This window comes from Malus domestica, chromosome 15 (assembly GCF_042453785.1).
Source record: "Malus domestica chromosome 15, GDT2T_hap1".
Lineage (NCBI taxonomy): Eukaryota > Viridiplantae > Streptophyta > Magnoliopsida > Rosales > Rosaceae > Malus > Malus domestica.
In genome coordinates, this window is record NC_091675.1 from 21,749,032 (window position 1) to 21,821,120 (window position 72,089).

A 72,089-nucleotide genomic window follows, 5' to 3' on the forward strand; every position below is an offset into this window, starting at 1 on the left:
AGCAATTAATTTGATGTGGTTCGAATGCATGTCTTTTGATGATTAGAAAAAACAAGGAGGTAACATTGGAATTGTTATGAATGACGTATGGTATGAACCGATCAACAGCTCCTTAGAATACAAACTAGCAGCTGAGAGGGCTATATCTTTCTATATGAACTGGTAAGTAAGACCATATGCAGTAGGTTGTTCTCATATTTCTCTGGTCACACTACAACTAAGATGTTTAAAATGCAGGTTCTTAGACCTAATTTTACAAGGCAAAATATCCTGCAAAAATGTGTGAGATTCTAGAAGCTGATTTGCCGACATTTTCGAAATCTGATGTGGAGATGCTGAAGAAGAATGGATTGGACTTCATTGGCATCAATCACTATACGAGCTTTTCCTCAAAAGATTGTATGTTCTCTGCTTGTGGACCACCAGAGGCTTCCAGATGAATCAAATGAATAAGGTTCCTCTTTCCAATTCAGAAATGAGGGTCCGCACCTCCATTGAGTTAATCCTTATAAATACAGAAAAAAACAATTAAAAACCAAGAAACGAAAATAAATTTTCAATTTAAGTATAAAACTAGTTAAAATACAAAACAGAAACTAAAATTAATAATCATAATAATTTAAAAATGAACCACCTTCGAGCTTTTCCTCTTCAAATTGGAGTTCCTCAAAATGTTGATCTTCAAAATGGTGATCCATAGCAAATGGGGAAGGAGAAGAGGAAAAACTGAAAAGGAGGACGAAAGGGACGCACGGATGAAATGGGGAAGAAGAAGAAGAAAGATTGAAATTGGGAGAGAAATGAAAGCACGGATGAAATGGGAAAGAGAGGGCTTTAAATATGGGTACTTAGTTGGCGTCGGTTTAAACCGACATGGATTTACTGACGTCGAATTAAAAGCCAATGGTGTCAAATTAAATGTACATGGCGTCAGTTTTAACCGACGCCAACCTGCCACACTTTATTGATATTCACGTCACTTTCTGACATTCTTTATTGAAAATATGGCGTCGGTTTAAATTAATGTTGGTGTCAGTCTTATCGACACCAACTTTTGACACATTTTTTGAAGTTCACATAACGTCGGTTATAGCGTCAGTTAAAACCGACACTAAGTTTAACCCCAAAAAAAACGGGAAATTTCGGTTTAAACCTGCCTAATGTTTTCATCCATTTCTCGCCTGACGTTTTCATCCATTTCCTGCCTAATGTTTGGGAAATTTCCAGCCTAATATTTCAAGATATCCATCCATTTCCCGCCTAATATTTAACCCAAAGAAAAAAAAATAACCAGCTTTTTTTTGTGTGTTATCTCTTATAACATTTTAAGATTTTAATAAATAAAATTTAACTTGAATAAAATACGTAATAAAAAATATAAATATAATTTTATTATAAAATATCATAACATACTAATTGAAACATAGTCTAATTAACACTTAAAATATAAAAAATAATTAATATATTTATTCCAAATCATCAAAACGATAAGATTCACTAACACTTAGAGTTTATTTATACTTTCATTAAGTATAACATAAGATTCACTAGTGTAAATATTTTAAATTAAAGATCGAATTCATTCATTGTATTCATATAGGGTCAAGGAGTGTAGCTATAAAAAATCATCAAAATCGAAGTTAAAATAACCGTTAAACCGTGATTTTTTGTTTATAACCGTCGAAAAGTTTTGTCCCGTTACTTGATCTCTGAATGTTTATTTTTTGCAATTTTTGACGTATGCGATCTCGAAGCATATACAAACAATTTTGACTATTGAACCATTGAAATTAGTTTCATAGAATGCGTATCTCATCAAAATGATAGATTGACTAACACTTAGAATTTATTTTTACTTTCATTAAGTATAATATAAGATTTTGTGGTATCCACTAGTGAAAATATTTTAAATTGAAGATCGAATTCATTCATTGTATTCATATAGGGTCAAGGAGTGTAGCTATAAAAAATAATCAAAATCGGAGTTAAAATAACCATTAAATCGTGATTTTTTGTTTTATAACCGTCGAAAAGTTTTGTCCCGTTACTTGATCTTTGAATGTTTATTTTTTGCAATTTTTGGCGTATGCGATCTCGAAGTATATACAAACATGTTTGACGGTTGGATTGTTGAAACTAGTTTCGTAGAATGCGTATACCATCAAAACAATAAATTCACTAACACTTAAGAGTTTATTCATACCTTCATTAAGTATAACATAAGATTTTGTGGTATCCGCTAGTGTAAATATTTTAAATTGAAGATCGAGTTCATTCATTGTATTCATATAAGGTCAAGGAGTGTACCTGTAAAAAATCATTAAAATCGGAGTTAAAATAACCGTTAAATCGTGATTTTTCGTTTATAACTGTTGAAAAGTTTTGTTCCGTTACTTGACCCTATATGAATACAATGAATACATTCGATCTTCAATTTAAAATATTTACACTAGTGGATACCACAAAATCTTATGTTATACTTAATGAAAATATAAATAAACTCTAAGTGTTAGTGAATCTATTGTTTTGATGGGATTCACATTCTACGAAACTAGTTTTAATGGGTGAGACATGACACGACCTATTAAGATAACATGTGTTACACGAAAATGATAAACACGATCCATTTGCCAGACCTAGTTGCGGGCCACCTCATAAACTCATCCTTAAGAAAGATGCAAGAGAGGAAGAAGAAAACACGGGGGATAGTGTATAAAGACCATCAATTTGTCGCTTACAACCGACACTGGGTTTCAAAATATTAAAAAAATAAAATCTATGTCGCTCAGAACCGACACAAATTTCAAAATATTAAAAAACAATAATTGGTGTCGCTTAAAAGCGACACCAACTTTATGTCACTTAAAAGCGACACTATTTTTTTAAAGCGACACCATTATTTAAAAATTATTAAAATGTATGTCAGTTATAAGTGACATTAAATGTTTACGTCGATTAAAGCGACATAAACAGTTTATGACGCTTACAAGCGACAGTAAATCCGACGTCATGTTCAGTAGGTGTCGCAAATGTCTTGTCCGCCACTATATTATATTAAAGCGACATCACCTAGTGACACAATAAGTACATTTTTGTAGTAGTGTTTGTTTTTTGCTCCTTCAAGACCTAGATAGCTATACTCTTTGTGGCACTCAAGGAATTTCAGCAGTTCTGACATTCTCTTATGTTTAGATGTACAAACTTATCACTGTTATGTAATAAGTGTACTTTAGTTACTTTGACTACTCTTCTGTAGTCTCACTGTCTATTACGCTCTGAATAATTATAGTGGGTTCTTCCCACGATTGCGCATTCTTTCACTATTTAGTATAATTAGTTTTATTTAGTCTTGAAATTATTCACTTTTTTCATCACTTACCTTTTTGGTTACATCACCTCACAGTGATGGCCAGCATGCTTCGACCTTCCCAGGTTGGGGTGTGTTAGCTTGGTATTAGACTATAGGTTTAGACAGTCCTGCACTTCCTAGTGTGTTTTAACTCTTGTTTTCTTATGTTAGAACCATGCCACCTTGTAGAGAGCCACGTACTTCATATGAGAATAATTTTCTGGACTTTGGACAATTTGGTGAGGCTATTGCCAATGCTATTTGGTCTTCACTCCGTCCTACCCCAAGGAATACTCTGGACATTATATCTCGCCTGAAGATTAATGACTTCTTTGGTAATGAGGGGTCGGAGAAATCAGAGATATGGTTCGATTATGTTGAAAAGACATTTCGAGTCATGTATCGACAGGGTAATTTACCCATAGAGAGATGGGTTGAAACGGCAACCTAGTTCTTTCATTTGGAAGCAGAATCTTGGTGGGATCAGGAGAAGAAACCATTATCTGATGAAGATGCTATGAATTGGGATGTTTTCAAGCGGATATTTCAGACCAGATTTGTTCCTCCGGAGTATTTGGATTGTAAGAATGATAAGTTCTCAAATCTGAGGCAGGGTAAGATGTTAGCTACTGAGTATCATCAAAAGTTCACATACTTATCTCGTTATTGCCCCGAGATTGTTGCTAATCCTCGGGAGAAACTTCGTCTGTTTAAGAGAGGAACTTGTAAGAAATGGCGTTCTATGGCAACCACTACTCTTTGTGCTATGTATCAGGAATTCTTCGAGGTTTTGCTTCGGGTTGAAGATTCGGACAATGCTCCTGACGATGAAGATGAGGATGTTGGCAGGAATGCCCAGAGGTACAGTAACATGGGGCAATCATCACTTGGTCCGAGAGGGGCTTAGAATTTTAAAAAGAGTGGAAATAGCTCTAGATCTTTGAGCGGGGGTTCTAACTTCGGTAAACTTCATAGAGGAGGCAGATCTGCTGGTGGTTCTCGTTTTCATAATCAAGGAAACTCTAGCAGTTCAGGTGTTCAGTTTTGTCGCATGTGTAACACCCGTCACTATGGCGAGTGTAAAAGAGGAAACAGATGATGTTTCACTTGCAGACAGACAGGGCATATGGCCTATAATTGTCCTCAGAATCAGAAGAACCAGCTTGCTAATCTACCACCTGCAGTCCCCCTACAACATTTTCTAGCACCTGGTAATCGTCAGCAGATAGGCCACGGTGGAGCTTTCCACTACCAAGGGGACATAGCCCCATATCAAGGATGACCATACCAGTACACACCAAAGGTTCCCTACCATCAGGGAGGCTATCAACAGATTCAGGGAGGCTATCAGCTGACTAAGGGAGGTTATCCACAGTTTCAGGGAGACTATATACCGTATCAGGGTGGTGGAGCACAAATTTATACTAGAGGACAATATCGAAATCTCGACGTAGCGTCTAGCAGTGGAGGTTCAGGCAGACAGGCAATCCTACCTCATCAGGGCCGAGGTAATCAGACTCAAGCAAACAGGGGCCGGGGAGGCAGGCAGCAAGTTCAGGGAAAAGTCAACAACACCACGCTACAGGATGCTCAGGCTAATCCGGACTTGATCATGGGTACGTTGAATGTTATAGACCATTTTTCTAAAGTTTTAATTAATTCTGGTGCTACACATTCAGTTATTTCCCATAAGTTTGCTCAAATGACTCAACCACACCCTACTTCACTAACTATGAGTTGGAATTCTCAATGCCTAAGGGTGAAATTTGTTATGTTAGTTGGGAATATCAAGGATGTCCCATCCTTGTCTAAGATGTAGTCATGTTGGCTAATCTTGTCCATTTGGATATCGTTGATTTTGACGTTATCTTAGGCATGGACTGGTTACACTACAATCGTGCCAAGTTAGATTGTTATGAGAAGGTTGTTACTTCTCACCGACCGGGCATGCCTATTGTCACGTTAGTTGGTGAACGTGGTGGTCTAAAGCATGGAGTTATCACTGCATCTGTGGAAGACGTTATCAAGGTTACTTAGCTCATGTTGTGCCAACGGAAGAAACTACTGCATCTGTGGAAGACGTCAGAGTAGTTAAACACTTTCCCAATGTTTTTCCCGATGAATTACATTGCTTACCCCCAGATCGTGAAGTGGAGTTCACCATTGATCTACTTCCAAGTACTAATTTTATTTCCCTTACACCTTACCGTATGGCTCCTGCAGAGTTAAGGGAACTTAAAACTCAGTTACAAGAGTTGGTTGATAAGGGTTTCATTTAGCCAAGCACCTCCCCGTGGGGAGCTCCTATTCTGTTTGTAAGGAAAAAAGATGGAACTTTGAGGTTATGCATCGACTATAGGCAGTTTAATCAGGTGACGATTAAAAACCGTTATCCATTACCTCGTATTGACGATCTCTTTGACCAGCTTAAATGTGCTTGTGTGTTCTCGAAGATTGACCTAAGGTTTGGTTACTACCAATTGAATATCAGAAGTGACGACGTTCCGAAGATAGCTTTCAGAACTCGATATGGTCATTACGAGTTTCTTGTGATGCCATTTGGATTAACTAATGCACCAGCAGCTTTTATGAACCTGATGAATCGAGTATTTTATCCATACCTCGACAGGTTCCTCATTGTTTTCATAGATGAAATTTTGGTGTATTCGAAGAATGAAATTGAGCATGCCAGGCATCTGCGTTTGGTTCTAAAGACGCTAAGGGTAAATCAGTTGTATGCTAAGTTTAGCAAATGTCATTTTTCGCTAGATCAAGTGTCATTCTTAAGGCACATGGTATCAGCTCAGGGTGTGCTTGTGGATCTTCAAAAAGTAGCAGTCGTGGAGAATTGGGAACAACTTCAGACAGTTACGGAAGTTCGAAGCTTTCTTGGTCTTACTGGCTATTATCGACGCTTCATAAAAGACTTTTCAACCATAGCATTACGTCTGACAAAATTGACTAGAAAAGATGTTCCATTTTTGTGGAGTGATGAGTGTGAATAGAGTTTCTAACAATTGAAGTACCTTCTCACTTATGCACCTGTCTTATCACTTCCCGATGATGGTGGAAACTTCGAGATCTACAGTGATGCATCTCTGAATGGTCTTGGATGTGTGTTAATGCAACATAATAAGGTGATTTCTTATGCATTGTGGCAGTTAAAGCCCCATGAGAAAAACTATCCTACTCATGATCTCGAGTTGGCAGCGATCATTTTCGCTTTGAAAATCTGGAGGCACTATCTTTATGGGGAAAAGTGCAAGATCTTTACTCATCATAAGAGCCTTAAGTATATCTTTACTCAGCCAGATTTCAATCTTCAGCAACGGAGGTGGGTAGAGTTACTCAATGATTATGACTACACCATTGAGTCTCACCTAGGTCGTGCCAATTCGGTAGGTGATGCTCTTATTAGGAAGTCTCATGGCTAACTTAATGCTCTTTATGCGAGTTGCATTCCTCTTTTGATTGATCTAAGATCCATTGGAGTAGCATTGAAAGTGCGGTGACAATGAGCCCTAATTGCCAGTTTTCAGGTCAGACTGGTTCTGCTAGATCATGTTCTCGAAGCCCAGAGGAACGATACAGAATCTCAGGAATTGATATAGGTTGTGTTAGATGGGAAAAAGAAAGACCTCAGGATTAGAGATCCTGATGGCATGCTTATGCAAGGTGAGCAGATGTATGTACCGAATGTTGAGGAACTAAAGAGAGACATATTGGATGAAGCACATATTTCTGCTTATGCGATGCATCCAGGGAGTACCAAGATGTATCATACCATCCAACACTTCTATTATTGGCCAGGTATGAAAAGAGAAATTGCAGAGTATGTTAGTCATTGTGTAGTTTGCCAGCAGGTTAAGGTAGAAAGGAAAAAGCCATTTGGATTGCTACAACCACTCCGGATACCCCAATGGAAATGGGAAGATATTACGATGGATTTCATGTACAAATTACCTCGTACGCGAAATGGTTATGATGGTATCTGGGTGATAGTTGATCGGCTTACCAAGTCAGCACACTTCATACCCGTTCATGAGAATTACTCATTAAGTTAGTTGGCCGTACGATTAATCTCTGAAGTGGTTAAGTACCACGGAGTTCCAGTTAGTATCATTTTTTACCGAGACCACCAATTTACTTCGAAGTTCTGGGTAGCTTTTCAAGAAGCTTTGGGATCGAGATTACTCTACAGCACCGCCTATCATCCTCAAACCGATGGGCAGTCAGAGAAAACTATCCAGACATTGGAAGATATGTTGAGATCGTCAGTTTTATATTTTGGAGACGCTTGGCACAAGCGATTACCGTTGATAGAGTTCGCGTACAACAACAGCTTCCATTCTAGTATTGGCATGACACCATTTAAAGCGTTGTATGGGAAACCATGTCGTACTGCACTTTGTTGGTCCGAGGTAGGTGAACGAGTTTTGGTGAGCCCGGAGATCATGGATGAAACAACATAGAACATTCAGGTGATAAAGGCTAACCTGAAAGCGGCCCAAGATCGGTAGAAGAGTATCGCCGACAGACATTCTACCAACAAAGTTTATAAGGTTGGTGATTGGGTATTCTTGAAATTATCGCTGTGGAAATGTGTTGTGTGGTTTGGAAAGAAAGAGAAACTCAGCCCTAGGTACATCAGACTGTACCAAATAGTTGAATGAGTTGGTGAAGTTGCTTATCAACTCGCTTTGCCACCAGAGTTGGCTAGAGTGCACAATGTGTTTCATGTATCGATGCTACGGATGTACGTCTCTAATCCGTCACACGTGATCCCTCCTCAACCGCTAGAGATCAATCTAGATTTGACCTATGATGAGGTTCCAATGACTATCCTTGATTTGAAGGATAAGGTTCTTAGGAACAAGACCGTGCAGATGGTGAAAGTTTTGTGGAGGAACCACTCAATTGAGGAAGCCACTTGGGAGATAGAAAAGCGTATGTGAGATATGTATCCACGTCTGTTATATGGTTTTGATTCGTAATCAAGGATGAAATTTCGGGGACGAAATTTTTATAAGGGGGTAAATTGTGACGACCCATCCCTAATTTTCCTATGTAATTTCTCCCCAAGTAAGTGTATTGACGGTTATGCCCTTAGTGGCGAGTGATGTGGACATATTTATATCGCTTTTATTTTATTTCTCGTTATCGCATTTAGATTGTGCAAGTTGTTACGAGTGTATGAGAATTTCTATCAGTGTAGAAACACTGTTATGGATAGATTTCGACTCCCTCTCTGCAAACCCCTTGAACGAACCCTAAACCTCACAGATCGAACCCAAAAACCACACCATTGTACTCTTCTCATCTTCACAAACACAGCCATGTTCTTGAAACCCGGAATGGACGAGTTTTCGACGTCAAACTCGTGAGGCCCGAACTTAGTGCTTTGAGTTCAGCATGTTTGGGACCGAGTTACGGACCTTTAGGAATTTTAAAGGCTTCCATTAAACTCCCCGAGATCCCTAGTGAAACTTTGGTGAAAAAGCCACGTCGAAACAACCGAGTTTCGAAGAGTTCCAGTTTGGCTGGAACTTTCGGGGTGATTTTCGACCACCTCCGTCCACTTTTTGGACTCCAAACAGGTATAACGCCATTCTTCACTTTATTTGCTTCAAATCTATATAAAGTGGGTTAAAAATGGATGAGAAATGAAGAAGTTATGCTAATTTGAAATTTTTCTAGAAATTTGGCGAAAAATCAAGTTGTAGACGGCGGCGAATGACGACAACGGTGAGGTTTGTCGAAAAAGGTGACGAGATATTCCGTCAAGGTTGACGGGTTCTGTAAGCATTTAACGGAATATTTCGTGGAATATTCTTGACGGCGTCAGGCTAGCTGACAACACTGGCCTATGCGTGGGGCGCATCTGGCCGTGCCATTGCCGGCGCGTGGGGGCAAGTGAACTGTCCAAAATTTATTCTAAAAATTTAGGGATGTTTGTGACGTCGAGTAGGTCACGATGGTATATTTAAACCCTAGGTATACTTGATTATCACATGATTTTATTATTGTGGCATTTGATACATCATGACTTGGCATATTTTTGGTTATATTGCTGTTGTGCTTTTGTTGCATACCTACGTAGTACGTTTTAAGGAAACTATACATGTTTAACAACGAGGGGTTAATATATTCGGAAATAAAGGATTTCGTATAAGCATTGTTTAGTTGACCCACTCAACTTTGTTTTTCACCTCTCCAGGACCTAGATAGCTGTACTCTTTGTGGCACTCGAGGAATTTCGGCAGTTCTGACATTCTCTTCTGTTTAAACGTACGAACTTATCATTGTTATGTAATAAGTGTACTTTAGTTACTTTGACTACTCTTTTGTAGTCTTACTGTCTATTATGCTCTGAATAATTGTAGTGGGTTCTTCCCACGATTGCGCATTCTTTCACTATTTAGTATAATTAGTTTCATTTAGTCTTGAAATTATTCACTTTTTTCATCACTTACCCTTATGGTAACGTCACCTCATGGTGATGGCCTGCATGCTTCAACCTTCCCAAGTCGGGGTGTGTCAGTAAAAAATTTCAACGTTAGATGACTAAATCATTTTGGATTTAGTTAATTGTTTGAAGAAATGATCTTTGTCAAGGAGAATTGCTATCCACTATTGGTGGTGGGTTGCTAAATGATTTTTAAAGAGTGACCTAAAACATAAACTGTCCGGATCATCCGACATTACATGATGAACAAGAGAGCGAAAAAGGTAGAATGGGAACTCCAAAAGGTTGCTAGCATCTCATTAGATAATACCAAACATTGATTAACTTGAACTTGACAAGATTGTACCCTTTTTATATGATAAAGATGAAGCATTGGATGGTTTAAGAATAATTAAGTTTTTCATTAGGGTTTTTTCCAATTAGATTGTGACAAATGCTTGTTGGATTAGTGGATATACGCATAGCATAAAAGGGTTATGGAATATTTTATTTTTTGGTTGGACATTTTCTTTCTTGGCTGTAAACATTCCTAATTCCCTACTAAATCCTAACAATACAGAACAAATTACATAAAATTAAATCAATAAAAAAAGGTAGAACATCATCGCCACGTGTACGAAATCTGTTGCTCCAGCAGTAACGAGTGACGACACACCCCGATTCCCTCCATTAAAATTTACAGCTCACAATTTCAATGTTTTCGTTTTAACGGACTATTAAAAACCACCCCCGAAACGCGTAAAGCGCCAAAAAAGCGCATCGGATCCGTTTCGAGCGAGCAAAAAACCGAAAATCTTTTGCTCTGCTCTGGTGGGCCGGCGCCGATCGGAGCTCTGCGGTGGAGGTGCTGACGTGGGAAAGGAGAAGGCGGTGGCGGCGATGAGAAGCCGATCTAGGAGGGCCTCGAAGTAGAGACCCCAAGTCGGAGAACGGCATGGTCGGCTGCTGCCGAGAGCTTGGCCGTTGTTCTCCGATTTGCGATACCGGGACGTTCTAGAAGCTTCTCTTCCGCCTGCCGCCTGCCTTCGCCTCGTGAAATAGCTGCTGTGAGCTTTCGAGCTGGTTCAACAGGTTGGCTGGCTCTTTGTTTTTCCCCAATTTTATTATTATTTAATTTACAGATCGCCGAAAGTTTGACACTTTCGGTGGCAAAATATAAAAAGTAGATTCTTTTTTCAATTATTTGTTTGACAAAATTGATGGGTTTTACTTTCTTCTAAAAATTACAGATTTTTATGTGTGGACATTTTTTATGGGGTTTGAAGAAGTTGTGAAATAGAGGAGAGAAATGTATATGGAATCGAAAAGATTTAAAAATTTGGGTGTGAAGAGGAATTATGTTGTTTATCAAAAGATTTCTTTGAATGTAGCCACTTTTAGTGCCAAAACTGTGGCCGATTTGTTCACAATTTGAATTTGAATCGAATTAAGGATAATGGGTTTATATTCATGTACTCGGTAGTTACTTTCCGGTATCGAATTTGCCTGCTTGTTAAGATTTTGGTCTCGAAATCCTTTTAAAGGTCTTTGACTCGTTGGTTTGGTGTTATGATTGATATGCTATGTGTAGATGTCGTTCAAAGGCATTGTTCGTGAGCTGCGGGAGATGAAAGATGGGATTGGGAGCATGTCAAGGCGAGTTGGTGAACGGAAGCATTGGCGTAGTCGGACTTTGTCGCATATTGCTCCTGATATGGCTCCAACCCCGCCAACTGATGTGATTCAGCAGGGTCAGTGGGCTAACTTGCCTACGGAATTGCTTCTGGACATAATTCAGAGGGTAGAAGAAAGTGAAACATCGTGGCCTGCTCGAGCTGTCGTTGTTTTTTGTGGTTCGGTTTGTAAGTCATGGAGGGGCATTATGAGGGATATAGTCAAAACTCCCGAGCAATGTGGAAGGCTCACATTTCCAATCTCATTGAAGCAGGTGTTGCTTTATCCTAATTCCTCTTAAGTTTGTGTTTACTTGTACTGAGTGCCTCCTCTGAAATAGTGTTATTTGTGGTGTGCTTTGTGTAGCCGGGGCCTCGCCAATCTCCAATACAGTGCTTCATTCGAAGGGGTAGAGAAACTTCCACATATTATCTTTACTACGGTCTGGTACCATGTAAGTCATGTTCTTATTGTGGACAATGTAACTCTGTTTTTTTTATTATTGCGCTGCACATTGGGTTAGTTATATTGTAAGTTTCTGTCAATCTTAGGAGATGAATATAGCATTTCTAGAGATATCTTATTTTGCTTCTTTAACATTCTCGTTTTAGATTATTTGATGAAAAGAAAATGTATCAGTTGATTACCTGGTGTTCACTTATATTATTGAATTGACAGCTGAGGGTGAGAAAGATAAATTATTGTTAGCAGCCAAAAGGATCAGAAGGGCAACAAGCACCGAGTTCGTTATATCTTTGGTTTCAGATGATTTTTCTCGAGCCAGCACTACATATGTTGGTAAATTGAGGTAAGTGTGCTCTACTATGCTTGCAAATATTTCAGTCAAGTTATTCTTGTTTATGTTCCCACAACTCATTCAACAATTGTTTTGCCAGGTCCAACTTTTTGGGTACCAAGTTCACCGTACATGACAGCCAGCCTCCATGTGATGCAGTACCCCAACCAAATAATCGATCATCTCGAAGGTTCCATTCTAAGCAGGTGTCTCCAAGAGTACCAGCGTGTAACTACAACATTGGCACCATCTCTTACGAGCTCAATATTCTTCGCACAAGAGGTCCAAGGAGAATGCATTGTGCTATGCACTCCATTCCTGTCTCTTCCATTCAGGATGGGGGCACCGCCCCAACACCAACATCGTTCCCACAAGCCTATGACGAGCAATTTGCTCTCTCACCAAGTTCAAAAGAAAAGGATCTGATCAGAGAGTTCAGCTCTACAACCCTCTCGGAGCCAAATGTCTCAGCCCCAGGTGCAGAGCCACTGGTTTTGAAAAACAAGTCTCCTCGGTGGCATGAGCAGCTACAATGCTGGTGCCTTAACTTTAGAGGGCGTGTTACAGTGGCTTCCGTTAAAAATTTCCAGCTTGTGGCAGCTGTTGATCCATCCCACAACGTTTCGGCTGAAGAGCAAGAGAGGGTAATCCTACAGTTTGGGAAGATTGGAAAAGACATCTTCACCTTGGATTATCGCTACCCGCTGTCCTGTTTCCAAGCGTTTGCGATCTGCTTAAGCAGCTTCGACACTAAGCCAGCTTGTGAATGAAACACTTGGTTGTAGAACATGATCGTCATTTGCTGAATTTTGTTCCTTAATTTCGAACCATATGCATGTTCTGCGTACAAGTTCTTCATGCCTCGATCATGTAATTCTGAAAATCACAGCTATTTCAATGATTTCACTTTTCGCATGGCCTGCCAGTCCAGAATTTGTCTTGTAAGCTGTTTTTTGTGGTGCAACCGAATCTAAATTAACATGAAGTTGAATGAATGTTACCTGTATATAGGGGTTGCAATACGATCCATGGCCCAATCATCCATACTCCATAGAGAGGAGCCCATCACTTGACGCATCATGTTGGTATCAAAACGGGGTAAAAGAATCTAGCGCATTTCGTTTAAGAAGCTGATGAACAATTTTTGAAATTTCTACCTTCTGGTCTTTGTGAAACAGTAACGACATGTGTACCCATTACGTCATATGATGAGAGCTGTAGATACAAAATGGTGTAAGTATCTCTGGTTTGGAGGTAGATTGTCTGCCCTCTTATTTGGATGTCATTCTCATCCTCTCCTATTTTATGCGGTCACGGTTAAGCCACGTCAATATTTTATATTAATTTTTTTATAGAGATAATAAGACAAAAAATAATAAGAATATAAAATGTTGACGTGATTTAACCGTGACCGTATAAATAAAAGGGAAAGGGAAAGGTACCCAAACAGGAGGGCAGACAATCTACCTCCCTCTGGTTTTTCATGCTTGTATGATGGATTTTAAACGTAATGATTGAGTGACGGATTTTCAACTAATGATGAGGGAAATCTAGCAAAACGATATGCTTAAAAAGTAGGAGATCTAAAGTAAATTCGCAGTTGAAAAGGATAAGAAAAGAGATTGGGTAATACGAGCCATGCGCGCCACTTTAGGTGACACATGCTTCATTTTATAAACGACATGGATTCTTGCTTTATTACAAGGTTTTGGCATCTCATAAGTAGTATTACTATTATGTAAAAGCTAATTACTTATTGCTCAGTGCTGACAAAAGTTTCCCTGCCAAACTTTAATGCACAGAAAATTTCAAAACTCAAAAATAGTTTAACAAAAGGAAAATTAACAGAAAGTTTAAAAAAAATTAGTTTTAACAAAAGTAATAAATGAAGCTGTAGTGAATAGTACCAGAAAAAAGTAAAAATATAATTTTTATTATAAATGAACCGTACAAGAAGTGTTTTGTTAAAACTCCTTTTAATAAATTTCACATCACCACCATATCAATCAATTGAAACACTAACAAAAAGGTTTAAACAATTGATCTAGTATTCCAAACGTTTCTTTAAGCATATCATCATCATTCAGCAAACAAATCAATCAAATCGGATGCAAGCTTATCTCATCGTCATGTCTTTGAACTATTGTTTGGACCCAATATTACACTCTCGATCATGTGCAATCGAGGTTGTTGAATGAATTAACGAGTTGGTAGAAAGTCTATAAATTAGGTTGCAAGTTTCAATTAAGCTGCACATGAGCAATTTAATTTACCATCTACGAAATTCGAATCTAAGTTTTCTCACACTTACAAATGAAGAAGAATATCATCTTGTAGTATTAAATGACAATCCTAGGTGAGTTGGGATCATGGTCTAATATATCGATATTATCCCGATATTTCCATCGAAATTTCTATGTTTTTGGACTACCGATATTTCCGATATCATCGATATTTTAGACCTTTGATAGGAACTCTATGTGGTACTAAGTCACTCATGTATCTTACCATGCAATGTGTAAAGTGTAAAATATTGTACTAATTCATTATATATAAATGATTATGGTGTTTTTAAACTTCTTTCATTAATTACTACATATTTTCTACACTCACAATGTTTGCCAGCTCGCTATATAATCAACTTAAATCAGTTAAATTCATCATGCAATGCATTTCCTTCTAATTTTTTGTGATAAACTAATAGATAATTGACTAAATAAACATCCTGCAAAGTTTCAATAAAAATTTCCAAATTTTTCTTACAATTTCCGTGATTTTTATTCAATTTTTATCGATATTGATAATATGCCGATATTTCCATCGAAATTTTCGTGTTTTTAGACTACCAATATTTCTGATATCATCGATATTTTAGACCTTAGTTGGGATTGCTTAAAAGAGCAGGGTTGGATTGTGGCTCGGTCAAGTCCCAAACAAAGTAGGACTGTTGGAGGGTCATGATAGGTTTTTGATAAGGTTTGAATTAAATTGCTTAAGGAACATTCGTGTGTAGATAAATAAATAATTAATTATATAAAAGGAAAAAACCATAATCTGATCGACTCCATCTTTGTCGCCATTGCCTCTTCTCCTATGATTGGTTTTATGAACAAGAACAAGAAGGAAAAAAACCCTAATTTGATCGAGTTCCTAAAACCCACAAAACCCTAGCTGGAGAGCAGAAAGCAATCAAATCAAAACACTAAATTTAAAACCTGCAAAAGTAAGGTGTTTGCCTCTGGTTAGGAATTTGAATTGTGGCTTCCGCGGCGTTTCGGGGGCATGACTGAAAAAAAAAAAAAGTTTAATGGCGCTGGTTGAATTGGCGGTTTTAAATGGTAGAAAAATAAAATAAAATATGCCGCTTGAGGAAGGGCTTGAGAACCTTCAACCTTGTGATTAAGGGCCACACACTCTAACCAACTGAGCTACTTCAACTTTTGTTAATTTAATTTATTACTAATGAAAAGGATTTTAAAACTTTGAGTTTTAACGATAAAAACAAAATAAAGGGTAAAGTGAATAGTACCATGATTGACTTTTTAGTGTAAAAATATGGTTTTTAATTAAAGTGAACAGTATCGGGAACTTTTCGTTAAAGTTCTCATAATAATTTCATATTTCAACATAAGTAAATGACTTTTTTATTTTCTAACAAAATAATGAAACAATTTTTTCTTCAACCAAAATCAATAACCTACTTATCACTGCAAGTCGCTAACACTACAAAAAAAAAGCTTCCATAAACTCGTTCCTAAGTGTGTCGGAGTAGACTGAAATCAATAACAGCTCTCTATTATATAATGGTTGATGACTTGCCATTTAGAAAGTGAATGAGATTAGAGATAATGATCTGAGTTAGATTGCGATGAGAAAATCTGATCCAAAGGTTATTAGAAAATGAAATAATATTATTTGATTTGGGAAAATGTGTCAATTAGATAAATAAACCAATGAACGAGATTAAGATAAAAGAATATAATCCAATACTTGTGAAATGAAATCTTACCTTGTTGCATTTTTTATTTGTGTTTCAAACAGTTGATAAGTGATGAAATCTAACCTTGTTAGAATATGAAATTTCTTTAGGTTGGTGCATGTTTATCAAGAGAAGAACATGGTAGCAAATGACGTTGCCAATTAGAGTTATAATATGGATCTTGGGTACCATTATTTTGATAATCCTCTTGATTAAATTGGAACTTGATTATTTAATGAGATGATGGTTGTCCCTAGACTTGAATTATCTGTAATAACTCTTTGAGCTTTTGAACACCAAAAAAAAAAAAAAAAAAAAAAAAACCCTTCTTTGAGCTAGTTTTTGAGGTGATCTAAGATTGTGGTGCTTAAAAAAAAAAACAGTTATTAAAAAATCTGGAACATTTAGGTGGAAATGTTATGTTTTTTATTTTATATATCATTGGGTTGAAATGTTAAAAAAACAAAAGGAGTTTAGATCACTATATAAATAAACATATAACCCTAGACTTGTAAACAGGTTGGGTTGAACTCGACCCGTTAATAGGTCATCCAAATTCAACACATTAAGTTAACGGATTATCCGTTTCACTTTTTAACAATTTTTTTTTTGTTTTTTGTTTTGGTGCAAGATTGAGTCTTGAGGGACTTGAGTCGTGAGGGACCTGACGGTTTTCTATTAGGACTATGCATCGCCTCTGATATATTTTGGTGCAAGATTCGATGGATTTACACCCCTGTCAATCAAGATGGATCTCAACGCCACCATTGACTTCAGGTCCTTGGGCCCTTGCCGTCAACCGTGCAGCCCATCGAAACGCAGGTTCCGATAATCTCCTTGACCGTGCCCGCGAGCTCCTTGGCCATGGATCTGTCCCTCATAAAGTTGTCGATATGACATCATCAAGGGAGATGTTGTTATTGTGCTTGAAGAGGAGGTGTTCTGCGAGGGAGGAGGCAGTGACTGCTGGAGGGAGGTGTGTTCCCAGTAGGTGAAATTACACAAAAATCTTCGATAACGGTTGTTAACGGGTTTCGTAGGTTCATCCAAAATGACTCGTTATTTAACGGTAGATTAACGGATTGACCCGTTAACCATCCGATCCGTTTATCACTCATCTGAATATTAATTTTAACGGGTCGGATCGGGTTAACAGTCGGGTTGATAATGCTAGGTGTATATAACCCCATATAAAGCTTGGATTTTAAATACCCGGGATGCTGGGCATGGAATAGTTCATATCAGAGAGCTGCGCAACGGGCAAAACATTGGATTTTCAACATCTTCCTTCTCAAAACCTATCTGTTCCCATTGAACTTCACCAACACTGCCATCTTATAGCACTTAAACCAGGCAACCACCTGACTTATGCATCTCCAAGTTTCAACTTACCATCAACTGCTTACAACAAACAATGAAGATAAAATTCTGATCCAGCACCCGTGCCTGCACGTAGAAGCTCTGGTTTCTGAAGCCGTCCTGATACGGCTACAAGAGCGTAGCAGGATTGATTTCCCGGCTCCTAATAATTCGTTCGGATGCACATTGTTCATTGGTTTAATGAAACTTTACAGAACCAGGCAAAGTACAATGAGAAAAGGGATTCAATTTTCTGAAGCACATCAAATTACATTCATATTATATATTTTTAATGAGTATGTATACAGCTGCAAAATGGAAGAAGATATATTATGAATGAAGAAAAAAGCTCACGACTTTGCTGAAATCTAGAAACCTGATAAAAAAAAAAAAAAAACTACATCAAAATTAGTCCATTATTACGAAAACCAGTCACTCCCTACCATATTTACCTGTAACATGAGGATACTTTTCCACACTTTTTAAAACCCACAAAGCGCTCCGGCCTAGAAGCAATGAGTCTTACCGGGCGAAGAGATTTGGAGACGCTGTAAGAAGCAAACCACCAGAGGCTTCATTTCTTCTTTTTCGGTATAAGGGAACTGGGTTTTGTGAACATGGATATTTTCTTTCCAAAGAATCCTGAAGTCTTTGGTGATTTCCTTTCAGTAGAATGATTTACATGGTCTCTGGATGAATCAAGGTCGGCAGATCCAGAGCACTCATGCTCATTGACATATTTGATATCTCTTAAGAGCCGTAGCACTTCCAATGCGCTTGTCATTGCTCTCTCTGTCCCATTGTTAGATAAATAGACAAGCGATGGGATAACACCCTCGTGCATGACCAACTGACAATAGTCATCACGCTGAGAGCATAAAGAAAGGAGGATATCAACAGCATGTTCTTGGTCCTCACTGCTGCCTGTCTCCAGGAGTTCAGCAATAGAAGCAATGCATCCATTACTTGCAGCAATCGAAATCCTGGCCTCTTCAGTATCACACAAATTTTTCAATATAGAAATGCAGACTCCTGAAAGAATGTCATCTTTAAAGAAAGAAACCAATTTTGGTATGCACTGCAAAGATACAATTTTTGAGCAAATGTCCTTATCTAAGGACAAATTACGTAAAATCTTAATGGCTTGTCCTTGTAAATCTTTGCTCTGGCAGTCGAGGAGTTTTAGAATGGATGTAAGTGCACCAGATTCTGAGACCTTAGGCCTGCAATACTGGTGGCCAGACACAACTTCCATTATGGCAAGAACTTCTTCTGTTACCTTTGAATCAAGATAACATGCCAGCAGACTATATGCCTCTTCACATAGATTAGGTATTCCATTTCTACAGTAGGCAGCAAAAACGAAATTAAAAGAATCTAAAAATAACTGCAGTATGGATGCGGACGTTATTGCATAACAGTTTGATGCATAAAACAGTTCACTAGGCCACAACTTAGTCATGCAAGAGTAACGAATTCCCAGCTACAAAATAAAAATTTACCTGTTTTTTCTCACAAAGGTCAGTAATAATTTAAACCCATCCCTCTGCGCTTTTGCATCATTCAGGTCATGTGCATCCCTCAAAAATTTGATGAGAGGTTCAACAAAATTCTTAGATGACATAGCATAGGAAGCTTGAGGATTGCATTTCAAATGGTTTTTGACATCTTCAACAGCCTTGCATTGGGATTCCCATTGGACTTCACCAAGTTCAGATAGAAATTGAGCACCTGTCTCGCATTTTTTAGTATACTGGTATTTCAGAGAATCATTGTCGTTCTGCACCAAACTCAAGCCATTTTCAATCTTATTGCGTGATGAATCAGAATTGTAACTGGTATCTAAGGACCCAAACGATATACAGCTGAAATCCATTTGTAGGTGTAGATCATTCATAGAACTGCCTAAACTACGAATGGAAGTGGAAGAGGTTTCCCATGAGAGGACTTCTGGTTGCATACTTGGGTCGGGAAGGACAACTCCATACTGTGTACACCACCTTGATATTAACTCCTTCATGTTAATGTTCGGAGTCAATGACAGGTTGGTTAGTTTCATATTAGTTTTTGGGCATGTATCATGACCCTCATCAAACCACTTCTGTATCCACATTTTTTCATATGTTTGACCAGAAGCAATGACAACAGGATCGAACATCATTTTGGAAGATATTCCGCACATAAATTCCTCAGGAGGTACAGCTCCATGGAACAAGTTACTTTGTGCCTTGGACTCGCCATAACCAACGTGAGGTTCAACTTCAGCATATTGATTAGATTCAAAACAATTTCCAGAATTCTCAGAAGCAAACGTTCCTTGTTGCAGCTCTAAGGCACTCTCTGTTTGCTTTCCCGTTATCAAGCTTCCATACTTCTTCAATAGATACATGAAATAAGTCAAAATTTGCTTTTTCTGAGGGTTGCTGTCACCAACTTTTTCTAGCAACTTCCTAATTGATCTTTTCTCAATTAAGATTGCCTTTGATGATGTGATATGGAGCCTCAAGGATGCAATTTGAAAAGCCTTGATTTCAGAATCCTCCCTTGGGTCTGACTGAGAAGGAACATAATGGAGCAATTCTCGGACAACCCTCCCAGCTTCTTCTTCATACGGGTCCAGTTTAAATGTTGAACCTTTAAGATCCTCAGCTATTTGAGACAGCTGCAAATGACATTTCATCATCATCTCAACCAAATAACTGTGACTTAATTGGTATGAACCAACATAGAAGATTAGAAATTAAATGAAAAAGATTAGTGACTTCGAGCCAAGCTAACTTTACTTTTAAACAATAAAACCCAGATCATTAACAAAATATGCTGCCAGAGAAAAAAAAAGAAAAAAAGAAAAGCAAGAAGAATAAGCCTACGACATCAACCTTCAACATTGTTTTGATTGATGTATAATATCTATAAAGGTTTGATGTGAGCAATGATCAATCAAAAAATGATTGTTGTACTGTTCCATGCAGGTCTATGCCCAGCACCCCATCGAAGGGAAGTGGGGTTGTGGAAAAAGGAAATACGAAAAGATGATGAAAACTTTTAGTAGGAAAAAGGGCATGTAAGTTAACAAACCTGCATCACCAACATCACTGGAACCCAGTTCTGAATTTCTCGTACACTTTGCTCCAACAAGTTCCTTGATCCTTGACATCTTGAGACCATCACATCCCCGGTAACTGCCTGCAAGTCAACCATAGAATGGCAGGTAGGTACACAGCTCATATTGGACAAACCGCACTGAGTATTTGACATCAAAAGAAATGCATTTCAACACAGCTAACCCGTAGGCGTTGGGAGTTGGACAAAGCTTCATAAAGAGAGTTTCTCAAAGGTACAAACCAGGTAGAGTTTACTAGACTCGCTGCAATGCTGAAGAAGTAGCTTGGCCTTCTCCATTCCACGATTTAACAAGCATAGAGCCTGTATTCCTGTTGAGCACCGAGGTCGAGCTGCTTCTATTTCTGGAAGTATCCTGGAGATTCTATCAACCAACCTCAGGAGTTCCGTGCACATTAAACGATGAACCTGTTATCATCAATAACAATTATGTAAAAAATCTAACTAATATGACTAAACAATTAAATAAATACACTAGAAAAATTTAAGGACACATAATCTCAAGTCTGAGGTTCCTCAGAGTATCCATTAGAATTACAAGGAAACATGATCGCTGTCACTTTCCTAAATGTATGTCTCAGTTAAATACATTCTAACATCTCCTTTTGTTTTTCCACACAATTGCAGAGATAGCATAAGGGTCATATTCTGTCATCTTGCAGAAAGATCAGTAATCTCGTGGTTTTTCTTGCCCCACTTTTTACATCTGCTAACAGCACCATATTATCTTCCTTCAAAAAATCAGCTATTGATTGTAAAAATAGAGTCATGCCTTTACCAACGGGACCAGATACCGAAAAAATGACACGCTGTGTATAAATTTGGACTTCATATTTCATACATCAAATACAAACTAGAACAATTCACAATATCATTAGTTTGAATGAGAAGAGTTGTCTCTTGTTGTAACTTGTAAGTGACAAAAGTTGATCAGACATCGATTCATAACTACATAACGAATCCATCCTCAAAGTTAAACATCCCATATGACCTAAAATAAGAGATTGATTTAGCATATTATACCTTAAAGCAATGAGGTGTCCTCGCTGCCTCCGCCACTTCAGCAGCATCGGTACCCATTCGAGAGAAATTATCTCATATCTGGGCATTCAATAAGAAAAAGACAGTTATTTTCATGTGTTTCTAACATATTATGAAAACAATCTAATATTATGCTAGAGTCACATTTCAATATTCAGCAAACATCAACCCATATGCAAAACGATGAGACTTCGGGCACAAGTTCTGAGCAAACCCCAAATTCAACACTTTACAGTTTTCGTCGTAAATGCTAAACAAGAAAAGTTGAATTCATCAAAAAGTAACACTCAACATAAAAATTAGGTTATAAAGGTTATAACATTTCCATATCAAGAACCATATGCAGAGTCTAGGGGAGCTCTTCACACAAAACCATTTTCACTTGTGTCCACCATAAAAGAATTGCGTACCGGTAACGGAATTCGGGTGCAAAACAATCATCACAGAAAAAATTTGATTAATTCAACTGGGAAATGTTCATGTTTGGATTCATTTCTGCCGCAGAGATTCACATACTAACAATCTTTATTGGGCCAATAATTCTCAGTCAACTGCTGTACCAAAAATTTCCTTTTCTCGCCTAAATTGCTAAATTCTCACAAATCATTTAACTTATGTACATATAAGACACAAATTATTAACTTCAAAAAGAAGAAATAAAAAAAGGGACTCGCCCAGTGAAGCAGAAATAGAAGTATGCTGACAAGCTTCCTCCTCAGTCTTCAGCTAAATTTTGAAAATCCTACAACCCAATTCACATACCACACCAAATATTACCTTCAAACCATTCACCTCTGAGGAACACCTTGAAATCCCCACAAAGTTGTCCAATTTCCAGCAGAATTCAGCTTCTTTCAGTGTTAAGAAGCCTTCCCAGAAATAGAAAGCAAAATAACATACGCTTGGTCTGCACAAACTATTCAGATAAACAAAACCCAGAATTAGATTCCTTTTGGCTAAACCACACCAACCAAAAAAACACCAATCAAATTAAGTAGCTTTTATATCCAAAAATGACCCAGAAAAAAAAATTATTACAATTTACAGAAAGTAAAGCATTGCTGCATGTCAAGCCCCCACAAGAAGGGCAACCAAGTCTTTGCACTAGAAAACGAAAATACTTTAATTAAAAAACCCCAACTTTTGTCTGCTAGTTTTGGAGTTCGAACAATGCTTGGAGTTTTTGTATAATGCAGAGCCTGGGGAGGAGACTCGGGAGAGCAGCAAAATACCAGTCAACGAGCATCAAGCGTTCTCGGTCGTCCACTACCAGAGACAGAGACAGAGCCAGAGAGGAAGAGTCTTCGTCTCCGAATGGGCGAGTAATTGAACGGTGAATTCTTATTAATTATTTCTATCTCGTGATTAGAGAGACATATAAGAACACCGATCGTGTGAGAGAATATCCTCTTACTTTGTGAAGTACAGTGACCGGTAAGGCTGTAAGCAGTAGTGAAAACGTAAAAGGAAGCTGACAATTTCAAATGCGCAGATCATATTAAGAAGGCTTCAAAGGGTCGTCATCATGGACAAGGATTGTCTGCCGTTTACTTCTGGTGTCCTCCCGTGCCTTTCTGTTTATGTGGTCACGGTTAAACCACGTCAATATTTTATATTATTTTTTTTATAGATATAATAAGACAAAAATAAATAGTAATATAAAATGTTGACATGACTTAACCGTGACCATACAAAACAAGAGGGAACAGAAAAGGCACCGAAAGTGGAGGGCAGACAATCCTTAGAAAAGTCTAAATTTTTTTTTAGTAAAATGAAAAAGTCTAAATAAGAAAGGGTCCCAAACCTCATTAATTGTATAACAAAGTAAGTGACTCTGATTTCCAAAAAAAAAAAAAAAAAAAAAAAAAAAAAAAAAGTGAGTGACTCTTTATTCCAGTAGCAAAAAAGAATTGAATATTTGTATTACGGCGTGGGCTTCCATCCTATCAATGATTAATTTAACATTTAATTTAAAAATATATATTTTTTGACAAAAATAATAACAATAATAATATTTGTATAACAAATAACGTTGCCGCTCCCACCAACTTCGGTGGGGTTCACTCCCCCGCCATTTTCCTCGGTTTTTCTATTGCGGTCAATTGAGCAAAAAATATTTGGTCGTCGCTATGTGGTAGTTTTTTAACACCCTCTTATTTTTACACATATTCAATATGATACGAAATGTCGTTATGACAATAAATTTAGGAAAAATTAGAATGCCCTACATATTTTTTATAGTTGTTAGATTAAACATTCATCTCTTCTAAAGATTTGATAAAGGTGCTTCACTCAATTGCCACCTCAATAATTTTCTATTTATTTAATTTCCATGTCATTAATTTAAATGCATTTATATAGAGGCATAAGGTAGCTTAGCAACTAATTGCCTATAATATAGGAATTTAATTTTCTCAATCCCCTTCTGCGCATTAAATGACATATTTTTTAATAAAATAAAAAATAATAATTAACTAATTCCTCATTTCCTTATTATCAGTATTTAAAAAAAATACTCTTTCTATTAAAATTGTATCAATAAAAAGTCTTCAATACATATTTTTTTCATGTAATATATTAAAAAATATACTTAAAACTTATGGTACATTTGAGAACAAAAGTATCGACTTTTGGTACCTTTAGATTTCAAATGTACCGAGAAACCAAATGTAACAAAAATTCAAATGTACCATAAAACCAAATGTACCCATTGTTATGTAACCTTTTTGGTACGTTTAGATTTCAAATATACAGAGAAACCAAATGTACCAAAATTTCAAATGTACCATAAAACCAAATGTGCCCATTGTCAGGTAATCCTGTTGGTACGTTTAGATTCCTATTGTACCAAAAGACCAAATGAACAAAAAATCTCAAATGTACCACAAAACAAAATGTCTCTATCAGATAATCCTTTTGGTACATTTACATTCCAAATGTACCAAGAAATACAAAAAATCAAATCCACTATAAAATTAAATGTGTCCATATTATAGGTAACTAGACGTACCTATATAATCAAACAAATCTTTACTATGTGTTCGGTCTTCTAAATAATAAAATTTGACAATTTTGTTTATAAATATTCTACTATATTCACAAAAAAAAGTAAATATTATAACAAACAATAAAAAAATGCATAGAGATGGATAATAAATGCATAAATATAGAGTAATAGGAAAAGAAAATGAAATGCCCAGGAGATGGATAATAAATGCATAAATATAGGGATAATAGGGAATATGAACTGAAATTAATAACCAAAATTTTAGGAAAATGTTTGATCAAATTTTCAAAATGACTGTATGTTTAGTCTAAAAAATTAAAAAACGAGGCGCCTATATCAAAATGCCCCATAAATTTACGTCAAATAAATTGTTCACGTTTGTGGCAGTCCCATGTTTCAATATGATAGAACACGCTTGGAGCTCGCGATTTCTACTTTTTTTTTTTGGTAAAAGACTATTTACTACCCTCATGTTTCGTAGTTTTCAACATTTAATACATCAAGTTTTTTTCGTCTCAGAGTCATACCTAAAGTGTTAATTTTGGGACAGTCTCATACATCTGTTAGTCAAACTGTTAATTCTCCCGTTAAGTGATGACGTGGCACCCATGTGGACAATAACTGGGCACCACGTGTCATTAAAGCATCCACGTGGAAATTAAAATTTCAAAATAAAAAATAAAAAAATTGGTCTTCTTTTTCCTCCTCAACAGTCATTTCCTTCCTTATCCCTGCATTCTCTCCTCAAAATGAGTCTCAGATCCCACAACGAGTCCGAAGATGAGAACCCAAATATGCACCAACCCACCAAACTCTTAGCTCCGATTCAACTCCTCAAGGTGTGGATATATGCACCAACCCACCAAACCCTCACAGAACCCAGATCCCGCAACCGCTGGACTCGTTTAATTCAACTCTCAGCTCCGATCCACCATCGTTGACTGATTTCTTCACCATCATATCCAGTACCAGCTTTCAAAGCCATTAACCATGGGTGTGCATGCTGGAGCATTTAACCACAAGGTTAGGAAAAAAGCCGGTCGTCGATGGCGGAGATGGTGGCTGCGAAGTAGGCAAGCCGAGTGAAGGGAAGGGACGTGGCGGCAAAGGTTTGGAAGGAACTCGAGATTTGGTGGGTTTGTGCATAGGAGAGAATGGAGGGAGAAGAAGGGAGGGAGCGAGGGACAGACAGACGATTTGGAGGGTTTGGTGGGTTCCTCCCTGATTCTTGTTTTTCTTTTTTTCTTTTGTTTTTCATTCTCTTCTTCGCACAGCCAAAGATTCACAAAAGCTGAAGTGAGAAGATTCCAAGCTGTTGTTTCTAACCTTTGCAAATTCAGGTACTCCTCCTTGATTATTCATGCGATTTGGAGAGTGGGTTCAACAATTTGGGGTTATATTTTTCAAATTCTAAAGGTACAAATCTACTAGGTTTTGATCCAAAACGGTTTTGGTTGGAATCGGTTCAAGAATTTGGTATTTTCAACTATGGATCTTCTCTTTGTGAACCCAGGTGGAGGAGACCCAAATCCTCCCAATTTTCGAGAAAACTATAAAGTTAAAAGAAAAAAAAATTCAAATAAACTAATATTGGGTTTCTTTTGTGAACCCAAAAAAATTGGGGTCTCTTTCGAGATGAAAGAAAACGGAAATGGAAAAGGAAAATCAAAATGAAAAAGGAAGAAGAAAGGAAGAAAAGAGACCGGAGGGCAGAGAAAAGAAAAGGCCAAGAACTACAACATCGCCGCTGTGGTAGTGGGTCCAGGATTTGGACACAGAGGATGAGATGTCGTCGATGGCGGAGATGGTGGCTGCGAAGTAGGCACGCCGAGTGAGGGGAGGGAACTCCGCAGCAAGGATTTGAAAGGAACTCGAGATTTGGTGCGTTTGTGCAGAGAAGAGAATGGAGGGATAAGGGAGGAAGGGAATGTCGGGGAGGAAGAAGAAGACCAAATTTTAATTTTTTTTAATTTTTAATTTCCACGTGGACGCTTTAATGACACGTGACGCCTAATCATTGTCCATATAGGCGCCATATCATCAATTAACGGGATAATTAATAGTTTGACTAACGGATGTATGAGACTGTCCCAAAATTAACACTTTAGGTATGACTCTAAGAAGAAAAAAATTTGATGTACTAAATGTTGAAAACTACGAAACATGAGGGTAGTAAATAGTCTTTTACCTTTTTTTTTCTTTTTTTTTTTCACATTGGGACTCTTCCACGATAAACATTTTTTCCTTTTCAGGGTTTCGCGTTCACTCTTCTTTCAGGTCCAGCCTCTCCATTTCGCCTAAAATTCTCGGAATTCGTTGATAGTTAGAATATATTCTAGATCGGGTCGATTGATTCGAACAAGTAGGTGTAACTGTAGAGTTCTATGACGGCGAACTCAACAGAGTCAGTTATAGCGATCTCGCTACTATGAAAAAATATGATAAACGTGCTCAATTGGGTGAGATTTTTGAATTAGATCGTGCTACTTTGAAATCCGATGGTGTTTAAGAACTATCTTTGTAACCCTATAATGTTTCACTTTATGCTCCTACCTAATATCTGGATATACCAAGAAAGATATATATATCCAGAATTAACGCATTCATCATAGTTAGAAGTGCCAGCTCTGTATCAAGTCATAGTCGTTACTTTAGTAACAACATAACAGAGACAGTCAATCAATATAAATTGATTTGAAATATGATTATTTTTCTCCTAAAAATCTTTTCAATTCCTCTTGAAATTTTATAGCTTAGACCTAAATCAAATTTAATTTGAGTAAAGATGCGAAATCCACCCCCCTTAATTGACTAATTTAGGACCATTGTTCAACAAAGCTTGTTTAGTGGCTTCCTTCGGTTTTTAGTTGATTACAATGTTGTAAACTGATAGTTTTGCTACTAGAAACTATTAATTTTTATTCGTGATGATTTTTTATTGAAATTTTACTTCTTAGAGTTTAGTGTATGATAAAAAAAAAAATGCTTAGTATATATATGAAGGGCCCCATCTTAAATTCTCACTCCTGCATCCAAATCTCCGGATCGGCCAATGGCCATGTTGTCGTACAGAATAAAGATATATATGTTTAGGAATTAGATCCTCTCCAGATTTTTTTATTGGGGATCTTTGGAATCCATTAATAACAACTGTCGTGTGGTGTCAATATTTTTTTTAATTTTTAAATACAAAACGAAGATATTTTACTTTTTAAAATATAAAAAGTATTCAACGGTGGCTGCATGATCTTTGATAATCAGTTGGTATTAATTGATTCTTAGGAACTCTAATGAGAAGATCCGGAGATGATCTAATTCCATATATTTAATGCCGTAGGGATTTGGCTCCAAATTTTAGTTATGATTTCCTTGGCTTTTGGCCTTTGGATTTTGGCTTTTGGGTAGCTTTACTAAAAGCAAAAGGAGCCTCTAAAAGTGAATAAGTAATGACATGTCGGTTTTTTTTTTTTTTTAATATAGACGTATAGGGTCTATTTGAAGAGAAATTTTTAGTTGTGACGGGAACATGAATGGTACATCAAGTATTTTTATGCAAGTGGTGAAAAATTTTAATTTTTAAGTTGTTAACTTTTTAATACACATAACCCATCATTTATATAAGAACACATAATATACCATCTCGTGTGACAGTCACACTGAAAAATCTCTCCTACTTGAAAGCTTAATTACAGAGAAGAAAATTTGAACCCTAGTCCTTATTAAGAACATCTATGCCCATCACGACACAAAGAAGCATGCGTAGAAGAGTTTATAGAAGATATAGAAGATTGTTACGATCAGTCTTCAACTCCAAATTTTATTAAGAAACATTTATGGCTCATCGCAACACAAGGAAGCATCATAAATTGATAAATAGAAGAGTGCTATGATCAGTATTTTCAATCATTTGATGTGTGAAAGTTTGGCATGCATTAAATTATTTATGGTCAAGATTTGCGGGCGATACGACATTTGATGATGCATATGCCACTTCTTGGAAAGAGCATGTGAAGCCAACCTATATTTTTCTAATCACTCGGGATTGGTTTGGTATTGTTATACTTTGAAAAAATATTGTTTATGCTGTGTTGTAAGAATAAGCTTATTTTTACTACTTCACGTTTTCATCTTTTTTTTACCTAAAACTGTAAAAATAAGCTGTTTTTAAGTATTTACCAAATACCTTTTTAAGCTCATCTTTTTTTTATACTCATTTTTTTTATAAAATCATCTAAGTACCAAACCAGTACTCAGTCTCATTTGAGCCTAACCCGTGTTAAAAAAAGTCTTCTAATAATGTTCTCATCTAGATATTTATCTTAAGGTAAATCTTCCCAATCTTTTAATTTGGTGGGTCAACACTAAATACTGACTGACATTAGTGTTTGTTTTATACAAGAAACAATATAGAAGAACATTTATATAACATCGTGAACCTTTTTATGCGTTTCTCGTTACTACTTGACAAGTGAGTGAAGTAAACGCAAAATAAAGATGGAGAGAATTTACCGTATAATTAGGATTAACTGTTTTGCATTTACATCACTCACTCGTCAAATAACTAATTAACTGGCTAGAGCCGTACGTGAGAGACAAACCTGATGCCATCGTTGTTCTACACCAGTCATGTCACAGCCCGTTCCGAATATTTAATTTCGACGATGTGAATTGACTATTGTACCCTTGGACATGAGTGTTGTGGTGTGTGTTATGCATGTTAGGGGTGGTTCAAACTTGCATTTTTCCTTAATTTTTGGACAAAAATTGGACTAAGTTTATGTGGTTTTGGTTGGTGACCCACGTGGACCACTCACACACACACACCCTTCCTTTCTCTTCTCTCCCGTGCTCTCTCATCTCTCGGACTCACTCTCTCTCTCCTTCCCTCATGTACGGACAACATTAAATCCATAAGAAAACTTGCAGATCAAAGGTTTAAAGAACACTATTGTGTTCCTGAGGTTCATACGAGTTGAATGGTACCATTTTTAGGTAAGAACTCCTTCGAAAACCCTAGTTTCCTTGATCTCCGATTATGGCACTATTCATGCAAACGTAAAATCTTATGTTTTGGGGATTTCAAGCTTATAGTTAGCTTAAGGAGGTCCTCACGAGGTTAGGAGTGGTTCGTTGGAAGAGTTTGGATGTCAGAATAGCGAAAACGGCGAGTTGCAGGTTTAACCGAAATATCGATGAGTTTTCCGGCGAATCTCGTGGGATTTAGGTCCTAAAACTGGTATGGGTTTGTTCTAATTGTTCTAAGCTTCATTTTGACATAAATTTTTTGAAATTTGGTTGAATATCGAGTGAGATATCAAGGTTTTAAAATTACCCAGTTTCCGGCGCCGGTGACGGTCGTCGGAGGTTTGAGGTTAGGGATGACGGAATATTCCGTCAACTTTGACGGAATATTCCAACGGCATTAGTTAACTTTAATGGATTCCGTTACTATTTAACGGAATATTCATAATGGCGTCACTGTTGCCGTTGGTGTGCCAGGCACGTGCCCGCGCATGGGTGGCGAGTCTGGCCGTGCCTTGGCCGGCGCGTGGGTGGTCGAAAATTTTTTCTAAAAATATGGGGATGTTCGTGGAGTTGTGTAGATCACGTTGATATATTCAAAAACTCCATTTGAGCATTGTATGAGAAATTATTAGCTAGTTTTGTCTATGTACTTTAAATAACGTTTTTATAGTTAATTCGCATATAGGTGAGACTTATCCCGAGGACAAGCACGTTCAAGGGCGACTCGGGGGCTACGACCCTTCGACATACCAGTGTGTGGGCTTTTGGTTTTCAGTATATATTTATATACTTGACATTTTCCTAGAAAATATGTTTAAATGAGATTATGCCTTGAATGCCATGCATATGAATTTATATTTCGTATATGAATTGGTATATGATGCATTATATATAATTGTGGTGTTGTGGACACTCAGGTAAGCTCAGTTGAGTTATGTTTAGTTATGTGAATTATCGATGGTGTGATATGTGATTGAATAACGTTGAGCTCATAAAACTGCACCTAGGGTGATTGTGATTTAGCCAGAGATATGGCACAGACCTGTATATTAATGTCACCTCCCGCACCATATGCTCACATTGTATTCAATTTAGGTGCATAGTCTTGTCATACAGACCTTTACTATGGTTCTGACTCGTAGGTGACTAGCGATTTATTGCCCAGCTGTTATGTGAGAGTAGTATTGAGCATAATTATATTACACCCAGCATTATCGTATAGACCTTTTCATTTGGTTCCAACTCTTGTGCAGTATAGTACCGTATAGGTTATTGTAGTGACTCCGGCTAGATTGACTTATGAGCTATGAATTCAGCCGTACAAACTACCACAGGGGTTCTGGCTAATATGTTATATTTCTATGAAGTTATTCTCACCTGAATTACTTACTCTGTTATATCTTGACATGGCACACATATGAATATGATTATGTGAAGCATGAATTGAGTTGATATATTTCATATATATTTATGTATATGCTTATATTCTAATTCTGGGAAAAAATTATACATGTTTTACAGCGAGGGGTTAGAAATGTTGATAAATGAAATGGTTTTGTAAAACATTTGTTTTTGCCCACTCACGTTTTTTGTTTTGCGCCCTTCCAGGTTTTAGGTAAGCTTGTTGTTGCTGGGTACGAGGATTTCGGTGTTCTGACATATTAAAATAATTGTAGGACATCTTATGGTACTGTATAACTAATACTTGTCCTACTGGACTGCACCTAGACTTGCTATGCTCTGATTAGGAGTATTTACTTTTGTATCTTACTCTTAACACTTTCTATTTATTAGTGCACTCTAGTAGTTTCATTTTTTTAATTATTCATGTTTCTTATCCTTATTGCTTCCGCATTGTGCACATGACTACATCACCCTCACGTGACGGCCAGCATGCCTTGATCTCGGTCGGAGTGTGTCAAGTCAAATCTTCGTTGAAAAGCTTATAAATCTTCATCTAATACTAACGAGGTTTCACATTATTCGCATTTTTACTTTCTTTTCAGACGTATGTTTTTGAAGTTGAAACAAATTCATGTAAAGAATGCTTTTTTCTTCTTCATGTACATACAATGGTAGTTGGGCAGGGCATATATAATTCAATATAGCACCTCAAATGCAAGAGTAAATGCTCTTTAACTATTTGAGTTGTAATTTTTTTATTACTATAATGTTTTGAATCTCAGTTGATGTGACAAACTTAGAATAATGCTTGTCACATCAAAATTTTGCACTAAATGATGTGACACTAATTAAATTGTACTTTAATTACAGTTGGATTTGATTAATAATTGTAATAAAAATTTATATGATGTAGAATGTGGCACACAATTTGGTATACAAATTTGATGCATGAATTTGGTGTGTGTAGCCAAGCTTTTTGGTTTCATTTGTTTATGTCTAGAGCCAACATCATTAATTTATGGGTGGTGTGACATACATCAAATTCATGTATCAAATTTGTGTACTAAATGATGTGATACATTCTACATAATATAAATTTAAATTTCAACTTGAATTAAAATAAATATTTAAGTGATGACATATTATTTGGTGTAAAAATTTGATATACTTAACATTATTCTTAATTTATTTACAATTTACAGAAATGTTACGCGCCACATAAATTAGTTTTAAAGAATCGGCAAATTTCCAAAATGTTTACTTGTAACAAAAGCCATCGCATATTTTAGTTTTTCTCGAAAGACTAAACCAAGTCTTTTACTAAAAAAATAAAATAAAATAAACCAAGTCTAACAGCTTAAATCAGAAGATTAAGATGCAACAGTTTCTAGCATTATCTTTAAGACAGGTCAACCTCACCTTTCAATTCCATGATTTGAGTATAAAACAGTTGGAGTGTGTTATCTACATACTTCTTTTTATTTCATACATACTATCTTAATTTAGTCGAATCGACTTAATTAAAGAAGATTAAATAACAAAAATTAATAAAAATATGTGAAAAATAAAACAAAATGTGTGGATAGTACAACACAAAAACAGAAATATGCTCTGAAGGAATGAGGCATCGATCGTGCATGATACATAAATGGGTTTGGGCCTTTTTAAGGCCCAAAAAAATGACGTTTTGATATTCAGTTCATGTTTTTAAAGTTTTCTGAAGAAAATATCAAAGAAAAAAAAATTGAATAAAAATGTAAGACCCCATCTTAGGCCTAAAGGGCCGCCGTGCATTGCATGCAAATTGAAACCCTAAACGGACTATACCTAAGCATGATTTTCCCGCACATCAATTTTTACAAATGAACTGTTGAGATTTAACTAAATTCGTTTTTTATTTGTTGATAACTAAATCCGTACTTTATTGTCTTTTTAATGCTTAGTAGAACAAAGCTTCTATACCTAATTAAAAGAACCTATATGGTTGTCTAGTCGACCGACTCGATCTGCAATGTTGTAGCAAACATTTCATGGCTCCACAAATCAACACATGCACGCATGCATGCAGGTTGGCTACAGGAGGAAACCAAACCTCGGTTCACCTCAGAACCAAAATCAGCAACTCCAAAAAGCCTAGATATGCATGGTTCGACAAACAGTACCATTGCAGAAGCAAATTTTGATAATTTATATATGGAGTCACTTAGAAGAGCTTTTGGCTTAGTTCTCAGCATGAGCTGCATCATGATGAATCAAGTCAGGCCTCACAACATATATCCTCACAATAATTATGTTGTTGTAAAATCGATGGTGTATGCAGTGGAATAAATGAAACAAGACATAAAATTTACGAGGTTCCTCTACAGTCAGTGTGATTGGAGTACGTCATCGGGACATCAGTGGTGCTTTCATTATAATTTGGGATAAAGGAGTACAAAGATAACTCTCTATATTATCTCTCTATTCTTCCTCTCTTCTCAGCCATGTTGCTTCTATGCTCATTTGTATCTCTCCTCCTTCTTCACCTTTCATTCATTTTATAAGCAAGGAGAACACTATTCACTTTACAAATTTTCCACAAATGAATAGTGAAAATACTGTGCATAAATAGTAACAAAACATTCATGTGGGCCATCCACATATTATTCACAACACTCCTTCTTGGATGGCCACAAGTCTTCGATTGACTCGTTAAAATCTTGATCTATTTTGGATGCTCCCCCTGATGAGTATCTCCCCCTGATTTCAAATCATTTAGGCTCATCGTTGATCATTCTGCTTCAGTCTCTTAGCAAGAAGAGTTGCCGAAAGTGGTGCTTTACTTGTTGTTAACTTTCCATAGGCTTGTTCTTGAACTGGGCTGGATGGTCTTCTGATTTCCTCCAAAAGTCTGAATTTACTTCATTTATCTGGAGCTAAATTTGATTCAAGGGTGGTGGACACTTGATCTTGAATCAGACTTGTGATATCTTCAAGGACCTTAGAGACTTGATTTTGAATGAAATTGGACCATGAGGAGCTTCACGTGGCAAGTGATCTTCGACTTTGTCGAAAATGAATCAACACGTGTTTGTTGCGCTTGTCTCCACATGTTTCAATGTATCATTTTCGCTTGCCTTATCTGTTCCCCTTGCATAAGTGGTATTTTCCCTAGTTTTCCCTCATGCATGTGTGGCATATTCTCTTGTAGTATTTGTCCACTGATGCAGAAGTGGAATGCAACCCTTACATTTGAATGGTTCATCACTTCTTTGTGACTCATCCATGTGTGGCAGCGGAAGTTTGATTGGAGGTTCCGACATATTGCTTTCTTTATCCTTGTCTTTGCAGGTAAGAACAAGGACAAAGGAAAGGACAAGGCGAAAACATGATATGAGATACTCTTTCTTTCGACCCTGATGATATGAGATACTCTTGCTCTGGTGTGACTTGTTTTGAAGAAGTATTCTCGGAGAGGAAGAAAACTGAGTATTTCGAGATGCTTTGTTGAAGATGCATTCTCGGAGATGAGGAAAAGTTAGGTATTCTTGCAGGTCTGCCTTGTTATGGAGAACGGAGGTCGACATATATAGAGATTTCCTAAGAGCAAGTAGTGGTGTTCTGCCTTTACTCTTGTCAGCAACTGTGGTGTAATTAGAACAGTAAGATTTACGCGTTTTCAACTTTGTCAGATATCTTTGACAAAGTTTCACACGATATCCGAAAAAGATGAGATTGAGTCTGAAAAATGCCAACAAACTTTATTTAGGAAAATCTGGCTTTTGAAATTTGGAGAGCGATGCCTCTTCGATCTCTGAACAAGTGGCTCAGTTGCCTCTTCTTTTATAGAGATATCAATTGTGTTCAAAAGTATGTTAAAAAAGTTGCTGCCTATAGAAAATTTCCTCTTCTTACACTTCTGAGATTTTATTTGACCTCAGTTTTCCTTCATCATTTATGAAAATGGCTTGCCCATCTAACATTTGCTTAAATTTGAGTCTTATGAGTGATATAGACGAGCAACGTCATGATAATATATGGCGCCCGTCCTTCTAATCTTCTAATCTCTTACTGTTGGGGACTTTGTGATGAAGAATAACATAACTGCTATTGTGGTAGCTAGGAATCTTCTCACTCCAAAAGATAATAGAATCCTTTCAAAATGGTCTGATAAGTCAGCCGTTTAAGACTCATTGGTTCTCAGTGTTCAGTGTGCTGGCTTTATATCCAATATGGGTCAACGCTTACTTGCTCAAACTCGTCAAGTTGAATCATTGATGGTTGAGGTGGCAAGTCTTAAATAATAGATCAGAAGCCTCAAGCACGAGAATAAAACGTTACACGTGCTTGCAAATAATTACTTTACAAGCATGAAAAGAAAGCTCGACCAGCTGCAGGAATCTGAAAGTCAGATTCAAAGTGATCACCAGAAGTTCGTTGCTAGATTCCGAAAGCAACTGATGCCTTCCCCTTTTAGTGTTTTGCTAAGTACTGGGGTGCCACATGATCAATCTCCAATGCCTCCCCCTTATGGGGTACTGCCGAGCACTAAGGTTTCACATGAGCAACCTTTGTGAAGGCTTCATCCTGTTTGTTTGTTTTAACTTATATGAATGCACATATCTGTAATTTCTCGAAGATATTAATATATAAGCTTTACAATAAAACATATACTTCACTAAGATGTGGTACTTTTGGACCAAATATTAATTTATCTTTACCCTCATGAAGATAAATGATCATTCTTAGTGTCGACATCATTTGAGTATTCAACTCATAATCTTAAATCCATATGATTCTTTAATATCATAAACATCATGGATAAGATTCCTGTTGGCATATTGTTCGATCTGCAGTTCGAAACAATATTTCTCTCAACACTCTATATTTTTTCTAGACTATTCGGGAGTTTCAATTTAATATCATCAACTCTTCAGAAGTTCTAATTTAATGTCATTGACTCTTGCAAGAGATTTTAGTATGTTGCAACAATATCATAATGATAGTACTCACTAAGGCAATTTATACCATCCATTGGTATTGAGTACATAATTTATGCTTTACCCTTCGAGGGCTTACTTCAAGCAATTTGAATCCTTCAGGGATTTTTTACACTTCATGACACATTTTCCTTTGGAATTTACATGTATACTTGAGGGATTTACTTATGGATATATGATGTGGGCGACTCATAACCCTTCGTATATAATTCTCCATTCATATGAACTCGTTTACAAGTTTGTGTCATATCATGTGAGTGTAATTCACTGTATTACAAATGCCCAATATAACCTTCATGGTTCAACATCTTTTGGCTATTTGTATTATATTCAAATATATAGGTCCATTTTTCCACGTTCTTACAAAATTGTAATGGAATTGCCTTTCTCCATTTTGGCCAATAATTTTGTTGATGAAAAAGAACGGGACTCAATATCAACATAGCTCATTGAAGAATTTAGTAGCTACTTATAAAAACCAAAATGACCATTGGTTATCATCAATCCGTGATCCTATATTCTCATGTGCATGCGCATGTATAAAAACGTTTCATTTCTTTGGACCATTGCCTCTTCAAGGGCATTACACTATCTCTTCCAAGATAGTCATAGTTTAGAGAATGTGGATTATAACCTCCTCTAGAGCGTTATAGAGCTTGTATTTTAATCTTCACTTCTAGGAATTGAGTCATACATCTATCATGCTTCATGCATGAGACATCAACATTCCCATGTCCGCAGATTGTCGTATATCCATACGGTAATTGTCATGCTTCTGGCATGCAACATTTATGCTTCGGGAATGAAATAGTTTAGGAGTGCCATATTCTTCCTCTTTCGGAAGACATAATCTTTTTGAGTCTTAGGTCTGCCTCGCTTTAGGCGTGCAACAGAGAAATCATTTGCAGCCTCATTATTTTTGTCCAACAAGGACATCAATTCTTGTAGGCACATTTGCAACAAATATATGTGATTTCATCACTTTCTTGCATCATTAAATACATCTGGCATTTGATTGATACATCATTGCATCATTCAAGTATTCTTACTTCATTTTCATGTTGATTGCTTCGTGAATCAAAATAAGACAAATTCTCTTCGTTCTTCTGGAACAGTCTTTTCTCATTATTCTGTTGGAATGATATTTTTTCTTCGTTCTTCTAGAATGATGTTATTTTCTCCCCCTAACGGCGGAAAAATTGTCTTATCAAAATGATAGTCCGCAAACCCCGAGGTAAACATATCCCCAGTCAAGAGTTCCAAAATTGAATGATAGATGATGTTCAACATCAATGCCTAATCCGCGATGATGCCTCATTTCAGTACGTTGTGACAGTGCAATAGGCACATAGATAACACAATCAAAAACTCGTAAATGTATAATGTTTGGCTAGTTCTCAAACACGAGTTGTAGTGAGAACTATTGATGGTTGGTAACATGTCTCAACTGAGTTAATAATGCATCATGCAAAATAGCATGTACCCATGTAAAAACTGGCAATTTTGTTTTCATGAGCAGAGTGCGGGTAATCAATTTCATCCCTTAATAAAGGCTTCTGCTAAACCATTTTGAGTATAAAGGTAAAGGGAAGTTTAACAATAATCTAGGACAAAGGTATTATAATTCCAAGCCTGTGGTACATGATTTTGCTCTTGGAATTCTTGGGACTCCATCTTCATTCAACAGTGGTGCATCTTCTTCAAATGTTATCTGTCAGATTTGCTCTAAACAAAGACAGTCTGCTTTAACTTGTAACTTTAGATATGTTGAGCCTGTTGAGCCTTGTCAAATCTGTGACAGGAAAAATCATATTGCAAGAACTTGCTTCTTTAGGAATAAATCTCCTAATCAAGTCCCACACATGGCAGCCATGAACACCACGTATTCACACTCAGTGCCATCCAATCACATGATGCATTCTGCAATGGCCAACTCTGCACCTTTGTCCACCACCACACAATATTCGCCCGAAGTTTGGCTCACTGATTCTGGGGCCACAAACCATATGACTATTGATATGAGGAATTTGAGCTTGGCATCACCATATCCAGTGATTGAAACTGTCCAGACTGCAAATGGGGAAGGTTTGCAAGCGTCTCACATAGGCACCTCTCTCTTGAGGACCTCACATCATCCTTTGAAATTGAATTCAGTTCTTTATGTGCCTAGATTGTCTCATAATCTTTTATATGTGCATAGATTATGTTTAGACAACAATTGTTGGTTAATATTCGATGCTTTCTCTTTTTGGATCCAGGACAAGGCCAGAGGGAGAATCCTATTCCAAGGAGTATGCAATAATGGACTCTATCCTATACCATCTCTTATACCACATCAATTTTCTTCAACTTAAAAAATCATGGCCTGCTTGGGAAAACTAGTCAATTCAACTCTTTGGCACAACCGATTAGGTCATCCTTCCAACTCAGTTTCTTCTACAATGCATAATAAGTCTAGCATAGTTACTGTACATGATACATCTTCTACAATGTCAAAGTTGTTTAAAGGGGAAATTTAGCAAGTTACATTTTTAGTTTGTTCAAACTAGGTCTGTGGTTCCTTTTGAGGTGATACATAGTGATTTGTGGGGTTCAGCACCTTGTCAATCTTTAGATGGGTATAAATACTATGTCCTGTTCACAGATGAATGTAGTAGATTCAGTTGGATTTTTCTCTTAATCAATAAATCAGACCCTTTCTCTACATTTGTCTATTTCTATCATTATATTTGCACTCAATTTACAACCAAAATAAAAATTATGCAAAGTGATGGAGGAGGAGAGTTTATAAGCAAAATGTTTCAAACATTTCTCACTAAACAAGGTGTTTTCCATTAGATTTCTTGTCCCTATACCCCTGAACAAAATGGGTTAGCTGAACGTAAACATAGGCACATTGTAGAAACTTCCTTTACATTGTTGCAAACTGCTCATTTACCTCCATTATTTTGGACTTATACCTGTCATACAACAACCTACTTAATTAATAGAATGCCAACTATTGTTCTTCATAACAAATCACCCTTTGAATTACTATATGATGCTATCCCTAAACTTTCTCACTTAAGGGTATTCAGTTGTTCTTGCTATCCTCTCCTTAAACCATATAATATTTCCAAATTACAACCTAAAACCTCTCGATGCTTATTTTTGGGATATGATGCTCACTATAAAGGGTAAATCTGTTATCATCTGGAAACCAAAAAGACCTACATTTCTAGACATGTCATATTCAATGAACTTGAGTTTCCATTTCCATTCCTATCTGTTTACCTAAAGCTCAAATTATTGCTCCCACTCTATTACTTGACAATGCACCACTACCAACTCCAAATCTTCAAAATGTTCTTGTTTCACCAGTTTCAAATTCTAGAGTGCACACTTCATCTACACCTAGAGATACTCTATCTATTAGATCTCGGTCACCTCAAATACATGCACAACCATCTCCAACACATAGTCAATCACCTCAAATGCATACAGAGTCATGTCACAGGTCTATTGAGTCCCCAGATGTATTGCAGACTCCTAGGTCTTATGATACTAATACCCCAACCACACCACAGTCCATTATTGCTGCTCCATCTCCCTCTTCATCAACTCTTATGGCATTTGAGTTCTGTCCTGAGACTCTCCAAGTAGTTCTTGAGATTCCACCTATGAATCTCTACCCAATGCAGACTCAATCCAAAAGTGGTATTGTGAAGCATAAAGCATTGTATGTATCAGTTTGTGATTCTGGAGGGGTTGATCTTACTACCACAAAGCCTGCAACATATAAGTCAGCTATGAAATAACTAGTGTGGCACGAGGCTATGAATGAAGAGATGGCAACTTTACATTCTCAAAGAACTTGGAGTCTAGTGGATCTTCTACACAATAAGAATCTTGTTGGTTGCAAGTGGGTATTTAAAATCAAGAGGAATTCTAATGGGACAATATCGAGGTATAAAGCAAGACTTGTTGCAAAAGGGTTTAATCAGGAGCATGGACTCGACTATGGGGAAACATTCAGTCCGGTTATTAAACTAACCATTATCAGGTTAGTGTTAGCTTTAACAGCTCATCATGATTGGCCTCTACATCAATTAGATGTCAAAAATGCCTTCCTTCATGACATTTTACAAGAAGAAGTTTATATGACCCAACCTCCGGGATTTGAAGATCATAATCATCATTTTAAAGTCTGTAAATTACACAAGTCTCTCTATGGACTCAAGCAAGCCCCAAGGGCTTAGAATGACAGGTTCACAAGCTTTCTGCCTAAATTGGGGTTCCATAATACATATGCTGATTCATCAATCTTTGTAAAGAGTTCTGGTTCTTCACTTGTGATTCTGTTTCTATACTTAGATGTCAATATAATTACTGGAAATGCCACTAAGATGATTGCACAGGTTATTGCAGATTTAACAAATGAATTTGATCTCAAAGATCTGGGGTCTCTCCATTATTTTCTTGGGATACAAATTACAAGAACAGATGAATGGTTGTTTCTATCTCAAGAGAAATATGAAATGTTTAATTCTAAACCATGCGCAACTTCTTGCTTACCTTATAACAGGTTATTAAGGACGATGGGGAACCTTTTAACAATCCTAGTCTCTATAGAAGTATTGTGCATGCCTTACAATACTTGGTTTTTACACGGCCTGACATAGCCTTTTCAGTACACTAAGTTTGTCAGTTTATGCAGTTTCTAGTGGCTTTTCATTATTTGGCTGTGAAGAGAATCTTGAAATATCTCAAAGGGACTATGACACATGGAATTCGATATACGAAAGGCAGTTTAACACTCCGATCTTTTAGTGATGCTGAGTGGGCTGGAGATCTTAATGATAGGCGTTCTACAACAGGTTTTGTTGTGTTTCTTGGTAACAATCCTATCTCTTAGGCTTCAAAGAAACAACAAACAATATCAAGATCATCAACTGAAGCTGAATATCGAGCTTTCTCATCCATTGCTGTTGAATTGGATTGGCTGCAACAATTATTTCAGGTTCTACAAGTTCAAATTTCTCACCCACCAGTTTTTTTTACGACAACCTTTCTGCAATCGCACTGTCCTTCAATCCAGTGTAACATCAGCGCACAAAACATATTGAAGTCGATGTTCATTTTGTGAGAGAACGAGTTGCAAGTAAAAAGCTCTTGGTTCAGATTGTCTCTTCTTCCGAGCAGTTTGCTGACATTCTTACCAAAGGCCTAAGTTCGCCATTGTTCAATACTCATTGCAACAATCTCATGATTAGACCACCATAAACTTGTGGGGGGATGTTAGAATATATAGGATATGGAAGGTGTGGATCATGACACATGTAATCAGCCAAATAGATAAGGCAGTTAGGAGTGTGGATGTTAGAATAATTAGTTAGGATTGTTGGTAAGTAATTGAGTTGGTTAAGGCAGTTAGCTAAGTACTCATCTATATAGCAACTGTACCCTTTGTAACAAAAATCAATCAAGAAAATAAGAAAAGCAATTCATTCTCTCTCTCTAAACCTTCTCTGGTTTCTTCTTCTTCCTCCTCTGTAATCTTCTCTGTTCTCTTTCTGCATATTACTTAACAATATATAAGTATATCTAGAAATACATATTATATATCGTGTATGCAGCAGCATAATAATACACATTATGTAGTACAAATGTCATGCATATATACACAGTGGTCTCCGAGGGTATGTATATAGAACATGTGATCAGCAAGCGATACTTGCCGATGCCGAACCATGGCATGATCATTGTACATGTATCAAACAAATGTATCGACAAATGCACTGTAGAGGCCCCTATGATACATTCGTTTTGGTACCATACATGTTAAACTCATAGCCTTTGCCAAAAAAAAAAAAAACTCATAGCCGAAAAATTAATTAGCTTACGGAAAAATAGTGTGCCCCTCACGTCATAAAGTCGAAATGATGGGACTAATATATGCTAACACACGTACTTTTCTGCTGATATGATTAGGAAACCAATTGCTAAACTAAATTCACTGGAAAAATTCCTAGTGGATTGTTTTTATGTAATTTTATCCCCTTAAAAAGTTCTTAATTTTCATACGCTTTGCTTAGCATAAGATGCCTTAATCAGGAGCAACTTGCACAGCTTAAAGCAAAAAAAGAAATCAAATTGACTAATTTAGGGTTTATGGAGATATATTCATTTATATTCTACTCATTAAACATTTAACCACCATCAAAATTCATGGAGCACTAAGACCATTTCCAAAGATTTACGTGGCACTTTAACATCTTTTAAAGTTTTACTCTCCAACGTATATGCCAAATTTTAAATATAAAATAAAAATTCATATGTATTTTCTTTGTATTGAGAATGAAAAGAAACGAAAGGATAATGCTTTAAACCAATAAAAAACTAATAAAAAGTATTTAATAATTAATTTAAAAATCTGAAGGTGCTGTTAAATTTGGCAGCAAGGGGAAGAGATGTCATTCCATGTCATGTCATATCAGATTTAACTTCTTTATTGAAAAATATTAATGCTGTTTTTTATTACCGTTGTTATTAATTCGAATATTTTGATATCTTTTTTGAAGATGCTCTAAAAAATTGATAGAGATGCAACAATCTAAGGGTCAAAGAAAAAGGAATCCACAGGTGTGCATAGTGCTTTGATGGACGTAGACTTGAGATAAGGTGATAAAGATTCCATCGCCACTTTTTCAAAAGTCTCTCTCAACCAATCATATATATAATATAATATTTATTTATCAACTGATCTCAGCAAAATCAAGTAGAACATAATATCTAGATTTTTGTGGCATCTATGAGGTTATCATCTGAGGTACTTGATCAGCTAATTATATATTTTACGTATGATTTACAAGTTTTAAATATATTTATATACGTAAATTGATAAAAGAAAAATCAAATATTTGAAGTAAATGAATAATCTTAGATCATGCTAGAAAAAATCCCTCACAAACCAATCGAACTAGCTGAATTCATATAATAAAATCGGTCTTTCAATTTCCATCTACATTATATTGAATTTACATTAAAAATAGAGAAAATAATATTTAATAAACAACTGATTGAATCACATTATTGTTAGCTCATTGTGAGGTTAGGCCCACTCTCTCCCTCTTAGTGTAGATAATATCATTTGTTAATAATAATAATAATAATAATAATAATCATAATCATTTGACAACTAATTTAATCACATTACATTTTTTATAATCGACATTACACACTTATTAAGATATTTTGAACGTGTTTCAAAATTGAGAAAATAATATTTAATGAATAATTGATTAAATCACATTATTGCTAGCCTATTATGAGGTACTAATTAAAAAAATGTACAAAAAGAATTAATTATTAAAAAAACATTGTTAAAATGATGAAAATACCCCTATATTATTTTGGGTTGCTTTTGAAATTTTTTGTTTTGGGGGCATTTTTGTCCAAATATTTTGATGAAGCTTGTGACCCCAAAAGGGGTTGTTGGGTTTATATATAAGGATTCAATGTAAGCTATGCCTGTGAAGAAATGTTCTTTTTCAGATGCAACAAATATATACAAATTACTTATGTGTGAATTTAAATTATCGATTAAGTTAATTTTTTTATATGAATATATGTTTACGTGGCCTACATTCACATTAGCATAAACATTTTTGTAGCACCACTATCATAAAAAAAGTGTTTTCCCGACGAAAGACCATTTGTTGCTCAAAGTGCAAATCCTTCGTGTAAAACTTTAGGCGGCATAAATTTCGTCACCCCTGTGTCCTCAGGCAAAGTTTGAGCGCAAACATTTTCACGACGAAATATAAAGCCTCGTCGTGAAATAGTGTTTATTCGCCGAAATTTAGGTTAGAAACACGACAACAAATTTGTCACGCAAAACTTATCGCAACAAAATATTTCATTGCGCTAAAATTTAGGCAACGAAACTTCTCCGTTGTGAAAGTTTAAGGCAATGACACATCTTCATTGTGCCAAAAGGTCTTCGTCTCAGAAAACATTCCACAACTAAATATGTCGTCGTGTAAACTAATCCGCACAAAATCTTTCCTCGCATATTTGATTTTCGAGTTTTTTTTATTAATATTTCATCGTGCATACTTTTGAGCGACGAAATATGTACTAGCTTTAAGTTTTAGGCGATGAAATACTTTCGTCATGCAAACTTTTTCTTTTAAAAAAATATTTAAATTGGATATTTTAATTGATTTAATTATTTTATATTTAAAGACAATAAAAATATGAAACGATGTACAAAAGCTATTAATATTATATATAGAAATATACATAGAAATAATAAAAAAAATACTATACTATGCTAATACAAAATGACTATAGAGGTGGCAGTCGGGAATCCGCTAGGTGGGGCGGCTGGGAACCCAGTGGCTGAGGTGGCTGGGAATCAGATGATGACATTGGAAATCTAATGTCAGACAACTGGAGGGCATGTAAGATCTAGCTTATATGGAAGATGAAAGCACCAGTGTCACAGAATTGCACATTTCCCATCCCCAATAAACCCTACAGGGCCTACAACTAGTCTAGTGTCTTAACCATGGTTTGAAGTCCCATATCATAGGTTGAAGTTGCCTTCTTGATGGGTGTGGAGCCAAAAATAATCAAGAAAATTATGGAGGTTACACATGGAGTTTTGGGTTAAAAGGAAAATTACCCTCAAGTCACACTGGGATTCCCACGTGCATGCAACGGACAATAACAGCTCAATCAAGGAAAAGTCAAAGGTGATCAAAATGATATTTATTCAAATCTCTCTCATCACTCCTCATCAAATCCTTATTCAAAAGGTAACTCCCAAAACTTCCTATTTAATTTGGGATTAATTACCATGTTAATTGCAAGAAATTATTTCACATAATATCTTACAATTATTCTCCAATTACTCCAAATAGGGCGGCCGGTCACTATTCTCCAAATAGGGCCAGCCACTCCCATATTACACCATATATTGCATCCACAAATTGGTGCTTTCATTGAGCGTCTGATTCACACGCTCGAAGAAGACTCTCGCATTCAAAGTTTCTCATTTCTATTTTTTTGTACTTTTTTATTCCTAGAATTTTTTAATTCATTGAATAAAGGTAAGGGAAAAATATAATGACGGGAAATTTAGAAACCACGACGAACGGAACTTCCTAAATTTAAAGATCCGGATTGAATGATGGAGGACGAGATGTAGCCCTACCACGATGATCCACGATGCTTAACGCGATGGCAAGATGAGCAACTTTGCCACCACAGAGCACTACCACCATGGCAGCCACGAGGACCACCGTGGCAAAGGGGAGTGGGCCAACTCCATGATATCAAGCTGATAGGAGCATATTTATGCAACTTAGTTAGCTTGTTTCTTGACATTTACTTAGTTTAATTCTAGTTATTTTAGTACTTTAAGCTATTTTCGTGTGTTTGTAGGTTCAAATAACAAAGTTGGCAACAAAGTGCTATTTGGAGCATTTTTGAGCATTTTTGGGCCAAGATTGGATAGTGCAAGCATGGAGACATGAGGATGGACATTTTTGAAGATTAGAAGGCTAGAAATCAACATGTGTGTGTGCAAGTGTGTTGACCTACAACTATAAACATCCATCCACTACACTCATTACATCCACTCATTACCAAACATCCATCCACTACACCTATTACATCCACTCATTACACCCATTACATCCACTCATTACCAAACATCCATCTACTACACCCATTACATCCATTCATTACCACAACATTCACCCACTACACCCATTACATCTACTCATTACCAAACATTCACCCACTACACCCATTACATCCACTCATTACCACAACATACACCACTACCACCTTAATTAGATGGTGGTCCTCTCCCTAGCCTATAAATACATCCACCCTTCACCATAACAAAGGGGGGAGATCCATCCAAAGACACATTCACACGGACAGTTTAGGGAGAAGGGAGGAAGACACATTCTGCCGCAAGGCAGAGTCTTTTCTTCTTAACCATTCTACACATTCCCACAACAAAAACACAATTCCATGCACCTTCATTTCCCTTTCCTTTCCATGACCTCCATCAAACCTAAACACATTAAGCCATTCCCTTCCATATATCCATACGCATCCATCAAACCACACCTTGTGCCGCAATAAAGAGAAGAAGGAGGACCCTTAGACGTGCTTGCCATTCAAGTTGGATTGTTGGAGCGTTTTTAGGTGTTTTCATTCTTTTGTTTTCAATGTCTAAATTTGTTTATCTTTGCTTTGTGAGTATGAGGAACTAAACCCCCCTTAGCTAGGGGGAATTCGAAACCATGTTCATGCTTGCAATATGATTTGATTACTTTAAGTTGTGATTCATAAGTTGTGAATTCAATTTACTTATCCATTTGAATTAAAACTGATTTGTGTATGTTGGTTGAGAGTGCACGCTTAATTTTCATGCATAAATCTGATGTGAGGATATAAGGGAGTTTCACCTAATCGTTATGAACTTATATTCACAAGTAGTAAAGGTTGCTCGTCACAACCGTGTTAAGTAAATTCTTGGCATAAGTTTCATGCAATTCATAGTTACAAGTGTTTTGTCAATGCTTATGATTTTCATAGAACTTAATGATTCTTGCTTGTATCTCTATTATGCAATTCATGTAGGGAACTTGTGGGGAATGCGTTGGGTTGTTGTATGCAATCATCCAATTCAATGAAATTAGGAAAATCTGAGGGTTAATTAGTGCAATTCACAGTTAATCTGGGGCGTTGAGAATTTGTAGTTTATTGAAAAGCAACTGGAAATCGTTTTGTTTGCAACTGTGTCATGTGTGGAGAAGAACCTCCTAGCTAGCCTTCCATCCATTCAATCTACTCAAATTTGTGCAGATTTCATTAGTTATTTAATTTACTTGTTTTGTTTTCAATTTCATCAGAACCAAAACCCCTTTTACCTTTTTGCGTCATATTAGTTAGAAAGTGATTTAGTTTGTGTTTTTAAGTGTTTCGAACCAAGTTAAAACCAAAATTCGTCCAAAAGTGTGTTTAGAGTCCAAATCTGCCCAGTTTGTGTTTTTAGGCAGATTTGAGCGTTTTTAGCTTGTTTTGAGTCTTTTGAGTTTGTCTTGAGTTCTTTGAGTCTAGTTTAGTGTTTTTAACTTTGTTTATATGTTTTTAAATCAGTTTAGAGGTTATTAGCAAGCCCTTCTAATCCCCGGTGCAGAACGATCCCTACTTACATTCTTTACTACAATTGATACAAGAGGGTTTAATTTGTGTGTTAAGTTAATTTTTCGCACCACAAGCCTACTAAGAGTAGGGAGCAGTTGCTTTAGCAGCTTAGGAGGTGGTCCAAGCAGCCCACGTTGTAAGGCAACCGAGCCAGGCCCGTTACGAGCCCGCCTAAGGCACTACTTCAGCAGCGCAGGCCTAAGCCGCGCCAACAATCCTCTCGGCCTAAGTTGTAGCCCCAGCAGCGCAGGTCTAACACACTTTCAGTGTCATACCATGCCCAACACATGGCTTGGCCCATTTCTGCAGACTAACCCACTTCTGTGGTCTATGTGGCCATCTCGATCGGTCCAAGACCGGTTCAATTGTCCCGGCTTTAGGTTTCTAGATGGACGATTGAACCGGGGGCATTTTCACCTTGAGCTTCTGCGGATTTGACTATCCTGGCTCAAAATTTTGCACACGGAGTCCACTACATTTCTACCACTTATGAAGAAACCTACCATCCAAGCTCCTTCATCCCACATGGCAAACAACACTTGTCCCAACAAGTCATAGAGTTGACAAACGCCTTCACACATCAGATGACTTTGATGAATCAGCTTTTGCAGTTTACCAAGATGCAGTGTGCCCTAGACGAGGTGTCTCGAAGCAAGACAAGGGCAGATGATGTACCTCTCCAGCAGCATCCTGACAAAGCAGACCTTCAACCAGCCACGAACTAAGCATTCTGGCAGTGTACACTCCCACCTGGGTCCTCGAGATAACATATACACTCATTTTACCACGTGGAGGAGTGTACACTTTTGATTAAGCCCACAGACAAGCATACATTCACGGTTGAGGTCACACTTCGATTATCAACATAGACAATCTTCCAAGCAAATTGTTCATTCGCGGCTAGGCCCACAAGGAGCATCATCTACCTTACATTGGAGTATGAAGCATAACGAACTGAGAGAAGTAGTCACTTAATCTGACTCAAGTTCAACCGACAGCCTACAAGTAACCTGTTCGCCTACTAGGAATAGCACAGGGAAGAGCAAACTAGACCAACATGTCATGACTGAAGGTAGCTGGAAACTCCGTTGCCCTAGCAGAGACAAGATCAGGAAGAAGTTTAGAAACTCCCAACCAAACAATTGCACGATTTCCAGCACAATGAAGCTACTGACGAGATGCTCTGACGAGACATGACCAACATAAGCAGGTCACATTTCATTGACATGATTGAGCAAACAGAACCATCCTATATACACTAGTGGATACAAATATTACTTTTGTTTCAACAAATGAAGCAATTCAGCCTAATGGCGCGTCGGAGGTAGACGAGTACCAGAATGACACACCAGCCCAACTGCCAAGAACCATGGGCAAGTTTTGTTTTCATCACTCTAGACGATTCAATAATGGAGCAACACATCACTGGTGGCTGAGCACCGCAGACCTAATGGTCCAATTCCTCTTGTTATACACAACCTGGCCTAAGTTGACCCCCGGCTCCACGTTCATAGCCATGCTTACCTATTCCATGACTCCCGACCTCCCTCAATCTGTCACCATGACTCCCAGCGTGCCAATCTCTCACCACTGTTCCCAACTGTGCCAATCTTGCCATACGACTCTTAACTGCGCTGACCAAGCCCACGGTACTTCAAACTTTGAAGTATCCAATGATGGAGTAGAATACGAGGCTTTACTAGCAGCCCTTGCTATTGAAAAATTTAGTGGTGAAGAAGCTTGCAATCCGTTCAGATTCTTAGCTGACCACCAACTAAACCTCAGAGGAACATATGATGAAACATCTAAGGATGAGCAGTACTTGAAGAAGGTCTAAGAGTAGCTTACTGCGTTTTCCACTTACACCCTTATGTGGGTTCCACAAGTAGCTTGAAGTCTCAAACAGATCGCCGAACAAGACCTCACAAGCTGAGAATTATTTCAATTATCTAGTGGTCTAGCTTTCCTCAACTGCACTCACGATAATGACTTTCATGCTCTCTAGTGTGAAAGGGTAAACCAATCCCCCGACACCTATCTGGGTAAGCTCTCCAGTGCGAGAGGGTAAACTAATTGCTCTCCAGCGTGAGAGGGTAAACTAGGGGTGGGCACTTAGAATCGAAAATCAAAACCGAAACACGAATCAAATCTAACCGCACCGAATGATTTGGTTTTGCAGTTTTGAAACAGTTTCGGTTTTGAAACTGAACCGCAACATAGAAAACGGTTTGGTTTCGGTTTTGGCTTTTGAAAACGGCACCGAAACCGAACCGCACCGTAAATATTAGTAAACATTTAATTAAATGTCTATATTAGATTTTGTGTTTTAATTGGTTGTTTGTTAGAATCTATACACTTAGTATGAGACTCAACCACACTAGAATATCATCATTCATCACTTTCTTTCGTTCATTAACTTGAAGGACCTTTGTTATTTTATACCATCACACACACATATATGTACAAAGGTAGACTAATCTTGTTATCAAGAGTCGAACAATGATCTAATGAAGTCCACTCATTTGAAGCATGATATCACATATTCTAGTATCAAAGTTTTGCTCATGTTTAATGAATTCAAATTTATTCAACTTATTTTATGATAAACATTGTAAGGGACATCCTTTTGTTGCACAAACATGTTTTAACATCACAACTGCATGCAACATGCTAATTGTTTACATAACAAATGTCTTTTTCCTATTGCTATTGGGAAATGCTTATTATTATGTTAAATTGCAAATTGTACATTTGTTCTTAAATACCAAACCGAAACCGTTTGAAACCGTACCGAACCGAACCAAACCGTGCCCACCCCTAGAGTAAACCAATTTCCCGACACCCATTTGGGCCCGCTCTTTAGTACGAGAGGATAAACTAATTGCTCTCCAATGCGAGAGGATAAACTAAGGGGTGTGATATCCACACACCCTTTTTACTTCTTTCACACCTTTTTAGTTTTCAGCCGTCAGATCGGATGAATTGAAGAAGATCAACAGATATAAATTAACAAAGGTGTGTGAGAAGTAAAAAGGGGTGTGTGGATAGCACACCCCTAAAGTAATTGCTCTCCAATGCGAGAGGGTAAACTAAACTAATTCCTCAACACCCATCTGGGTCTGCTTTTCAGTGCGAGTGGGTAAACCAATTCCCTGACACCCATATGGGTCAGCTCAACAGTGCGAGAAGATAAACCTATTCCCCGATACCCATATAGGTCAGATCTCCAGTGAGAGAGGGTAAACTAATTGCTCTCTAGTGCAATAGGGTAAACCAATTCCCCGACACCCATATGAGTTTGTTCTTAAGTGCGAGAGGGTAAACTAATTCCCCGACATCCATCTGGATAAGCTCTCTAGTGTAAGAGGGTAAATTAATTGCTCTCCAGTGCGAGAGGGTAAACCAATTCTCCAACACCCATATGGGTAAGCTCTCTAGTACGAGAGGGTAAAACTAATTGCTCTCCAGTATGAGAGGGTAAACTAATTCCCTGACACCTATCTGGGTAGGCTCTCCAGCGTGAGAGGATAAACCAATTCCCCGACACCTATCTGGGTAAGCTCTCTAGTGCAAGGGAAAACTAATTCCCCACACCCATCCGGGCCACATAGCTCAAATGATCAAATACTCAAATACCAGCTAAGCATCAAATGGTCAGGGGCAGTAGTCGACGACGAACTCAACAGCTCGACGCCCTAAGAAGCCAAAACTCACGACCATAGTGACTACATGGGATCGTTAGCCTTTTTCGAAGCAGTGTGCTCAACCTACGGTTTTATAGCTAAAAGTTTTGCAAGACGCTTCAAGCAAGCAAAGTTTGAAGAAAAACAAAGATGGAGTAAAGCGAAAGCAGTTTACTAAATTTCTAGCAAATTGATAAACTTGTACAAAGGTCACCGAAATCCGACATAAGCTAAACATAGTAGACTACTCATTTAGCAACTTGGATGACCTTGGGTTCTCCAGCAGCCATCATGCCTTCAGCAGCCACTTCACACTCAGCAGTTTGTTTACCCGACACTTCTTTTTAGCAGCTTCGATCTTGGTAGCAACATCTTCGATTACTCAATCTACAACAGCTGGGAAGTCAAACTTATGCAGTTTCTTCCTTCTTAACAAGCAGCACAACCGTCGCAGCCTAAACCATAGCCTCTGCCATCCCCATTTCCTCGACCCATGCCGAGCCAGCCCTTGGCTCTAGCCAAGCCAAGCAGCCCAAGTCGTGGAGTTCAAGTAGGAATCTGCATCAAAGTTGGAGATCTCTACACCTGCTGCCATTTCCTGCGAGCAGCCCAGCAGATGTGGGGGCATTTGTGGAGCCAAAAATAATCAAGAAAATTATAGAGGTGGCACGAGGACTTTTGGGTTAAAAGGATAAAATTACCTTCGCGGCACACCGGAATTCCTACTCGCGTGCAACAGACAATAATGGCTCAATCAAGGAAGAGTCAAAGGTGATCAAAATGATATTTATTCAAATCCCTCTCATCACTCCTCATCAAATCCTTATTCAAAAGGTAACTTCCAAAACTTCCTATTTAATTTGGAATTAATTACCATGTTAATTACAAGATATTATTTCACGTAATATCATGCAATTATTCTCCAATTACACCATATATGGTTGGCCACTATTATCCAAATAGGGCCGGCCACTCCCCTATAAATAACCCTATTATCCCACTAAAAAGTTAAGCCATTGGCTACCCACAAGCTCCATAAATCCATTCTTTTCAAAATTCGAACTTTGGCATAAGAGATTCTTTGGCCAAAGCCCCTTATTCATCATGGGCACGTGAGGCTTTTGGCCTTAATCTTAAGTGTTATTATTTTGCAGGTGCATTTTTGTCAAAGGAGAAGATGGCAGAAATTTGCATCCATAATGGATGTCTAAGGGAAGCTGCAATGCCACATTTTCTCCACCACAACAACCTATAATAAGAAAATACATATTAATATTTTTAATATTTATAAATGAAAGCAAAGCAAAGTCAAAGAACTTCTATGGAGCTGCTCAGCTGTCTTGGGCCCTGGTCGAATATAAACTACACATCGACCTCTGGAAACTTACAACCGTCTTGGAAAAAAATGTTAAAGAAATAATCAAATAATCTTAATAAAAATCACTATATATTAAATTTTGAAAATAATATACTTTTACCTCTCGTAGCTTCTCAACCTATAGGAGAAGGGCTTCAAACTAGAGTGGTGGAAAATTTTCTTTTACGACATATTGATTTTGTTGGCCTGTGATCTCTTCTGTTAAACACAAAATTTATTAATGCAAATACTGGAATATAATTATTAAAATATTATTATACTTACCAAAAACTTAGGGTTCTGAAAATGTTTGCACAACCACACTCAATCCGTTGGTAGCTTCACCAATTCCTTTGGCAGCCTTTGGTGAAAGCAGACTCTATGTCTGGAAAAGCCTCAAAATGGTGGTGGAGGTCGCTCTTCCACTCGGTGTACCACTTCGTGAAGAGCTCTTCTATGTAGGTAGTCTGGTAAGGATCAAGGTTTTCAACATTATAGTTCAACTGCAAAAATCAAATAGTATTAAAATATTAATAATAATAGTCTTAATTTAGAAAGTACTATTAAAATTTGAATACACTTGCTTATAGCTCATGCCACATCACCTTCTTCGTGTCCTTCGACACTTTTGCCCAGGTTTTCCACTGCAGAGGGTAATGAGTTTCCACTATCGATCCTATGTCATGGACTAGCATGTTGTGCTGGTCAAACGTAAAAACAGCACAGTGTCGGAGGTCATAAGTGATGGTGATGCGCATTTGACACACATGTGACCTTCGTAGACTTTGCAGACATGTGACGTTTTGGTTTTTTTTTTCCTGCAAAAAAAAAAAAAAAAAGAAGACATTTATGGTAAAATATCAACCTACAATTCTACGGAAAAATCAAAGAACCTCCCTTAAAAGTAAAACATTTTCCATAACATGCATACATAATACAACACATATCCACATCCAACCAATATTTTCAACAATTATATTCATCTATTATCCACATCCAACCAATATTTGCAACATGCAACAAAACATAATCATCACCAAATATTTTTAAGGAATTGTTGTTGGCACTCCAAAAATCTTATTTTGCACTTCATCCTTTCTATAAAAATATGGTTGTAAGGAGTGCATATTAGATTTGAAGAACATGGTATGGAGTCTATTAGAAGTTTGAAAGACATCTCAAAGGTATAAAATTGGTTAATGATTGAATGATTACAATTGTTACATCCAATGACTTAATAAAAGATTACAAACCGCTTGGAACAACTCAAAAGACTTTGATAATTAAAAACAACATTAATTTTCAGTAATCCGATGGAAACCGAATGGCTCGATTTCATTACGAAACTTTAAACTGCATTTTGGAAGCCTAAACGACCTCGAATAGCTAAAATTCTGTCAGATATCCCTGCAAAGCATTATATTTGAACCACGACGTTGTTTTCTTTTCAGAAAGATATCGCAAGCTTAAACGGAGCTCGGATGCCAAATTTGTGAATTCATATTGCATCCATTCACTTTGTCAATCTTAAAGCACTTTTTGTTCTTTACCTTTCCCCATACAAATTCACACCAATCTTGTTCTACATCAGTCAACTTCACTAGGAAAGAGCTCAACCTTGAGTTCATCTTTAATAGGACCAGTGATGGTAAGGATCTTGATGTGTAAATAAATTCTTCAACCCAAATAGCCCAATGTTCTTGATATATGGTTGGAATCACAATGGAGCTAATACCATACACAAGATTAGAACATGCAACTTAATATTTGAATTCCTTCTTGAGTGACAACTCTTGTACCTCTTGGTCAATATGGGCCTTGGTTTCATCATACCTTGATGGAATGATTATGAACCCTATGTCACATATGCTTTTAGCTAGTGAAATTGGTACCAGATCGAATATCTTGTAATTTAAAATTTGATATATGCTTGACTGAATAGTCAACGTCACAAGTCAACTAAGATAAGATTTGTTAGTCTACCAAAACTGAGAATATACAATTATACCTGGTTTACAAACTTAACCCTAGTTAACAAAAGTCTAATTCAATGTTCATTTAAACTTTGTTAAACTTAGCTGAAAGCACATATTTGTTTGTAAACCCTAGAGTCAATGTGTTACATGCAAATTAACAAGATATGTGAGCAAGAATAACAATAATCAACACAAGGAGTTTTTGGCAGAAAAAACCCACCTCTGGGTTAAAAAACTACGGACAGACCACTGAGTCCAATCCATTACTGTAAAAAATGGTTCATATAAAGATCCACACAAAGCTTAATTCCTAGAACCCTATCTATGAAGCAGTTTTACCTTTGTGTAACATTGCTTACACAAGATGAACTCTTACGGTCTTCACGAAGTGACAGCTCCTTTTAAGCTCATCACCTTGTGGCATTGGTAACCAACACAACCAATGTAAATGATATGACAATGAAGGTTATGTGAAATCTGGATTAAATGACCAATAAGTTTCTGCAGTCAAACATTTGAAGGAAGAAACTGATGAGAATCCTAAAACAAGTTTATATAACGATTTGAAGCTTAATGCAAGACCATGAAAAAAAATGCAAACCTACTTCCTAATGATTGGTGTTTAATGCATGAAGAAGGTTTGGCAGTTTGGGTTTCATAAATGGAGAAAAAGCAAGCTCAAAGCTTTTAAGGCAACTTTATCACTCTAAAATAAATTCTAAACCCATAAGCAACAAACTGAAACCCTAAGGAATAAATATACTTAAGGAAATCTGATTTCCATTAGCCAACTTGTGTCAAGGACACTTGTTGGCTGCAAAAGAGATATAGATAGATCAATGGCCAAAAACTGACCACCAGTAAAAAGGTGTTAGTCAGCCCATATGAGTTCTCTTAATTTGTGTGCCTAGACAGCTGGAAGTCAGTGTGCAATATTGACTAAACAATCAAACTAGATAGAATGCAACACATATATAAATATGAAATGCACATGCATGAACAAACCTTTTAAGGTAAAATGTGCCACATCTTTGATAGGAGCTTATTTATCCGACTTAGTTAGCTTGTTTTCTTGCATTTTCATAGTTAGTTTGTGTTTATTATAGGGATTTAAGCTATTTTCGTTTGTTTGTAGGTCTAATTGGCAAAGTTGGCAAGAAAGTGCATTTTGAAGCATTTTAGAGCAATTTTGGGCTGGAATGGATTACATGCATGTAGAGCACAATGAATGGACATTTTTGAAGATCAAATGAAGCAAGGAATGTGCTAAAGAGATGGAGAAAGTAATTCAAGACTTGGAAAAGGGGACCTAAAACCCTTCTAGAAGGCCTATATCTTTTCTTATACATGTGCCGCACCCACCTTTCTAAAAGCCCTAGAAAGGTGGCGCCCCAACTTTTCTACAAGGTCAGAAATCAGCCACAACACACTCTTTCTAGAAGCCCTACAAAAGTGGCACCCCAAACCCTTCTAGAAACCCTAAAAATTTGCCAGAAACCCTAGTTATTTCTCCCCTTGGATTGGGTCAAGCCTTGTGCGAAAACCCTAAGCCTTTTCCTCCAGAAATTTGGCCAAACCCTAGCCTATACATATATGTTTTCAGCCATAATTTTGACCACCACCCCCCATATAATTCTACACGCCTTTCAGCCGCAAAAACACCACCCACCACCCATTCAGAAATCCATATTTTACCGCAAAGAAGAGAAGACAAAACCTCGACATGACTTCCATTGGAGAAGGAGGAGTGTGCCGCAAGCCTACCTGCATCCTTTGGAGTTTCTAGAGTTCTTATTTCCCTTGTTTTGTTTCCATGTTTATTTCAGATTGCTTTTCAATTGTTATGAACATGTGTAATTAACTTTTCTATTAGCTAGAGGTGAATTCAAAGCCATGGACATATGTTTGATATGAATTGATTACCTTCAGTTTTTGTTTCGTAAAACATGAATGTGGTTTACTTATCTAATTGATTGAGAACTTATTTGTGTATGTTGATTGAGGGTGCACACTTAATTTGCATGCATGATCTGAGGCTAAAATATAAGGGAGTTTCACCTAATCGTTATGAACTTATATTTACAAGTAGTGGAGGTTGCTAGTCACAACCGTGTTAGGTAAATCCATGGCAGGAGTATCATGCATATCATACTTACAAATGCCTTGTCAGTGCTTATAATTTTCATAGAATTTAATGATCTTTGATTGTATCTCTATCATGCTGTTCATATAGGGAACTTGAGAAGAATAATTTGGTTGCCGATGCGTATCCCATCCAATTCAATGAACTTAGGAAAATCTGAAAGTTAATTTGTGCTTTTCACGATTAATTTGGGGCGTTTTCGTTCATGGTTTAAAGAAACAATACTGGAAATCAATTTATGTTGTATATGTTTCATGTGTGGAGAAGAATCCTCTAGCTAGCTTTTCACCCTTGAATTCACTCAATTTCGTTTTTAATTTGCTTTGTTTATGCAAGTTCTTTGTTTTAGTTTTAATTTCGTTAAAACAATCCCCCCTTTAATTAAGTGTGTTAGTTTAGTTAGAAACTTGTTTAAATCTGTCTAATTTAGTGTTTTGAGTCTTATTAGTCTTAAATTCGTCCAAATAACTCTTTAGAGTCAGTTTTGAGTCTTTTATATTGTTTTGTGCTGTTTTGAGTTAGTTTAGTTTGTTTTGAGTCATATAAGTCTAGTTAAGAGTCTTAGAGTCTAGTTTTCTATTCTTAAGTTTAGCTTTGTGTTTTTAAGTCAGTTTTTAGTAGATTAGCATCCCTAGTTAATCCCCGGTCTAGAACGATCCCTACTTGCATCTTTACTACAATTGTCGACAATAGGGTTTAATTTGAGTGTTAGAATATTTCATATCAATCTTGAACATTTACTCTAGCAGCAAAAACCCATAATCAGAGTATACTAGAAAATACGCCCATGCGTTGCTGTGGGAACATCTGTTTCAAGCGTAATCGGATGAATGAAACACATTTAAGTTGAATAAATTCAACACAATTAAAAACAAACTGAGGGATACATGAGTGAATAAGGTTGATAAGATAAGCAGTTTATGCTACCTTGTGCCAAAGAGTTTATGCTAGTATGCCCTCTTATGTTTAAAGAGCAATTGAAAGAAAATAGTTCATGAACGTCGCACTTTTCCTGACAAAGTTAGAATCATATCAAGATCACTACAAGTTCTGGGAAATGATTGCCAAAAGAATGCATGCATAACTTCTCCTACAATTACCTAAATGAATGCATGCATAAATTCTCCTACCTGAGTCACAATCCCCTTGCAATGATTGTAAAACTCAAAGCTTACTATCCAAAACCAAATAATTTGTACCATTTACATGCTTGTGCAACATATGCCTTACACTGGAAAAACATCAAAAATCGAATACAAATTTGTAAATCATGGATGGATTTTGTTATACATTTTTATAATCAAATCAAGTGGCAGTGTAGTACGTAAAATTACAACTTGAAGCAACCAGAGAGAGCATAAATTAAGATGTAGAGATATCCTCAAACTTGCAACATACTGTATGGAAGCTAACCGTAGAGGTTTGTGAAGTAAACTGTGGCATGAGTTGGTGTCAATTGAACAAAAACATAGTAGTTTAACTAAAAAATGCATGATGAAATGGATTCATAGTTTTCATGCATGACACAACCCTCCACAAAAGGGATGCCAAGTCTACTTTGATTCTTATATCAAGCGATAAATAGAACAGATAGATGATGTTTTCCATATCAATAGCATACTAAGAAATCTAAAGGACACATCACAGTGGCTTACTAATTCAAAAGATTAAATGAACTATAAATGGACCAATGGTTAATCGAACAAATTCATTACAACTTAATCACATTCTAATTTTAAGCTAAGCACTATATTGCCAAGAAAAGTGCCCATATTGCTGTGAATGTAAAAAAAATGAGTTAGCACTATCCATTGCTCATTTTGCTAAACGAAACACCCATAATCTATTCATTTCAAGTAAGTAAAAATCCAGAACAGGGAGATGGGGATATCAAATGTTGAAAGTGATTAAATTGTCATCTTAACAATCAATTTAACCTATATACACCTACAAGTATCAAATTCGATCTTAAATAAAAATAAAGTTGCTGATGAGATAATTGATTCCTGGTGTGAGTCTATCACTTCTACCTTTTATGGCAATGATTACTTAACGTTCTCATGCATACCAGCTCTCAATAGCTCAACAACACATGGAGGTAAGGACCAATCCAGTAATCTTGAGAAAAGGGGATACCTGAACCCTCAAAACCTACATACATCTTTTGGCAAGATAAGTCATATTGCCAAAGCACAAAAGAAAAAATAATATTAATGTATTGACACGTTTAAAAAGAAATTCCGACCCTTTTTTCTTTACTATGCTCAATTATGTGGATGTGCATTGTACTGCTATAAGGATGGCAATTATTTGTCAAATGCAAGTGGATTTCTACCATTTTATCAGAAAATGTTAATATCAAAGGAAAGAAAGGTTGTATGGAATAACAATCTTTTAAAAATAATGACCATATTAAGAACAGAAAAGTTTCAGCAAATAATTGAATGTAATATAATAGACATAGATGAGAGGATTGAGTAATTAGGAATTCTATCATTCATGTGAAAAAGAAAACATGCATTATAGTTGAAACAAGTCTACCTTTACTTGGAGCCTTAACTTCAAGTAATCCATTATCTCACCAAGCATGGCAGCTTTAACCGTCTGCACAAAACGGAAGCACATAGAATACAGATGATGAGTTTCCACACAAAGCAACTAAAACGACGTAATACCTAAGATTCAATGAAGTCAAATTTTGCTTGCTATATATGGATATGCATTCTATAAGAAACATCCATTTGTAGATCGTAATGTGTCATCAATATCATAGTTTCAAGTAATCAGTCTACTACATGGAGGAAAAACACAGAAAAGGGAACTAGAAAAGTATAGGGTAAATTACATAATACCCCCTCAGGTTTAAGGTCTATTACAACTGTGGAGCAAAAAATAATCACAAGGCGACACGTGGATTTTTTAGTAAAAGAGGACCAAACTACCCTTGAGGCACACCGGGATTCCTACACGCAAGCAGCTCAAAAATGCTCCAAAGATGTAACAATTCAATATTCATCTCATCAAATTCCCTTTTTTGCAAAGTAACCTCCAAAATAATATTAATTGGTAAATTAATAGATTAATTACCCAATTAATCCATTAATTACCTATTAAATTATACAATTTAACCTAAAAATTGTTAAAGGGCCGGCCACTTCCTTTTCATCCTCACCTTTCTCACTTTTCTCCATTTTATTAACCCATTTATACAAATAAATAATTTTGTAACCTCCCATTTACTTCTTTCATACTTAATTAGCCAATAAATTGGCTAATTAAGCCAAAACCATAACCACAAAATCCCTTGAAAAACCGGCCACTCCTAGCCCTATAAATAGGCTCCTATTTTCTCCAAACACTCATTCCAACACTTTGGCAAAAATCCCAAAAAACTCTCCAAATACTTTTCTCTCTAAATTCTAACTTTGGAATCGGAGGTTATTCAGCCAAAGGCCCCCCCATTCATAGTGGGCGCGTAAGGCTCTTGGCCTTGACCTAAGGTGTTAATTGTTTTGTAGGTGCAATTTTGTCCAAGAAGAAGAAGGCGGAAATTTGCATCCACAAATTGGTTCTTTCATTGAGAGTTGAGATTCACACTCGTAGAAGACTCTCGCGCAAAAAGGTTTTTTCTCTATTTTCTAGTCCACTTGTATTTTTCGTATGTTCTTATTATTAGAATTTTTTATTTGCCAAGATTCTTTGATAAAACGTAAAAGAGAAATACAATGGCTAGAAATTTAGAAAATTCCACAAGTGAAAATTCCAATATTCAAGAAATGGGACCGCGGCGATTCACGAGACTAAACGTGATCTTAGGGGGAGCGGCACCACCACCATAAGGCTCCACCATGGCAACCACCGAGGTGGCCACCATGGCAATCACCCACGGCGAGGTCCATGGCTCCACCACTATGGCCCAAGCCGTGCTATCCAAGGCCCACGCCACCAAAGCCACGACCTGAACCATGTCACTCCATTCCCAACGTGAGCCCAATGCGTTTCCAATTAGAGCCCAAACCTCGCATTCGCATGCACCACGCATTGAGCAGCCTACTCCCGTGACCCAGCCTACTTCCGTAATCCAACTTGCTTTTGTAGCCCTGCCTGCTTCCGCAACCCAGCCTGCTCCCGTAATCCAACCTGCTCCTGCAGCCCTGCCTCTCATGGTTTCCCAAGCAGCTCAAGTTGGCCTGAGAATATCTCAACTATTTGGAGTAACCATCAAGCTGGGGGCATTTTCACCATATTTCTCCGCGAATTTGACATTTCCCAATTCAAATCTTGCACCTGGAGTCTACCATACTTCCATTGCTCAAAGAGGCACATTCCTTCCAAGCTCTTCCAATCCAAATGGCGAACAACACTTGTCTTGACAAGTTATAAGGTTGACGAGCGCCCTTGCACAACAGACAACCTTGGTGAATAAACTCTTGCAACGCACCGAGATCCAACGTGCCCTAGACGAGGTGTCCCTAAGTAGGACAAGGGCAAATGAACCTCTCCACCAGCGTCCCGGCAAACAGCCTATCAACCAGCCACGATCTGAACGTTCTGGCAGTTTACGCTCCCGCTTAGGTCTTTGGGATAACGTATACTCTCATCTTGGCGCGGAGGAGCATGCATTCCTAATCAAGCCCACGGGCGAGCATACGTTCACGGTTGAGGTCACACTCCAATTATCAACATGGACAACCTTCCAGGCGAAATGTTCATTCACAACTAGGCTCGCAAGGAGCATTCTCCACCTCACATCGGAGTAGGCAGCACAGCAAACGGAGAGAAGCAGTCATTCAATCCAACTTAAGTTCAACCGGCAGCCTGCGAACGACCCGTTCGCTTGCCAGATACATGCCACATGCACCGCAGCTGCGACATGGAGGAGTCTAGCATAGGGAAGAGCGGCCCAAACCCATAGATCACGATCGGGGGCAGTCGAAAATTCCATTGCCCCAGCAGAGGCAAATTCAAGAAGAAGTTGATAGGCTCATAACTGAACGACTGCATAATTTCCAACGAAACGAGGCTGCTGATGATGCACTTCGATGAGACATGACCAACATAAGCATGTCACCATTCACGAATGAGATTGAGTGGATAGATCCACCTCGTGGGTTTACTATGCCTCACTTTATTCCGTACAAGGGAGACGAAGATCCGGATCGACATCTCAAGTATTACCGCAGTACCATGATTCTCTACAGGAACAACGATGCGCTTATGTGCAAAATTTTTACGACCACTCTACAAGGCGAGGCGCAAGACTGGTTTCACACTCTACCACTGCAGTCGATCCGGAGTTTTAACAAACTTTCCTTTGTTTTCACTAAGGAGTATTCGTCTAACCGCTCAATCAAAAGGACATCCGACCATCTCTTTAGCATCATAAAAGACCCTAGGGAGATAATTTACGACTATGTCAAGAGGTTCAAAATGGAGAAGGCCAAGATTGTTAACTGCAACGAAGACATAGCAACGGCAGCATTCAGAAATGGCCTTCCCACCGAACATCCTTTATTCGAAAAATTGATCATGAGAGAAGAATTGACCCTAGCAGCTTTGCATGCTTTGGCAGAAAAACATGCATTATGGGACGAGGCCAAGCAGTTTAACAAAAATGAGTCGGAAAAGAAGCACATGGAACGTTCCCCGACCAGAGAAGACTCAGTGCTTGAAACATTCACCACGTTCACAGTTCCAATTGGCCAAATTCTCAGCAAGCTCAAGAATGAACCTTGGTTCGAACTGCCGCCACCCATGAAAGGCGATCTTACCAGGCTGGATCATACAAAATATTGCGCATTCCATCAAGGACCAGGCCACACTACCAACGGCTGCTTGAAGTGGAAGCAGTACCTTGAGAAGCTGACAAATGAGGGCCGATGTGACGAGTATCTTGACAGGTCAACAAAACGGCCTACATAAGCAGGGGAAGTTTCCATCACCCCCTGAACCACGTTTGGATTTTTTTCCAAATAAGTTCGAAGACTCAAATAGCTCGACGAACAAGGCTTCACAAGCCGAAGAATATCCAGTTTGTTATGCAGTTTCTACCTTCTAGCACAGTTGATTTATTTCTTTATTCTCAATGAAGATTCAAGAAGTTATTCATAAGTCTGGCTCAACTGCTCAAAACCCTTTATGGGTCTGCTCTCCAATGCGAGAGGTTAAACTAATTGCTCTCCAGTGCGAGAGGGTAAACCAATTCCCCGACACCCAAAAGGGTCTGCTATCAAGTATGAGAGGTTAAACTAATTGCTCTCCAGTGCGAGAGGGTAAACCAATTCCCCGACACCCATATGGGTCTGCTCTCCAACGCGAGAGGTTAAACTAATTGCTCTCCAGTGCGAGAGGGTAAACCAATTGCTCTCCAGTGTGAGAGGGTAAACTAATTGCTCTCCAGTACGAGAGGGTAAACTGAATCCCTTACACCCATCTGGGTAAGCTCTCCAATGCGAGAAAGCCACATAGTTCAAAAGATCGAATGCTTAAATATCAATTAAGTAACAAATGGTTAGGGAGCAGCAGCCATTTTTACACTTAACAGTTCGCTCATCTGACATTTTATCTTCAGCAACTCTGATCTTGGCAGCTTCATCCTTGACTGCTCCATCTATGGCAGCAGAGAAATCAAACTCAAGCAGTTTCCTCATTTTTGGCAAGTAGCCCAGACGTGGCAGCCCAAATCGTTGTCCATGCCACGCCAATTCCTCGGCCCATGCTGAGCCAATCCTTGGCTTCAATCAAGCCGAGCAACACAAACAATGGCCCTTGCCACACCACCTCTTTGGCCTCTGCCAGCCGACGTGCCACACCGCCCAGACGGCTGCCCTGTGGCAGCACCTCCTAAGAAGAAGATAAGGACAATTAAGTTTTCCTTACATCGGTGCGGCGCGGAGAAGACAAAGAAAGCAACGAAAGATGGTCATTTGCACGGACAAGATGTAGAAGATTGCTAGAGGAGGGGGAACAAATATCGTCTAAGCTTTCTCTCTCTTGTAGGGTCGAATAAATCGCTCTCCAAAGTTGATTTAACAACCCACTTAAGGTGGACTTAAATAGGCTTTGAGAGAAATTTATTTCCCTTTCCTAGAAGGATCTAATTTCACATTAAAGAGGGAATTTACATCAAAATAGGAAGCAGTCCTAAGTTTCCTAGAGCAAGAAGATCTTTACACCTGCTGCCCTTTCCTACGAACAACCCAGCAGGTGTGGGGGCATTTATGGAGCCAAAAATAACCACAAGGCGACACGTGAATTTTTTAGTAAAAGAGGACCAAACTACCCTTGAGGCACACCGGGATTCCTACACGCAAGCAGCTCAAAAATGCTCCAAAGAGGTAACAATTCAATATTCATCTCATCAAATTCCTTTTTTTGCAAAGTAACCTCCAAAATAATATTAGTTGGTAAATTAATAGATTAATTACCCAATTAATCCACTAATTACCTATTAAATTATACAATTTATCCTAAAAATTGTTAAAGGGCCGACCACTTCCTTTTCATCCTCACCTTTCTCACTTTTCTCCATTTTATTACCCCATTTATACAAATAAATAATTTTGTAACCTCCCATTTACTTCTTTCATACTTAATTAGCCAATAAATTGGCTAATTAAGCCAAAACCATAACCACAAAATCCCTTGAAAAACCGGCCACTGATGCGAAATATATAAGCACACAAATTAAACCCTCTTTTTATCAATTGTAGTAAAGTATGTAAGTAGGGATCGTTCTAAGCCGGGGATTTGGAGGGATTGCTAAATCACTTGGAAACTGACTTGAAAACGTAAAAACAAAGTTTAAAACACTAACTAGACTCAAAGAATGCAAAACTATACTTTAAAACACTAAAGCAAACCAAAAGACTCAAAACAGCCCCCCTAAACACTCAAAACTACCTTAAACACACAATCTGGGCAGTTTTGGGACTCTAACACAAACTTGGACGAATTTTGGTTTTCTAATGAACTAAAACACTTAAAAACATAATCTAAGACAAGTTCTAATTAATATGACTCAAAGAAATAAGATGGGGTTGATTTTGGACGAAAATAATTAAATTAAGACAAGAACAAAGTAAACAAATTCTTAGACAAATTTAAATGAATCAAAACAGATTGTAAAATGAATTTGAATGAAACTTATGGATGGAAGGCTAGCTAGGAGGTTCTTCTCCACACATGTCACACTTGCATACAAAACGATTTCCAGTTGCTTTTCGATAAGCTATGAATACTCAACGCCCCAAATTAACCGTGAATTGCACTAATTAACCCTCAGTTTTTCCACAAGTTATTGGATTGGATGATTGCATACGACAACCCAAAACATTCCCTACAAGTTCCCTACATGAATTGCATAATAGAGATACAAGCAAGAATCATTAAGTTCTATGAAAAACATAAGCATTGACGAGGCACTCGTTACTATGATTTGCATGAAACTTATGCCAAGAATTTACTTAACGTGATTGTGACTAGCAACCTTCACTACTTGTGAATATAAGTTCATAACGATTAGGTGAAACTCCCTTATATTCTAGCGTTAAATTCATGCATGAAAATTAAGCGTGCACTCTCAACCAACATACACAAATCATTTTTTGTACGATCGGATAAGTAAATTGAATTCACAACTTATGAATCACAACTGGATGTAATCAAATCATATTGCAAGTATGAACATGGTTTCGAATCACCCCCTAACTAAGAGGGGTTTAGTTCCTCATACTCACAAAGCAAAGATACATAAAATTAGACATTAAAATCAAAGGAAAGAAAACACCTAAAATGCTCCAACTTGGGTAGCAAGTGCATCCAAGAATTCTCCTTTGCTTGCTTGCGGCAGATTGCTTTGTGGACGGATTTTTGGGTAGTTTTATGATGTAGAATGGATGGGGAATGGTATGGAAAGGTTTAGGGTAAGTGTGGAGGAGTGTTTGAGGGTTGGAGGGTGGTGGAGAACTAGGCAAAGAGGGTGGAAGAAGGTGGAGTGGCTGTTATGTTTTCTAGGCACTAGAATGGTGTTTTTGGGGTGTTTTGCTACCTAGGGTGAGTATGGACGAATTTCTGTGATGAATGGTGAATATGAGAGTGTGAACCCTTTGCCAAGGGGTGTAAACATGTATATATAGGCCCCAAAAACCTTAGAGAATCAGGTTAGGCTAGGGAGAATGCACGGCAAAGAGTGTATGTGGTGTGCAATGGTCCAAGGGTGAAAATGAAGTGATGATGCAAAGTGTGAAGGGTAAAATGGAGTGGTCTTGTAGCTAGGGGGCATGAATTATTGTGTACATTGCATAGAGATGGAAAGGGAGGTGAAAATGTGTCAATAAATGGGTCAAAGGTGCAGCAACATGTGGTACACAAGGCATGGGATTCCAAATGTGAATGATGGAGCATCAATTGGTGCATGTTATGGTTGTGAAAGTTGTATAAAATTTTGTGGGTGAAGGGAACAAGAGGTATCAAGCAATTAAGTGTAATAATTAAATGAATTGAAGCATGAAATCAGAAATTATGTAGGGGACAAGAGTGATCAAGCATGGCATGGGAATCCAAAGGAAATTCTATGTTGTTTTGCATGGCAATGAAGGCAAGTTGGGGTGACAAATTTTTGGGCTGAGTTCTTCATCTTTTGGACCATAATTCTTCACATTCTTGGCCTCTTTAGTTCTCAAATTCGTCCATCCACTTTGGCCCAAATATGTGACATGCATTCCAAGCTCCATTTTGCTCCAAAATGCTCCAAAATGCATCTTCTTGCCTACTTTGTCCATAAAATCTGAAAACACACGAAAATGACTTTAAACATTAAAATAACTAAGGAAACACGACATAAATGCACAAGAACAAGCCAACTAAATCGCATAAATATGCTCCTATCAAATTCCCCCACACTTAGCTTTTGCTAGTCCTCGAGCAAAACAAAGAGATAAAACGAAACAAAGTGAAAAAAAACACAACCTAAACCTTCCAACATTTGCCTCAGGGATTTCCAATGCACATGACATGTTAAAAATTATTATCCCCACAGATTTGAGTCATCTTCACACTTAAGCACGTACTTAATCATAGTCACCACTTACTTGTTCACAATTAATCGATTAAAATAATGTTTTTGATGTAGTAACATGCCTTAGAGAAATCACTCAATTCCTTACAAGATATGCACTCAATTTTCACTCAGATTTTCTAACTACACACCCTATACTAGTTATATGTGAGAAGATTGATGTAGATATGAAAACGAACGCTCACATATATGTATCACAAAGAAAGCAATTTCTTGAGTTAATAAGCATGTTTAGATATGATCTCATGAATGGAATGCTACTACTTAGATGCGAGAACCAGTGACACCATATGCTCATATCAATTTCAAACTCCACATATTGAAACGCATGACACTCAAGATGAAGTTAAGGGTTGTAACGGGGCTTGGGGTGATGGCTAACAAATGAAGGATAAGGATAACAATCGTTCTTAAAGCAACAACAAGTAAAGTAATGAAATTGAAACTTAGAATTCACTTAGATTGCAGAAATCAGCTTTTAGACACGAAGGGAAAATTCAAGCAATATTTAGGGCCGAATTCTATGTTTTGGACCCTTTCTTCAACAAGCAGCACTTTAAAACTCTTTTTCGCATATTTTTCAACTCTTTTTTTTTTTTTTTTTTTTTCAATTCTTCTTTTCTTTTCAACAAGCATAATAACTCACACTTCCCCCACACTTGTTTTCTGCCATACATTAATCAAAAGAAATTTAATTTGAATCATGCTTTACTATGCTTCAAGAATAAGGGTATGGATGGTCCTAAACTAGGCTAGGTAAGGATAATGTGGTTTAACAAAGAATGTAGGCTATCAAGGCTCAGTGGGGTTAACTTAAACATATAACGATATGGGATACATGGCAGTTTGGCTTTGGTGGTGGTAACTACACAGCTTCATCTTGAATATGTTTTATGCAAATCAATAGCATGCTTTGAATGAAATAGGCATGAGTTCTAGCATTTGGAACTAAATGATGAAACGCCTTCTAAGTAATAACCAAGCAAAGAATAATGAGATCATGCAACGACTTTAGAAAACAAGAATGCACAGATTTTAACTCTCCAAATAAACGTTTAAGCTCAAGTCTCACAAGGTTGTAGCGTTAGTTTGAGTTCTTTCCTTCAAGCATGTTACAAAAACTAATTTTTTCTTTTATGATTACATGTGATTTCATAAGTTATAACCACAACCACGCATAAATAAAGAGTAAATCAAACTTTCATCCATGTTTATAACTCTCTTTAACAGTCATGCAATTACAAACCGAATCCTCATCATTGTGTTGGAAGGTACCCTAAGACACAAATAAGCGCACAAAAACAACTCTTTTTTGGATTTTCAAAAACAATTTTTCAATTTTTTATGAATTTTCGGATTTTTATGTCAAAACACACTGAAACACTCCAAAACAGCTTAAAAATACTTAAAACAACAAGGAACAACACTAGAAGTAATGGGTGATAAATTTCTACGAATTTCATGCAAAACAATGGTTACCCCCCCACACTTAAATCAAACATTGTCCTCAATGTTTCAAGCATATACTCACACCAAAAACAAGCAAATAACAAACGACAAATAAACATGACAAATATGGCAAAGTAAAAACCAGACAGAGTAGAGTTTAAGAACGCAAATCTGGTTTTGGAGATAGTTGATCTTGTTGACTTTCCACAGCTTTGATCTTGAACTGGATTGGAATTGTACAGCGAAGCTTTGCTTTTTGGTGATGTTGCAGTTCCTTATTTGTTCTCCAAGCAGATGTGGTAGCTTCTTTAGTTCTTCATCTCAGACGCCTGATAGGAGCATATTTATGCGACTTAGTATGTTTGTTTTCATGCATTTATGTTCTTAGTTCTTAGTTATGTTAGTAGTTTAAGCCATTTTTGTGTGTTTGTAGGTTCTTTGGGCCAAGGATGCAAGAAGGTGCATTTTGGAGCACTTTGGAGCATTTTTGGGCCAAGTTTGGATGGTGCAAACATGGAGACATGAGGATGGACGAATTTGATGATTCAAAGGGCTAGAAATCTGCATATGTGTGTGCAAAGTGTTGGCCTACAACTTCAAACATCATAGCTGCCATGTGATGGCAGAAAATGTGTTTATTGCTAGCTAAATGGATGAAGAACATGCATGTGCAAGTATAAACACCACATGGGCAGCAAGAAGGAAAGAAAACAGCAACACACACACCACATGGGCAGCAAGGAATCAGAAATTAAAGCATGGAAGAGTGGGAAGTGATGATGACAACACAAACACACACACACGGCAATGGAATGGAGTTGGCAGATTTTTACAACTTTGGTAGTGAATGGACAGCAAGGAATGGCAGAAATTGGACCACTATGAGGTGGATTTCTGGTTGGTCTTCCACTTATAACTTTGGGTGGCTTTGGAATGATTGTTTCTAGGTGGAAAGAGCACAAAAACAGCACACACACATGCAAAAACAAAGCTGGCAGCATCCTTTCTTCTTTGCCGTGAGTTGTCATGTCCATTGCCTTGCAATTCTTTTCATTTTCAACCTCTATATAAACACCATTCAGCCTTCAAGGAAGACACACAGAAATTCATACACATTTCCATTAGTTCCAAGGCTTGCAAAGAGGGAGGAGTGCTTGGAGTTGTGCTAGCCATTCCATTGGAGTTGTTGGAGCATTCTAGGTGTATTCTACTTTGTTTCTCTATGTTTAATATCAATTGTTTTTGTTTAATTGCAAGTATGAGGAACTAAACCCTTTAGCTAGGGGGTGATTCAAAACTATGTTTATGCTTGCAATATGAATTGATTAGCTTTGGTTGGAATTTCATAAGTTGTGAATTCAATTTGTTTAACCATTTGATTGATAACTTATTTATGTATGTTTATTGAGAGTGCACGCTTAATTTTCATGCATAAATATGACGCTAGAATATAAGTGAGTTTCACCTAATCGTTATGAACTTATATTCACAAGTAGTGGAGGTTGCTTATAAACAATCGCGTTAAATGAATTCTTGGCACTAGTTTCATGCTTTTCATAGTAACGAATGCCTCGTCAACACTTATAGTTTTCATGATGCTTAATGATCTTTGATTGTATCTTTATTGTGCTTTTCACGTAAAGGACTTTTGGAGAATGTTGTGAATTGCGTTGCGCAAACCCATCCAATTCATTAACTTAAGGAGAACTTGACGGTTAATTTAAGCGGACCTAATTAACCTAGGGTGTTGAGTTTCATAATTTATCGAAAGACCAACTGAGAATCGATCTTGTATTGCAAGTGTGACATGTGTGGAGAAGAACCCCTTAAGCTATTCCATCATCCATATTTTTCATCGCATTCATATTTACATTTTGCCCTTAATTATAATCTGTCCATTTAATTTAATCTCGTCAAAAAAAACTCAATTCCCCCTCCCCATATTTTGTTAAAGTCTTAGTCGTTCAAATCTATCTTATTTTATGCTTTTAAGTATTTGGAGTCTTTTGAACTTGTTTTGAGTCTTTTGGTTTGTCTTAGTGTTTTAAAAGTTAGTTTTATTTATTTGAGTCAAGTGTTTAGCACCCCTAGTTAATCCCCGGTTAGAACGATCCCTACTTACATCATTACTACAATTGTCACAAATAGGGTTTAATTTGTGTGTCAAGTAATTTTCACACCAAATTTTGGCGCCGTTGCCGGGGATTAGCAAACTTTGCTAATCCCTTGGTTCTTTTCTTTTTGTTTAGTTTGTTTTTGTTTTAGTTTCTGACTTAGTTTTGTTTTCCTTGTTTTGTGTTACTTTTGATATTTGATTTATTTTTCTTCCTTTGATTTTAGGTACAAATGGAGCGAGACATGGCACTTGCGACCATTCAAGCTCAATTGGCACAGCTCACTGCTCAATTGACTCATAATGCCGAACGGACCACAATGCCAAGTGTCCCTACACTTGATGTGCCCTATGAGCAAGGATATCAAAGTCCTCAATTTTATGCCAATGAAGATGTTTGGGGATATCAAGGCTATAACCAATCAAGGGGTAACATGTTTTCCAACGCTTATAATTCAGATTGGAGAGGTAATTCAGATTATATGTGGGATGAACCTCAACAATTTCAACAAGGTGGATATTGGCAGCAAGACGAGTTCTATTCAAGACCTATGCAGCCACCACAGCATCCCCCACAACAATTCCAATCAAATCAAAGTATGCCCATGAATTATAATGAAATTCTTGAAGGACTAATTTCTGTGGCGCAGGGTTTACGAAAAGAAGAACAATTGCCGCCATCGGAAGAGTTCTATCAGTGGCCATATGAACCGTCACAGCCACCACAACAATCAACCCAATTCAATTTAGGTACATCCTTGGATAATGATACACTTAATAAGTTACTCACCTCTTTGAATCAGGGAGTAGAAAATCAAAACCAGGAGATGCAAGACCGAGTCAAAAGAGTGGACGAATTGGAGATGCAAGTTGGGCAGATTGTGGAATTCATGGCACAGATTCGAGATCAAAGCGAACTTTCCAACTCAAACATTGCAAATTCAAAGGCAGAAGTTGAAATCGATGAAGCCATCACTTTGGAAGGTGACATGAAGGATGAAGCTGTCCCAGAACCATCCAAACACAGCCCGAACATGGATGAATTGCTGCTGCAAGCAGAAGAGGAGGAGGACGACCTGGGCAGTTTAGAAGAATTCTTGCTGCAAGCTCCTCAAATCCCTATGTCATCCAACTCAGGTGAGGAAGTTCTAAATTCCCTTCATTCTAACATTATTCCACCGAATGTCCTTTGTCCTTGCAGGTTTTTGATTCCAATTATCAAAGAGAGTGAAAAAGACATTGTGGAAGCTCTTCCAAAGGTGCAAAGTGATATCCTAATTCTTGGTGCACCAAAACAAGTTCCCGATGGTATTGAAACGTTCAAAGAACCTTGCACACCAAGAAAAGGGATTCAAGAAAATGAAGTGGTTGAAGCATATCAAGAATACATCCAAGAGGCTGTGCATGAGACAATCAAGCCCAAAGCAGTTGAGTTTGATGACACGGGACAAGCCACAACCATCATAGTAAACCTGGCCAAGTTCAAAGTCCCAGAAATGTTCACAAATGTGGTGTTTGTCATTGAGTTTATGTCGAAAAAAGAAAGTAAGCCATCTTCTCCAAATTTAATTTTAACTTATACTAACATGTTTCTGATTTTGATGATTCAGGCACCCACTCTTGAATTTAAACCATTGCCGAATCATTTCAAGTATCACCTCCCATTAAAAGATAAATTCCATGCTTTGGAGCCGAGGGGAGTTTAAAGGAAAGATTCGTCCGGCTAAAGACGTTAAATCAAGCGCTTCTTGGGAGGCAACCCAAGCATTCAACAAAGGGAGACTTTGGAATCGCTAACCAAATCAGATTTGAATTCTTACACCCTTATCTTTACTGCTTTCATTTTGTTTTGTTTAGTTAGTTGTGTTATTTGGTTAATTTCTGTAAGTTTGTGTTAT

The 72,089-nt window shown here is 37.3% G+C and overlaps 4 protein-coding genes and 1 long non-coding RNA gene across 14 annotated transcripts; 4 read left to right on the plus strand and 1 right to left on the minus strand.

Annotated features, from left to right (window-relative positions):
• Window positions 1–3,524: 3,524 nt before the first annotated feature.
• LOC139191772 (uncharacterized) lies at window positions 3,525–7,413 on the plus strand. The gene is made up of 9 exons (XM_070812787.1): window positions 3,525–3,759; window positions 3,820–4,215; window positions 4,325–4,383; window positions 4,668–4,965; window positions 5,223–5,377; window positions 5,803–6,072; window positions 6,511–6,747; window positions 6,831–6,888; window positions 6,971–7,413. The coding sequence occupies exons 1-9, from the start codon at window positions 3,525–3,527 to the stop codon at window positions 7,411–7,413; spliced, it is 2,151 nt and encodes a 716-aa protein (XP_070668888.1).
• A 3,170-nt stretch (window positions 7,414–10,583) lies between these two features.
• On the plus strand, window positions 10,584–13,286 carry LOC103401149 (tubby-like F-box protein 5). 2 transcript variants are annotated; one of them, NM_001294059.1, is made up of 5 exons: window positions 10,584–10,886; window positions 11,386–11,742; window positions 11,835–11,922; window positions 12,147–12,276; window positions 12,365–13,286. In NM_001294059.1, the coding sequence occupies exons 2-5, from the start codon at window positions 11,386–11,388 to the stop codon at window positions 13,032–13,034; spliced, it is 1,245 nt and encodes a 414-aa protein (NP_001280988.1). In that variant the 5' UTR covers window positions 10,584–10,886; the 3' UTR covers window positions 13,035–13,286. The 2 variants fall into 2 exon arrangements, with proteins under 2 accessions (NP_001280988.1, XP_070668697.1); XM_070812596.1 differs by lacking the exon at window positions 10,584–10,886 and adding an exon at window positions 11,173–11,287 and having other exon boundaries at window positions 12,365–13,179.
• Window positions 13,287–17,851: 4,565 nt separating this feature from the next.
• LOC103401148 (U-box domain-containing protein 5-like) lies at window positions 17,852–23,261 on the minus strand. Of its 8 annotated transcripts, XR_011576087.1 has the most exons (8): window positions 22,999–23,261; window positions 22,544–22,682; window positions 21,749–21,826; window positions 20,948–21,133; window positions 20,681–20,788; window positions 19,105–20,264; window positions 18,055–18,945; window positions 17,852–17,978 (listed from the first exon to the last, which is right to left on the minus strand). XR_011576087.1 is itself a non-coding variant. In XM_008339862.4 (7 exons), the coding sequence occupies exons 3-7, from the start codon at window positions 21,803–21,805 to the stop codon at window positions 18,177–18,179; spliced, it is 2,280 nt and encodes a 759-aa protein (XP_008338084.3). In that variant the 5' UTR covers window positions 21,806–21,826; window positions 22,544–22,682; window positions 22,999–23,261; the 3' UTR covers window positions 17,852–18,176. The 8 variants fall into 8 exon arrangements, 7 of the variants coding, with proteins under 7 accessions (XP_008338084.3, XP_070669748.1, XP_017178784.3 ...); XM_008339862.4 differs by having other exon boundaries at window positions 17,852–18,945; XM_070813647.1 differs by having other exon boundaries at window positions 17,852–18,945; window positions 20,890–21,133; window positions 22,999–23,239.
• Window positions 23,262–29,686: 6,425 nt separating this feature from the next.
• Window positions 29,687–31,619, plus strand: LOC139192382 (uncharacterized). Of its 2 annotated transcripts, XR_011576522.1 has the most exons (4): window positions 29,687–29,765; window positions 29,858–30,009; window positions 30,484–30,550; window positions 31,407–31,619. It is a non-coding gene; the product is annotated as an uncharacterized lncRNA (long non-coding RNA). The 2 variants fall into 2 exon arrangements; XR_011576521.1 differs by having other exon boundaries at window positions 29,708–30,009.
• Window positions 31,620–61,600: 29,981 nt separating this feature from the next.
• LOC103415961 (uncharacterized) lies at window positions 61,601–62,473 on the plus strand. Its single transcript, XM_008354239.3, has one exon. The coding sequence runs from the start codon at window positions 61,601–61,603 to the stop codon at window positions 62,471–62,473; it is 873 nt and encodes a 290-aa protein (XP_008352461.3).
• Window positions 62,474–72,089: the final 9,616 nt, after the last annotated feature.

Bases quoted from the DNA above. Each gene is read 5' to 3' on its own strand.
- LOC139191772 (XM_070812787.1), top strand. From the start codon at position 3,525: ATGCCACCTTGTAGAGAGCCACGTACTTCATATGAGAATAATTTTCTG. The intron at 5,378-5,802 runs GTTACTTAGCTC...GTGTTCTCGAAG, and splicing joins CTGTGGAAGACGTTATCAAG to ATTGACCTAAGGTTTGGTTA. The intron at 6,073-6,510 runs GTAAATCAGTTG...GCATTGTGGCAG, and splicing joins TGGTTCTAAAGACGCTAAGG to TTAAAGCCCCATGAGAAAAA.
- LOC103401149 (NM_001294059.1), top strand. From the start codon at position 11,386: ATGTCGTTCAAAGGCATTGTTCGTGAGCTGCGGGAGATGAAAGATGGG. The intron at 11,923-12,146 runs GTAAGTCATGTT...TTGAATTGACAG, and splicing joins TTACTACGGTCTGGTACCAT to CTGAGGGTGAGAAAGATAAA. The intron at 12,277-12,364 runs GTAAGTGTGCTC...TTGTTTTGCCAG, and splicing joins ACATATGTTGGTAAATTGAG to GTCCAACTTTTTGGGTACCA.
- LOC103401148 (XM_008339862.4), bottom strand. From the start codon at position 21,805: ATGGGTACCGATGCTGCTGAAGTGGCGGAGGCAGCGAGGACACCTCAT. The intron at 20,265-20,680 runs GTTTGTTAACTT...TGTCATTTGCAG, and splicing joins CAGTGATGTTGGTGATGCAG to CTGTCTCAAATAGCTGAGGA. The intron at 18,946-19,104 runs GTAAATTTTTAT...TGCCTACTGTAG, and splicing joins ACCTTTGTGAGAAAAAACAG to AAATGGAATACCTAATCTAT.
- LOC103415961 (XM_008354239.3), top strand. From the start codon at position 61,601: ATGACCAACATAAGCATGTCACCATTCACGAATGAGATTGAGTGGATA.